Source organism: Abrus precatorius, unplaced genomic scaffold (genome assembly GCF_003935025.1).
Source record: "Abrus precatorius isolate BTA unplaced genomic scaffold, Abrus_2018 Scaffold3, whole genome shotgun sequence".
In the NCBI taxonomy this organism is placed as follows: Eukaryota; Viridiplantae; Streptophyta; class Magnoliopsida; order Fabales; family Fabaceae; genus Abrus; species Abrus precatorius.
Window position 1 is genome coordinate 23,509,648 of NW_020874373.1, and position 72,089 is coordinate 23,581,736.

The 72,089-nt window shown below is 31.2% G+C and overlaps 2 protein-coding genes and 4 non-coding genes across 7 annotated transcripts; 5 read left to right on the forward strand and 1 right to left on the reverse strand.

Moving 5' to 3' along the window:
* The first annotated feature begins 663 nt into the window (after window positions 1-663).
* LOC113864089 lies at window positions 664-768 on the forward strand. Its single transcript, XR_003504693.1, has one exon. It is a non-coding gene; the product is annotated as a small nucleolar RNA snoR1 (small nucleolar RNA).
* Window positions 769-1,112: 344 nt separating this feature from the next.
* On the forward strand, window positions 1,113-1,191 carry LOC113864083. Its single transcript, XR_003504688.1, has one exon. It is a non-coding gene; the product is annotated as a small nucleolar RNA R12 (small nucleolar RNA).
* A 118-nt stretch (window positions 1,192-1,309) lies between these two features.
* Window positions 1,310-1,392, forward strand: LOC113864112. Its single transcript, XR_003504716.1, has one exon. It is a non-coding gene; the product is annotated as a small nucleolar RNA SNORD24 (small nucleolar RNA).
* Window positions 1,393-9,807: 8,415 nt separating this feature from the next.
* LOC113861532 (2-methylene-furan-3-one reductase-like) lies at window positions 9,808-12,611 on the forward strand. Of its 2 annotated transcripts, none has more exons than XM_027494406.1 (4): window positions 9,808-10,162; window positions 11,009-11,332; window positions 11,833-11,992; window positions 12,090-12,580. In XM_027494406.1, exons 1-4 carry the CDS (start codon window positions 9,959-9,961, stop codon window positions 12,092-12,094), a joined length of 693 nt encoding a protein of 230 aa, XP_027350207.1. In that variant the 5' UTR covers window positions 9,808-9,958; the 3' UTR covers window positions 12,095-12,580. The 2 variants fall into 2 exon arrangements, with proteins under 2 accessions (XP_027350207.1, XP_027350206.1); XM_027494405.1 differs by having other exon boundaries at window positions 9,810-10,162; window positions 12,085-12,611.
* Window positions 12,612-23,932: 11,321 nt separating this feature from the next.
* LOC113862359 lies at window positions 23,933-50,763 on the reverse strand. Its single transcript, XM_027495450.1, has 9 exons — window positions 50,646-50,763; window positions 27,576-27,667; window positions 27,363-27,463; window positions 25,812-25,963; window positions 25,590-25,720; window positions 25,224-25,441; window positions 24,936-25,142; window positions 24,575-24,655; window positions 23,933-24,452 (listed from the first exon to the last, which is right to left on the reverse strand). Exons 1-9 carry the CDS (start codon window positions 50,761-50,763, stop codon window positions 24,206-24,208), a joined length of 1,347 nt encoding a protein of 448 aa, XP_027351251.1. The 3' UTR covers window positions 23,933-24,205.
* Window positions 50,764-71,269: 20,506 nt separating this feature from the next.
* Window positions 71,270-71,376, forward strand: LOC113863989. The gene has a single exon (XR_003504599.1). It is a non-coding gene; the product is annotated as a small nucleolar RNA R71 (small nucleolar RNA).
* The last annotated feature ends 713 nt before the right edge of the window (window positions 71,377-72,089 follow it).

Genomic DNA, 72,089 nt, shown 5'->3' on the forward strand with positions numbered 1-72,089 from the left:
CAAATCAATCTAATTTGTTGAGATCCAATGCTCTCATTAGAGTAGTTGTGGAGAGGTAATAACAAAATAATGGAAGAGCAAAAAAGTGACAATGAATACTTTTTAAAAATAAATTAAATATTTTTAATAATTTATAAATATTAATTTATAAATAATGATAATGTGATGTAACTAACTAGAGTTTTCTTATACAACTTATTCCTTATCAAAATAAAATTAATAACAAAAATTAATTTTTAACATTTAAAAAAATTTAGAAATTAAATCCTAAAAATTTATTTTAAAAGTTAATTTTAAATAATACTACTTTTATTAGAAAAAGAATATAATTACACCTTTATTCTACTTATATTTTATTTTTATTGGAGGCAGTAATTATATTTTAAACGAATACTTCACGCACGCATTAAGTCGTCAAATAAGGGAACAAAGAGACCGGGCCAGCAAAAGCCCAAAACGTAAATAAAGGTTAGAAAAGAGAAGGAAACCCTAACAAAACGCCTATAAATTTCACAATCTTTTCTTACTTTAACAAACCCTAATCTCAAGCCCTTCTGTGAACGCGGCTGATTCCAGCAACGTTTTGCTTTGCCCTTCGACTCTTCCTTACGCAACATATTCCAAAATTTTAAAATTTTCGTTTTCCTCTTTGATTTTTGGTTGGGCGAAGATGAAGAGTGCTTTGTATATTCTGACACCTCTTGTATGAGATGGATCGTTTTCCATAAATGGTTCGTCTTTGAGCACGTAAAGCAAACTCTCTGAGTCCTACACAACCACGGTTCCAATTCCTTTATTTCCGTGTTTTTTTTGCAATATCTGTTTAAATTTTATTGGAATAACAGGTCTGCGCCTAATATTGCAATTCTTTGCCCATCTATTTGGTATGCCAAGGAATCTATCGTTAGGCTATATTAATCTTATTTTTTCATGTATATATACAATGCTATACATGTATATATATGTGTCGTCTATCTTTAGCTCCGAATATCCTTTCCCCTGATAGGATTTTTCGGTGACAAGATAGTTACAAAGTTTTTAGTATTAAATTAATTATAATTCTTTTTATAGTTCGAAGAAGAATTTTTTGTTTATTGATGTTGAATTTATGATGTTGAAGGATGATGATATCAGACGGATTCCCATTGATATATTTATGTATGATATAACAACCAGCTACTTCTGACAATATCATCTTCGAATTTTTGTTATTAATTTTCGTTGTGTTGAATTTAGGTAATTTCTTAATGATTTGTTTTCTCTAATTTTTTAAGACTTAATTTTAGAATATATTTTAGTTTTCTTGATGGGCCGGTGATGCTAGAAAATATTTGCTACTCTTGATGGGAATCACCCATTTGATGATTCATATCCACCAAGATCTCTGAGGCTACATTTCATTTTACTTGCGACGACTCTGCTTGTTACGATTGAATTTTACATAGTGCTTGCCTCAAATATGAAATCTCTTTCTTTTATCTTCATGTTTTAATAAGATGTTTTATGTTTTGGCTCTCCAATATGAAATACTTAAGGCTTCACTATCTGGTCAGTGTGGATTTGTTCAGTTCCCATTTGACTCGTTCCCTTGAAGCTAAAGCATTGGTGTTGCTTATTTATATCACTCCCGTGGCTTTCTTACTCTCTTCCTTGGGAGAACACTGCAGCAACTAAATTCCTCAAAGATTACATAATAATTTTATTTTCAGTTAAATAACTGCAATGGCCGGAAAAGTAATAACTCGTCATTAAGTTTATTTGGCCCCATGTGGGTGCCCTCAATATGATAACAGAGTTTTTATTTTTCAACTGAAGAGGTTATTTCTTCTAAGGATGCTATACTGCGGATTCTACCTACGGGTGTCGAGGTGATTAATTTTGCTTTCTCGAAGCCTTAATTTTTCGTAGTTATAGATAGTTTTGCTATCAATTATCAGTTATTGCCTCAAATTTTTTTCAATCCATTGTTTCATTACGGGTAGGCATGGTTTAACTTGTGAAAAAATTTGAATTTGAGGCAGAATGAACTCAATATAATATGGTTTTTCTAATTGAATTGTATAAGGATTCGAAATGTCTTAAAGATCATTTAGTACAAAACTAGTTTTATTCAATAATTAAGTTTTTAATTGTTTTGGAGCTATTCTGACTGGTTCAGCACCGATTCTAAAATAATTTTGAATTATTCTTAGTTATAATAATCATTATTTAATTTTTTAAATTGGTTTTTAAAATGTTATTTTCTAAATTGTTTCAGAAAAGAAACCTTACCTAATTACATAGGACATTTGAAGAATAGATAGAGTTGTTAGAGCTAATTAGTTTAGCATTATTTCTAATTTGCGTGGATCACGGCCAAAAAGTACCAGAAAGTAAATTCAAGGTTTTAAGTCAATTATGCTGAAATTACTTCTCTTCATTTGTTCCCATCACACCGATGTAGTTAATAATTATTAAATATGGTCAGCGATTGTTAAACATGTATGTAATCAGCAATTGTTAAATGTAGTCAGCGATTGATAAACGTGCACTGATTGTTATTTTAATATAGCACACATCGGTGGTTAATAATTTTGTTCCAAATTTATATGCTAGTTTTTACAATGTATGAAGTTCTCGTCTGTAAGCATATTTATACAAGTTGTAGGAGTCATAAGGTATGCTTGTATATTAGTGCCATTAAATTCAATCTTAGGTTTATTTGGTTTAGCGTAAACAATCTTAAAGAGGTTTAGGATAAGTTTTAGTGTCATTACATAATGAAAGAAAGTAAAATAATGGTTCAAAATTTTACAAAGTGTATATTTTATCACATAATTCAAGTTACAAAATATCAAAAATGGACTTATAAAACGGAAAAATATTCAATCAATATTTCAAAACTATTCAAATAATCAATAATCTATCAATTAATTAGATTATGAACACTAAAAACATAATACTTTTTTATCTAAACAATTCAAGTAATTTAATAAATGAGAGAAGGTAAGAAGGACTTCTTAAAATCGAGATAGATGGCTGATTAAAAGTGACTTATTGCAAGTTCTCATGAAATATCTTAAGTTGATGTACACTAACTTAGAAGCTTCTTTGAGATTTTATATCCTAGTTCAACAATACCAACAGGTATCAATTTATAAGTATAGAATTATATAATAGAATTTTTTTATCAATATGAAACTTATTACATCTCATCAAGAAAAATTTTCGTGCGCTTTTTGTAGATGTAGTTTTCATGCTTTTCTGAGAATTTTTTTTAACTCTTATAATTGAAGTTTCTTATGTGAGTATCCATATTTACTTTCACTAGTAGATGACATGACTTGTTAAAAATAACTTAATAAAGATACATTTCAATGAGTGTTTTGTAGGCGAAAGAGCTTTCTCTAAGTATAGACTTTAATTCTTTTTATTGAGGTTAGGTTATTGTCTTATCCAAGATTTGCATTATTTTTTATTGATTTGTTTGTTAGTTTAGGAGTGGTAAAGTGTGAAAATTTTATGCATAATTCTACACTTTTGAAGTAAGGCATCTATTGTACGATTGTAAAAATATGATCTTTAGTCATTGATCAATGCCCTTGAATATATGTGACTTAACAAAATTCACAATAACATGAGTATCATTAGTATAAGTGGCTTTTAACTTTACTCACTTGGAGACAATCTATTGTTAATTAAATATAAACATAGCCAAATAAAATAAGAAAGGGATCTATAAAGTTTATATCAACATTTCACAGAAAAGAAGTAGTTGGAGTATCTCATTAGTGTGTTAGATATTTTCAATCCTTTCACATCGCTCAAAACATGGTAGGCCAAATGTAGTACGAACCTTGTCTCTAATAATCTTGTCATTGCACATTATCTAATTATCTTATTATTACACATCTTTAATAAGTATGGATCATCTAAAATGTAGTATTTAGAATTATTTTTTAACTTAGCAGTTTAAGTTTTGAAAAAGTACATAAGAATATTTTTTATAATCAAATAATTTACCAAATTTATATACTAAGAATCATGTTCTCTAATGTAGTAAATTTGCTCATTTAGAAATGTGTCTTGGATGAAAAACTCCTTAAGTTACTATTGAATTTTATTCAAATGATTTGTTACTAAGTTTTCTACATTACTTTTATCTTTTTTATTTTAATGTCAAATTTTTGTAAAAGAAGCATTCAACGAATTAGTTTCGGTTCAGAATATGACTTCTTAAGCTAATACCTCAAAGTTGCATGATTATATAAAACAATCATTTTAGAAGTAAATATGAATAAAATTTATCTAAAGAAAACATAATTGCTAAAAACTCTTTTTTTTATAGTTGTATAGTTCGCTTTGCTTTATCCAAGGGGCAAGAAGCATATGTTATGAGATAGGGTTGTTTCTTTACTTTTTGACCAAGGAGAACACTAATTGCAAAGTTTTAGACATTACACATGTATTCAAATGAAATTTTTCAACTCAAAGGCTGAATGATAGGGGTGGAAGTGAGATTCCTCTTTTTGCTTCTCCACTTTTTGACCAAGGACAACATTAATTTCAAAGTTTGAGACATCACACATAAGTTCAATTGGAATCTCCCAACTTGGATGTTAAATGATAGGAGTGGAAGTAAGGCACTTATTTAGCTCATCAAAAACATTCTTACAGGTCTGGTCGAAAATGAAATCTAAATCTTTTTATAAGAGGCTGAATAATGGAGATGCAATTCTGTTGAAATCTTTATAAAGCGCCTGTAGAAACCTGTATGACCAAGAAAAAGAGCGTACTTTTCACATATAGGTGGCATAAGGTAAGAAAACAATTACATCAATCTTTATTCTATCGGCCTCAATACCCCTATTTGACACTACATCTCCTGATACAATTCTCTTGGTCACCATAAAAATGACATTTCTCATAATTCAGAATAAAATTAAATTGTATGCACCTATCCAATATTCTAGACAAGCTATTTAAACATGCATCAAATGAAGAATCATAAACAGAAAAATTATCCATGAATACTTCAAGTGAGGTTTCTAAGAAATTCATAAAGATGCTCATCATATACCTCTGAAAAGTACCAGGTGTATTACACAATTTGAATGACATTTGTCTGTAAGTAAAGGTACTGAACGAACAAGTGAAGGTTGTCTTATGTTGATCCTCATGATACAAAAAGATCGGTGGCCCATTTCATTAAAGTGCACTCCTAACAAGTCCTCACAGGACAATTTAGAACTAAGGTCAGTGTCCTACAACTACTATCATGACCTAGTAAACTATCCTACCAAAAGAAGGCTACTTTGTACAAAGTCAACTACTCCACTGACTACTCAAACAAAAAGCTATTGGCCATATTAGGCCTAACATAAGTATAATCATCAGGTCCAGAGAGGATGACGATGAATCGATAGCTTCTAATGGGTCACTTTCGGAGTAAAGCGAATCTCTAGGGATCACCTGCAAAGGCAAAGCGTATGTGGGTTTTGCATAATCTGCAGGTGCATGATGCATCACAGTCAATGGAAATGCAAAATATGGAGTAGCAGGGTCGAAAGTAGGATGAAAAAGAGGTACAGAAACGTCCTTATGACTAAAAAAATAAATCCTAAAATGACACGAGCCAACTATATATAGGGAGTCAAAGGTAAGATCATAGTGTAGCTGCATATTCGAGAACTCAATGTAGATCACTGTTGTCGCATCTATCATGTAAATTTGAGTGTAAAACGGAAACTAAATAGTGTGAGAATTTTTAAAATTCTCAGTAGGGTTATGTACGTTTATATTGACATCGCGTTCGATTTTTATTTAAATAAAGGGTTGGTAAACCAATAAGGTAAATCTTTCAATTATGATTATTGAAAACATGGTTCAAAGCGAAGATAAATTTTATGTTTAATATTAGTAATACACAAGATCATAATGATTATGATGCACATATGTAAGTAATTAAGTAAATTGTCGAAAAGACCCAACATGAATAATACATGCAGATTAACATTAATTAAAGTTGTAATTGAAAGCAATATAAAAATAAACTACTATTAATTAAAATACTTTAAATCACATAATCATGTGCTTAATTCTCATATAAGTTCCTATCCTTGGTCTCCTGTGAGTTCTTTCCCATAAGACTCTTGAGTAATAGCCTACTTATCAGGACCGAGCTCGTTCATATACAGGATTGTCATGTTTACTTTCTCCAACAATCCCACTAACTTATTTCCCTTAATTTTTTATCTGGGGTGGCCCAAGTGATATAGGACTTTTTTTATAACTTTCAACCTTCTTAGACCTTCATAACTTTTATATTGTACCTCACATATCTCTTTGAAATTTACAAACTATTCATAGCTCTCATAAAATTTAGACAACATAATGTATCATATTTGCTTCCCTACGAATAGTGCCAGCAACAATATTATAAATAATTCAACAATTTTCATAACAAACAAACATTTACATATATTGTAGCCAAAAAAATAAAATAAAATAAAACCCTTAAATTAATGAATTTGTCCTCAAAGGGATCAATTTTGCCTTGTTTTGTTTTTATTATGTTTATTGCTATATGACTTTAATAGACCTGAATTTTTTATATGTTGAAGCCCTATTTGTCTAATTTCTAATCTATTTGATCCCATTCAATTTTGACAACTATAGCTCAAGATTTTAACTTTTTACTATGACTTCTCCTGTGATTATTAACAGCACTCAAAAATATTAAAATTCACTAAAATTTGAATTTTAAGTGTATAATTACTAAATCCATGTCATTTTAATGTTAAGGGATGAAATTTTAATATCCAAAAAGTTTCATTTCATTTGGTTAAATAGAACTCAAGTTATAAGGTTTTAAAGTTGGTTGTTATAGATTTGCTTTATTTCTAACTGAACTGCTCCATTTCTAACTTTGAAAAAAATTCTGGAAACTGCTCAAATTGAAATGGACTTTGAAAGTTTTATGGTATAAACTAATAGATATTACCATTTTAACAAATTTTGTTTCACCTCAATCCAAGTTATGTGAGACGAGTTATGTCTTACACAAGCTTACTTACCCAAAATCAAAATCTAAAACTTAGGGAAAACTTCAAAAATTCATAACTAAATCTATACTAATTCAATGGCTTAATAATTTATATGTATGGAAAGCTCTGGATGTCTATTTTAAACTAAAAATATTTTCATAATATTTAAATGGTGAAATATTCTATCCACATAGTGTATTTGTGCAGAAGCCCTAGAGAATTCTATTTTTAGACTTGTTGTTTTCTTTCTTTTCTTGGTTTTTCTACTTGATCTACCTTCAATTCACCCAACCCACCATTAATCCAACTATACATCGTAAAAAAACATATCAAATATATCATGGATTAAAAGATTCAAAACATAAATTATACAGTAACACACATCCACATAAACATACCAACAAGGATATAACCCTACCTATTTGAGCACCAAATTGACTCGAAAAAATGTTTTCTAACTTGCAAGTGTAGGTGAGCTTGAGAGAAAAGTTTATGGAAGAAAGAAAAGGAGAAAAATGGAGAAAAGAATGATGGAGAAAAATGACAAATTTATGAGGGGATGAGGGAGAGCAAATATCCAAGTAGTCATGATGAATGTAGTTACTTGTCTAGTTTTGATTTGTTCATAAATCTTGTAGTCTCAAATGAGCCACAAGATTAATTATGAGCCATTGGATCAAGGTGTGGTAGATGGCTTCCCCACCCCACCTTTGGATCTAGGGCATATAATATTATTTTATTATGATAATTTAAATTATTGAAATTATACTGGTTTCTCACTAGAGATCTTTTATTCACCTAATTTCTCATTGGTATTTACTTAAGTTCTACTTTAAATTTTTAATTTTAGTCTACCTAATTAACATAGATTTGAATTCTAATAAATCTTCAATTAGTTCCTTATTAACCTTATTCATGTAACTTAATTGAAAAAATCAATTATTAACATAAAATAGACAGTTAAAATTTTATACGTTACATACTACCCTAGAAATGTCATAAGACTATAACGTTTCTTTTGATTATTCTGTAAATAATAGGATCTATCACATCCTTAGTATCCATTTTTATAGAGGGACAATCAAAACCTCAGCAATTACAAATTATGTTTATACCTTTCTTAGTCATGACTACTTTGGAAGATCAACTCGGTTCACCTTAAAGCAGGAGACTAGTACTAAGGTGGTGGCCGATATCAGTGATCTTGGTGGGGATGAGGACCTGACTCTTGAAGAGCTAGCTGAAATAGAGGATTGACATGGTGATGACAACTAGTACTGTGCCCTCAATGTTTTGAGTATTGATAAGAACTGCTCTTAAGACTTAATTATTTTGATATTGTAATAATGCAATCTAAGTTCTAATGTATTTTGTTAATAATATATAAATATTAAACTTTTTTATGTAAAAGAAATTCAGTATATATATATATATATATATATATATATATATATATATATTTCTATTGTTTCAATGTAAATGTAATTATTAAGATACAATTTATTTTTCATTATTTTAACACCTTAATAAATTTTAGTTTATGGACTTGTTTATAAGAAAGTGTTAATGTTGATATTTTCATACTACTTGTATGAAAAATTTATTTTTATTACTTTATTTTGTTATAAATTATAATATAATTCAAAATAAAAAATTAAAGGTGTCACAAATACTTTATTTAAATTATAATTTTGTTATAAGCTATAGTTATGCTTATTTTATAACTTGATTGAGATAACACTAAACTATATTATTTTTATATTTTAGCATTGTAACACTTAAAAGGTTTTTAAAAAAAAATACTTGAGTTTATAGGTTTTTTTAAAAAATACTTGAGTTTATCTTGGAGAGGTTAGAGAAGATGCACCATTTTGAGTGACTTGTACTGAACATAATAATCCAAATTTGTTGAGTAAATATGTATAAATTAATATGTAGTTTTGATCTTCTTCTTTTTTTCTTTATTTTCATGTTAATGTATAAAAAATTGTTAGACAGAGAAGTTTTCATTTTCAAGTGACAAAGTTTTAAAAACTTTATAAATTTTTGATAAGTGAACCATTTAGTATTCTTAATTAATAATTGCTTAACTATAATTATTTTTAAGTTTTAAAAAATAAAAACTCAATTTAACTCTTTATATATATATATATATATATATATACTTTTTTTCACTTTCTTTTTATAAAAAAATTAATTTAAAATATTTAAAAAAAATTTCATTTGTTATTTTGTAATTATTTTAACACTTTCCTAAAAAATAATTTTTGAATAATATTTTAAAAATATACAACACTAATCAGTAGTAATAAAAGTTAGATACGATCTCATAATTTTTTAGATTGTCATTAGAAGAAAAACTTCATTTAACTTTATTTTTAATTATTAAAAATAAAAAATTAGAACACTTAATTTTATTTGTTTCAATTAATTTTAAAAAATTATTAAAATAATAATAATTATTTTGATGTAAATATTATTTAATATCTTGAAAAACTTATAAAAAAATAATATAAATAATTATTATCAAACATAACAATATTGTAATTCATATGTATTTATAAAAATAAAATATTTATTATACTTTTATAACTTTAATATAATAATTATATATTTTTTATAATTATTTTTATAAATATTTAGTTAACAAAACCCAAACTTTTAATACAGTTATAATGTAATTTCAATATATATTTTCGTTTGTTAATCCTGTACTCAATTAAAGGATAATGATTAGCCAGATCCGACTTCTCCGTTGACTAAACGTGCTATAATAATTACATGGCCAGCATAGATCAATAATACATATACCTTTTTATTACCAAAAACTTTACTCTCATTAGCTCTGCATCTCCTTGAATTTCTCACACTTGAGAGTTCAGTCTTGGAGTCTAATCGTTTCCGCAAACAATCACAAGAAGAAGAAAGTAAGCATGAGTGAAATACCTTCTCACATGAAAGCGTGGACGTATTCAGAGTATGGCCAATCCTCTCAAGTTCTCAAGTTTAATCATAACGTGACTTTACCTGAGATGAAGGATGACCAGGTTCTCATCAAAGTCGCTGCTGCTTCCCTTAACCCCATTGATTATAAGAGAATGGAAGGCCACTTCAAGAACACTGACTCCCCTTTACCTGTAAGACCTCCCCACTTTCTTCCTTCTTTCATTTGCTACATTGTTTTCGCGAAACTTTGTTTTTGTTAAATATTTCTCTCGACCATCTTTTTTATTCCCTTAGTTTTAGCTTTTGGGCCAGCGTTTATAAGCTTGTTTAAGTGATCTTTGATTTATAATGATTTTATTTACATTTGATATTATTTATTTTAAAAATAAAATACTAAAAATTAGTGTTTTTTTTTTTAATTTAATACAAGTTACCCAAAACTTGTTTTGCCCTAAATTTGTTTTTAGATCTAAAATTAATGTCGACACAATACTCAAATGCGCAAATAAGAAATTGAAGTAAATTTATACTCCAATTTTGTACCATTGGTTTTACAAATATGGGAAAGATATGAAAGTATAGAGAAAAGTGCGGTAGAGATGCTCTTCAGAGACTATCACTGGATTACATCTTGGCTGTTAAAATATTTACTTTATATGAGATAAAATGAATGATATCATAGAGGGGTTAAGATAAAACTACAATGTAAAATGTGTGCCCTAGTTTAATAAGAATAATATATCTCCTAAAATATAAGAAAACTCACATTCACTCTTCAAAATCACGTTTGAACCCTCCCAACCCACAAGCATAGGCTTGAGTTTTGTAAAGGCATATGAGCTTTGTAATTTATCGCTTCATTGTCATGCTTGTTCAGAGGATAAAACGATATGTTAGACTGAAACTAGAAGAAAAATAAAATAAAATCGCATCTTTCATAAAATATTGGGATATCTTATGGCTTGTGATATCCTAATTTTGTTCATTTTATTCATAGTTTTTATGTATATGATTTTGTCCTTGGACTGGTTCTGAAGACTGCTCCAGGATACGATGTTGCTGGAGTGGTGGTTAAAGTGGGAAGTCAAGTGAAGAAATTTAAGGTTGGGGATGAAGTTTATGGGGATATCAATGTGAAAGCTTTGGAATTTCCAAAGGTCATTGGTTCTTTGGCAGAGTACACTACTTCAGAAGAGAGACTATTGGCTCACAAGCCAAAGAATCTGAGCTTTGCTGAGGCTGCTAGCCTTCCTCTAACAATTGAGACTGCATACGAAGGCCTTGAGCGATCTGGGTTTTCTGCTGGAAAATCTATCCTTGTGCTTGGAGGTGCTGGTGGAGTTGGAACTCATGTTATTCAGGTATGAGTGTGACCTACTAAAATGTTAATTCATGAATCACAATGCACTGTTAAATCTATTACAGAACATATTCACAGTAAAATTTCTCACGTTTTCCTTGTGTTAACGTTAAAGTTCCTTATGGTTGAAAAAGTTCATTTCGAATGTACAGAATTTACAGCACATATTCACAGTAAAATTTCTCATGTACTTGTTGAGTTGACACTAAAGTTTCTTATGGTTGATATGTATGCATGCGCAAACTGAGAGGCTGTTTCAATAATTTGAATTCCATAGCAACACTAGTGTTTATGCCAAGTCCTCGTATGTTGTTATATTTAACTAATTTATATTTTCTATTTTCATGTAACAAGATGAACACATCTCCTTGTGGATTTGATAACGTAATATCTCTATATATTGAATACAGAATACAATCTCTTCTGTCTTGTTGTCCAAAAACTTCCATATCAATATTTCATGCTAGGTGATTTTAATTTATAATGTCCTATTTGATGTAGCTTGCCAAGCATGTTTATGGAGCATCCAAGGTAGCAGCCACAGCTAGCACTAAGAAACTTGAATTGTTGAGGAGTTTGGGAGCTGACTTGGCTATAGATTATACAAAGCAGAATTTCGAGGACTTGCCTGAAAAGTATGATGTGGTGTATGATACAGTAGGTCAGATTTTGAACCTATATTGTGCTGTCAGAAGTTTAAGTTTGGTTGACTTGTATAACACTAACACTTGTTTACTTAAAAATAATAAACAGGGCAGACTGAACAGGCATTCACGGCTTTGAAAGAAGGAGGCAAAGTTGTGACAATAGTACCACCTGGATTTCCACCGGCTATTCTTTTCATACTCACTACTGATGGGGCTATCTTAGAGAAACTAAACCCCTACTTGGAGAGTGGTAAGGTGAAGCCGGTACTGGACCCAAAGAGCCCGTTTCCATTTTCTCAGACTGTTGAAGCATTTTCCTATCTGGAAACAAACAGAGCCACTGGGAAAGTAGTCATATATCCCATTCCATGAACATTGGCATTTTGTATTCATAACAATTTGCTGCTGTCTATGATTTGAGCGTATGTTTTAAAGAGTGAGATACATTTGTAAATGCTCTCCGTAGCCTAAACCTACCTTGTTTCTCTTGGAGAGAGTGTAGTGGAATAAGTATCTCTTACAAGCTTGATTGCAATTATGGCTTTAACTTCGTGTGGTTTGTGTGCTTTGTAGTGTTGACTAATGAAATAATCATCTGGTTTATAAATTTTTGGCCTTTTTCTTTCGGTTTATTATTTCTTGGTGTCAAGCAATTTGCTTTATATTGTGTAATATCCTGGACTGATAATGTAGTGCTTGGTAGCGTTCATGGCGCTTCCTTAGCTAAGATTGGTCAAAGGCCAGGGTTTGTGGTTGGGTTCATGATCAAACACTTTTACCATTTTAACAGTCACTTGATTTTCTAGACAGGATTTGGAGGTCCCTCCCATGATAGCTTAGTGGTAAGTTAGAAGGATATGGTATGGAAGCAATGGGGTTCAAATTTTGTTATAAGAAAAAATAACACCTTTATTCCATTTCATCCCTAGACCAAAAAGAAAAAAAAAAACTAGGAAGGGGGATTTGGTTTTAATATGATTGAGTTTTGAATTGTATTTAGTTTAAAACTTTTAATTAATTCAATTTAATTTAACTTGATTAATGTCAAGTTGGATTAGAATTGTTTTTCTAGTTTCTTTTAAATTTCAAGCGAAATGCACACGCTACCCTTATGTTAGGTGATTTTACACTTCTTACTACTACTAATATCAATCAAAGAAGAATATTCAACTTCATTGCAAACTTGATGCTTTAAGAAAGCGTAAAATTTAATAATTTTTTTTTTAAAATATAACAAACAATTTAATATTTCATCTCATCCACACAAGACATAAGTGATGTCATTTCTATTTTCAAAAGCTTTATTCTATTAAAAAGTTTAAATATAAAAAAAATGAATAATTAATACCTAACAAGGTCATTTATTATTCTTCATTTCTTATACTTGCATCCTGTATTGAAATTAATTCCAATGCAATCAGTTAAATTTTTTATTTTTTCAATATTAATAAATTTGAATTGATTCAAATTCTCATATGATTATTTATTATTAAAGGTGAGAAAAATCTTAATCACTTTACTATCCTAAGAATGAGAATCTCATAACAAACTTGGACAGATACAACACCAAACTTCTCAACCTCACAATTGTCTAACAATCCACTATTTGAGAAAATTCAACAACGGTCCCCCTCTTTCTTTCTTCCTTATCTTTTTTTCATTCTCCCACTCTCAATGCTTTCTACTTGCAGAGTCACACGGATGGGTGTTGAATGATCTCTTTTCATTGTTAAGAGGTATATTTGTTTCTTTTTCTTTCCCAAACTCTTTTTAATTTTTGTTTTCATTCAATTTTAGGAACACACAACCATAGTTTCATACTTTGTTCAACCTTCTTCTTCCTTTTTCATTATTCTATTGTATATGTTGTTGATTTTTTTTATACAATGCATAGAGCATTCATGATACATTAATTTTTTTATTACTTATACATCTTTGTTATGCATTTTTCTATTGTTTGGCAAGAACAAATGTTAATGAAGTCATCTTTAACAAATTTACATTTTATTTCACTTTTATTCTTTCTTTCATTGTATTTTTTCAGAATGTGTGTTTAGAATGTGAAAATTTTCATATTTATACTACCCTACTAAAATACTCTATTAATACTGTAAACTTCTATTTTTTTATATATATATATTTTGAGTATAATTTTTAATAATAGACCTTATGTGAATATCAAAGGAACTTAATAGGACATTGGATGATCTTTTCTCATTGTTAAGAGGTATATTTGCTTCTTTTTCTTTTCCATACTCTTTTTAACTTTTTCTTAAATTTCAAGAAAACACAACTGCAATTTTGATTTTGTTCATCCTTCTTCTTTTTTCATTATTTGATTATATATATCATTGATTTGTTTTTTATATGATATATAAACATTCATGATTCATTAATTTTTTTTATTACTTACACACCTTTGTTATGCATTTTTCAATTATTTGGAAGGAATAAATGTTAATGATCAAGTTATTTTTAACAAAGTTAGGTTTTATTTCATTTTTATTCTTTATTTTATCAATTTTTCTTTTTTGCAAAATGTGTGTTTAGAATCTTTCATATTTTTTAAAATTTTAAGTATAATATTTTTAATAACAAGTTTTACTTACGTGTGGATACCAGTATTTGATTTTAAAATATAACACTAACATATGTTGCAAAAAGGGAGAATCTCCTTACAAAGTGCATCACAATAATTAAAAAAATATTGTTATGCCTTCTCTTTTCAATCATTAATTTTATTTTAATTTATAAATATGCTATTTTGTAACAGATGATTGACTTTTTTTTTTAAACTTACACTGCGATAAAGCAACTAAAAATTCAAGAAAATAAGAATTTGACCTACTTGTAGCTTCTTAGAAAGTTTGTGTGAGTACTTTTATTAAATTTTGATCAGCATAAAAAATTTACCATTTATTTTATATAATTTTATGTTTTATGTTTTTTACATAATTTTTATACAATTCTTTTTTACAAATTTGATAAAAATAGTTCATTTATTATGCTTTTAAAATAGTTTTTAATATAAGAATTAAAAATTGAATTGATTCAGTAAAAGATGTGATTGATAAATTCTAATTAATATATTAAAATGATTTGAATCAAGTATTTAAAATTACTAAGTAGGTATATCGAGTTTGTAAAAAAATCTATCACACCCACTAATCACACTCTACTAATAAAATAGAAAAAAAATTAGTTTATTTATAATTTTATTTAATTTAATTTTGTTCTAAATATAAGAATTAAAAATTGAATTAAACAACGTAAGAGATATGATTGATAAACTTCAATAAATATATAAAGTAATTTGTATCAATTCTTTGATACTTGCGGTTAGATATCATGCACACTAATTAGACCAAAATGAAAGTATATTATAGAAAATGGTAGCTATAATAATAAAGGTTAAGATGAAGAAAGAAATAAAGGGATCGAAATTCAGTATTGTAGAAGGAAGGGGACAAGTATAGATTAAAATGGAACAACAATTGTTGTAGAATTCTTTTGGTAAAATCTACATACGTACTTTTTCATAAGTTAAACATGATAATTAATAAAAGTATAATTTGAGTCTTTTACTGATATATAATTTTTTATTTAAGAGAAATACTCATTAAATAAAAATTAAATATGTAATAAATATAAAAAATGTTAAAAATATTAAATATAATTATAAATTATAACTTAGTAGAAAATTTAAATAAAAATGAACTTAATTTAAAATATATAAATATATTTTAAGATAATGCCTAATATTTATATAATAATAAATAGAAAAAATAATATAAAATTAGTATATTTGTAGTTTTATTAAATTTAGTTTAGTTCTAAATATAAGAATTAAAATTAAAATTAAACAAAGTAAAAGATGTGATTGATAAGCTCCAGTAAATACATTAAAATAATTTCTATCAATTCTTTTAATTCTGCTTATTGGATAACATTGAGTGTGTGAAAAAAATTTTCACATACACTAATTAGACCTTAATGTTTATCTTTTATAACTATAAATGAAAGTATATTATAAAATATGGTAGCTATAATAAAAAATGTTAAGACAAAGAAGGAACTGAATATTTAATAAATATGAAGAAATTTTAAGCATATTAATCTAATTATAAATTATAATTTAGTAAAAAATTACAAATCAAAATAAACGTAATGTAAAAAATGTAGATATATTCTAAGATAATATCTAATATTTATATAACAATAAAATAGAAAATTTTATATAAATTTAATATATTTGTAGTTTTATTTAGTTTACTTTAATTTTCACTATAAGAATATAAAATTAAATTGATCCACATAAAAAGATGTTATTGATAGGTTAAATTTAATATGTTAAAAGGATTTGAATCAAGTCTTTAAAACTATTAACTAAATAATATCAAGTTTGTGGAAAATTTATAACACGCACTAATAACACTCTAGTGTTCATGTTTTATAACAGTAAATAAAAGTATATTATCAATAACAGTAGTTATAATAATAAAGATTGAGATGAAAAAAAGAAGTTGAAATAACTTAAAAGGATTGTAATTTAGTTTTATGAAAAGAGGAGACAAGTATAGATGAAATCGGGTGGCAAGAGTTAATGAAAAAATATAACTTAGTTTAAATTACAAATTAAAATAAACTTAATTTTAAAAAATATTAATATATTTTAAGATAATGTCTAATATTTATATAATAATAAAATAGAAATTTTAATATAAATTAGTATATTTGAAATTTTATTTAGTTTAAATTATATTTGAATATAAGAATTAAAAATCAAATTGAACCACATAAATTATATGGTTGATAAGTTCTGGTTAATATATTAAAATAATTTGCATTAATTATTTAATATTATTAATTAAATAATATCAAGTTTTTTGAAAGTTTTATCACACGCAATAGTTAAATATTTAATATTTATATTTTATAATAGTAGATAAAAGTTTATTATCTACAATGATAGCTACAATAGTAAAAGTTGAGACGGAAGAAAAAATTTATTTATATAAAAAAACTGTTAAAAGAACTTAAGGGATTGAGATTCAGTTTTGTAGAAGAAAAGGGATAAACATAAATAAAAATGAGAGGGTGACTGTTGTAGAGATATTTTTTTTTAATATAATCCACATAAAATATTTTTTTATAGTTTAAACATAATAATTAAGTAAAAGTATAAATTTAATAAAATACTAAATATTAATAAATATAAAAAATGTTAAACATATCAAATCTAATTATAAATTATAAATTACTTTAAATTAAATAGAAATAAGCTTAATTTTCAAACAATATAAATATATTATAAGATAATGTTATATATTTTATAATAATAAAATAGAAAAATTAATATAAATTTAATAAATTTGTGGTTTTATTTAATTTAGTTTAGTTTTAAATATAAGAATTAAAAATCAAATTAAACCATGCAAATGATGTGATTGATAAGTTCTAATTAATATATCAAAATGATTCACGTCAATTATTTAATACTATTAATTAGATAATATCAAGTTTGTAAAAAAACTTACCATTGATATTGATTAGCCCTAATGTTTATTTTTATAATAATAGATGAAAGTATGTTATCAATAATAATAGTAGCTTCAATAGTAATGGTTGAGACAGAAGAAGTTTATTTGTGTCAAAAAAGATTATTGAAAGAACTCAAGAAATTAAAATTCAATTTTGTAGAAGGAATAAGATAAGCATGGATGAAAATGGAGCGATGATCGTTCTAAAGACTTTTTTAATAAGATCTACATATGATATTTTTTCATAGGTTAATTACAGTAATTAATAAAAGTATAAATTGAGTATTTTACCAATATATAATTTTTTTGGTTAAAAGACAATACTCATTAAATAAAAAAAACTAAATATTTCATAAATATAAAAAAAGGTAAATCTATTAAATCTAATTATAAATTATAATTTTGTTTAAATTAAAAATCCAAATAAACTTAATTTTTAAAAATGTAAAGATATTATAAAATAATTTCTAATATTTATATAATAATAAAATAGAAAAGTTAATATAAATTTAGTATATTTGTGATTTTATGTAATTTAGTTTAGTTTTGAGTATAAGTAGAGAAATCAAATTGAACCACGTAAAAGATGTGATTTATAACTATAACCACTCTTAATTTGTAAATTATTTTTTCATAATTTATAATAGATTTAAAAACTAAAGTAGTTCCTTAAAGGTTAATTAGCCTAAACTCTACTAAATTGATTAAGGACATGGAGTAATATTATGAGAATGTAGCATGGGAACCTTAGACAATTGAAATGAGTTAAACCCATAATGAATTAATGATTGGAAGAATGACGAGTGGAGAGACGTATAAAATACTCCCATATAAATTGTCGTATTGTTAAGAAAGACAATGTTTGGGCGCATGATGCTTGTATGTTACTTGTGTCTCCAAAGAACTTTTTATTGTGAATTTTGTGATAATGATGGCTTTAGTCCAATCTTTTGTGTACTTGGAATAGTTAACAGCCTTTATGCTTATGTATGACATAGTACTTAATAGAGATGTAAATTGTGCTACATTCTTGTTAATTGTTTTATGTGTTATGAACCTTGACCCCTAATGTGTGTGAAAAGCAAAAAAAAAAAGTTTCGATGTGTGGTAAATCATTGTGAAACTTATAAGATTGTCAACAAAGAAGTATATGATGATGTACTTAAATATGAAATTCTCATAGAAGAGGAAAAGGTTAAGTGGATTGATTGTGGTAAGGTAAAGAATGGAGAGAAACCAAGACTTAATAAAGGAGTGAGTCCTGCCATTCAAGGAGGGATCTATAGACCTATGATTTTACCGTTTAGGAATACATCTTCTTTTGAGATGCACGAGTCAGACTCCCATAGAGGCATACACCTCCCTTTAATTGACATGCTTTATGATTGGTGTTTGTATGTACTTAGGGTAAGAGACTAATTTGTTGATTGCATTAAATCTAGCAGTTATTTTGATTATAATTTGGGTTGTGTTGGTGTCAATTTTTCATGCAATAATATCTTACATATATGTTTCATCGAGTAGACTTATTTTACTTTCACTTTTACTATTTTGAATTTTTTGACACTATACTGACACTTGAACTTAACGTTATGTCACGTTCTTGAATTATGTTAATATTAAGGAAAATATATTTCCATCTATTTTTTATTTGATGATAAAAGTTTTTATACATATTTTTTACCTTAAAAAAATGACTAGGTGTAATATAAGAATATAAAAAAATGTTTGATGTACATACAGAGATTTGAACTGTACTTTGCTTATTTATACGATCAAATGCATTCATATGATAAAAATATATTATGGATGTTAACTTTCTTATATAAAAGGAATATATTCCATAAATTTTGTGTGTGTGCTTAGATGTCTTTCAGGTTTAGTGTAAGGGTGTCCGAGTATTCCAATCACAATTTTAGCATAAGTTGTATCAAATATATAATAGCCATTTTTTTTAATGTTCGTTATTGTATCAGGCACACACATGCACAAGGTTTTCTTATCCCTTTGCATCATTATTCTATTCTTATTTTATTCATTATTCTTTTGGGTAAATGATGAAGTGCTAATGAATTCAAAATGTTTCTGCACAAATTTAAGGAAGGCAACTTATTTTAATGGGTTTGATAATAAAATTTGAACCTAGTTCTAGGTTTTTTTTTTTTTTTTTAAAGAAAAATCTTTGATAATTCCTATCCATGGTGAAATAGAATGATTGCTTTATTGTATGCATGACCTGCTTCATATGCGAAAATTTTTTTTGTCAGCGTTATTGACAAAACAATGATGAATTAAGATAATATTTAATTTAAGGATATGGAATTCTGCGTGCCTATTTAAAATGTCTATTTAAAATGCCTATTTAAAATGTCTATTTCTTCATATTTTATGCAGTTAGCCTTCTATTTATTTTGAAATGACAGGAAAAAGTAAATTTTCTCAAACATTAATTTTAAGACAATAAAAAATGTCATTTCTTAAAAAAAATCAAATAAATATTTTCTTAAACACTCTCTTATATTTTTCTTAATTAATTTATTTTAATTTATAGAACAATTAATGTATACATTATTCAGTCATTTGTATCTTATAAAATTGTTAATGTATTAGTTTAACTACATTATATAATACTTTGTGCAATGTGAATTATCTTTCATTTTATTTAAAAAGTATATATTTTATTTAATATACTTATTTTTAAATTAAAATATTTCTTAAAAAAAATTATAATAATAATAATGTATAAATTACTCTATCATTTGCGTGTTAAAAAATAAGATTTACAAACTTTTTTTAGTTTTATGATAAAGTAAATAATCAACGTTTAATTTAAATATGAAATCTTCAATTATAATTTCTTTCATGTTTTTATGAAACAAAATAAATAAATAGATTTCTATTATTTTAATTTACACAATGATTTATAATAGCACTGTACACTAACTTCTATCATTCTTACGTTACAAAATAAATTGTAAGAGTACTGATATAGCTACATTGTCTTGTACCTTGTGTATGTGAATTATCATAAATTTTATTTTTATTTTAAAATATCAAATATTTTATTATTGTTTCCTATAATAAAAAATATAGTAATTTTCTTTCAAATTCAAATAAAAATTAATGATAATAATGTATTAATTACTTTATCATTCACAAATTATACAATCATAAATTGTTCATCTTGTTTTTAGAAATAAAGAATATATCTTTCTCTAAATCATTTTAACACCCTAAAAGGGTACACTTTAGTTTTTTAAATAATTTTCAAAAAAGTTTTTTTATTCATAAGTACGTAACTTTAATTTTTCCATTGGATTGGAGAACATGTGGGGGCCAAGATCAAGACCTCTTGGGTCCAATTATCTTAAAACTTATTGTTTCCTCTTATTCTGAAAACCTATTTTTCCTAAATAAAATATCAAATTTAAGAAAGAAATAAAACTTTAAGTTTTGTACAAGGATAACCATTTTTATGGATATTGAGGGATGCTAATACCTTCCCCTCATATAATTAAACTTTAGAAATTGAATCAGGTTAGCAAACTGTTTTTCTAAGTTTTTCAGGATTCTTTAAAAATTCTAGTGATGAATCCTTCAATCTCTGTATTCTACTTTCCCATTTTTGATTTGTCATTTTTTATTATTTTTTTGTGCATCTTGTTATATGTAGTAAAAATTATGAGCTAACATTTTAATATTTAGTGAAATTATATCCTTAACTATTTTTGTTAGTTTCATGACCTTTGTTAAATTTCTGTTTTTAATCTCTAATAACTATATTTATTTCATGTGTACATTACCTCCACCGAGTAATAATTAAGATAGTTCACTCACAAAATTTAGCCACTTCAATTTAAAAATTCTATGTTCTTAACCTTAATCAACAGTTCAAATTTGATGACTATAATCTAATTATGATTCTATTTAAAACCTATCTAGACACCATTAAGAAACAAAATTATTATTTAAATAAGGATCAATAAAAATAAAGATATTACAAAAATAATGAAATTTAATATAGTAAATTAGACAAGAACTTTTACTAGTGATATCATCTATACTTAGTTAGTTTATAAACCTTTGGTAGCATTAATTGTTGTCACTTATGTACTAAGAGTTTGATGTCATTCCTAGAACTGTGCAATGGAATATCTTGAAATTCACGTTAGTCCTATTTCAGATGGTTAATGTAACATATTTTAGGTTTACATTTATAGTTTCATTTTGATTTATAAATACTTTTTATATATTTTATTTTAGAGTTTTATCATTTTTTTAGTTATTTGAATAAATTGGGCTTGTTATAAAAAAATGCTTTAATTTCATATTTTCGTTTATTCAGACCTTTAACTACTCTTTTAGCTATAACTTTTTCTACAGATATCGTTTTTGACTAATTCCAGTTGCATTTAATTTTTCATTCAAAATGCATATATGGATTGGTGAATTTGGAGTTGTTTTTGATTTTTTATGATATTTCGAAGTTGAGGCAAATTTGCTAAACATTGTTGTGAGATTGCATTTAGACCTTATTATTTAATAATTGTATTTGGACTTTTAGATATTATTGAGGCTCAAATTTTGGCCACTTAATTCACCTTAATCAGAACTTATAAATAGACTAATAAGGTTCTAATTCAGGGTGTGATCATACACTTTGAACTTTTGAGATTTGGCTGAAATAAGAATCCTTATTTTTACTTTCTCTCGGATTCTCTTGTTCTCTTCTCATTCTCGTGTGGGTTAAGTATTTCGATGAAAGGCTAAACCTTCCGTTCAATCTGCAGAATCCAAATACTGTAATTCTGATTTGTATTTTGGGTCAAATTACTTTGAGTTTGTTCTCTTTTTCTCTAACCTCAGATTCGTATATTACGATCGTAATTAACTTTTCTGTTGTTAGAATTCAAATTAAGATTCGATTAATATTCTAATTTGATAATGAATTCGGGTTAGGTTAAATGATAATTTGATTTAATTCGTGATATATTTCAATTAGTTTATTCGATTGAATTAATAATTGAATTGTGTAAAAGTTAAAACTCATTAAAATCTTTAGATAGTATGATAATCAGAATTACACATATTTAGTATTTTATAGATTGATATCTCTTCATTTATTTTTGCTAAATTTTTTTGTTCGTAATTTAATTTAATTAATTTACAAATTTCAAACCCCCAAAAGTTTATTTGCATTCCTTAAAAAAAAAAATTAAAATTAAATTTAACTGAAAATGTGTCTATGTGAATCAACCTAAGTTTAGCTCTATACTACAAAATCTGAAAAAAAAACTTCGTTGTTTTGATAATGACTCGGTATCGTCTATCAATAGTCTTAGTGGAGTGACTATTAGAGAGTGGCATAGTGACCATAATGGTAATACAAGTAAGAGTCTAAATAATACATATTTTTGTAAATAGTTTGTTAATAAAAAAATAGAATCTATACTTTAGTGTTTTCTCCTTTTCTGAATTATATTTGAATAAACATGGAAAAAAGTAGTTAAATTTTTTTTATAATACGGTGTCTAAGTACTTGTAGCACTAATCCACTTTTTGTAATATATGATGTATTTTGATTCAGTGAGTGTTTAATTTAATGTTTGCAAGATTATTTTATAATGGGATTGTTTGGAAAAAAGGCATCTCAATGTGTATACATAATACATACACACACGAGTACACATACTCATTTTTTTTAATTTTACTAATATAAATGAAATTCAACTATTATCAATGAAATATAAAATATTTACTTTATAAATTTTATTTTAAATTTTTTAAAGACCTATAAGAATAATTGCACATCTAAATAAAAAATAATAAGTAGGTAATACATTGATTATTATTTTATTAACTTTATTATATAAATAATAAAATAATAATGATAATATATACTCTAATTTATTAAATTATATGGTACTTCTTATTATAGTTTTCTAAACTATTTAAATTTTAAAATAATATTATTTAAAATGTTGGAAATACAACACAATAAAAAACTTATATATAAAATAAAAAAAATAAGTGAAGTATAAAATAAAATAATATTTAGAAAAATCAAGAGAAAATATGGTATAAAAAATTTATTAAAGTGACTTTAATATGATATAGATTATATTTAATTGGAGCACCAATCCTAAATGAATACAAATATATAGATTATCGTTTAACAGAAACTAAAATATGAAAACTTTGATGAATGAAACGTATAAAATTTATTATTTAGACATATAACAAATTCATTCCCGGAATAAAAAATTATTAATAATATACTTTTTCAAACATATATTACAACACACCTTTATGATTAGCCAAAGTACATTTTAAGAATTACTTTTAACATTCCTGCTGCGTGCACTGTATCTGTGGAATTGAACGACTGATCAAACACAAAGTACATAAATTAAACAGAATTGCTCACATTGTATTTGCCAAATAAATATGTCCATACATACCATGAGCATACCTCAGCCATTGGGTGCTAAATATGATAGCAGTGAAAGTTACTGCTTTAATTGAGTCATATTAATATAATAAGTTATTAACTTGTAGAAACGGTACTTGTTTGGGGCTCTTTATTTTTTACTTATACTAGATAGTAATATATCGGTTAAATCCGCAGTGAACTAAACAATTCCCTGTTGTTCATGAGCTTCAGATTGGTGTACTTGGTTTATCCATTCAGGGATTATACAAGGAATCCAAGCACCAGCAGTAGTAGTCAGATCTTGAGATTTCAAGCATCTGTTCAGGACTCATCCTCTCAAGCTCACTTTGCCTCCACGAAGCAAAATTATTCCTGTTCTGAGGGTCAGATACTAGAGGGTAATCCTCTATTTTATGTACTTGGGATCTCATTCTCATGTATAGCCTCATCGTTGCAACACAATCATCATAAGGATCCTGAATCCCAGTTTGAATGTCATACCTGCATGTTTTGTGTGCACCGAAACGGAAGCCTAGTTATTTTCGGAACCATGTTTGTATTGGCATCTAACATCTTTTTCTTATTTATTTTCAGAAAAAGAAAAAATTGTGAAAGATACTTGCCCAAGATATGTTTGTGTTAAGTACTTGAGTGAGTTGCTCAGCTTACTCGTTTTCATCAGTGGAGGGTATTTTGCAGTGTCCCTGTTGACATAAATATTTGTTCAAAACGAATAAAGTCAATATTTGAATGAGTGTTGAAGTAAACCTCTGCTTGATCTACGGTATTCATATTTGTTATTGATCAGAATAAGGAGCTAAATCTAAGTGAATCCACATAGGGTCAAACAAAAAGTGATGTATTAATTATTACCATACATAAGTTACAAGAATTTTATGAACAGATTATTTGATTTGACATGTGTGTGAGTGTATGTATATCGATTCTGCTTGTTCTGCCTAAATGTTAAATTGAATTAGTTACCTTATTTTCTCTGCTCGATATTCAATTTGCAGACATTCAAGGTCATGATCCAAGCCATGACCAACTAGAATCCTGGCTCTTCCACCTCTTGCTCGAATTGTCCACATGGGTTCTCCATTACAAAGAAAGTCTTGAATCTTCCTCTGAACTTGTCTCATTGGCATTGCATCCCTCAGGTATTCTTGTCTAATGCCTGTTGTCTCATACCTGTTAATGATTCAACAACCCGAATCAGCTGGCCAACTAAACTGTTAAACTATTTTGAGGCATAATAGAAATTTAGGCAACCTATAGTTTGTGACTGGAATTGGTGGCTTCACATAAGAATGGAAGACGATGTTCTCATGCTCATCAATTAAGCATACTCTTGCACAGAGATCCAGTGAGCCATCACTGCCACCTCCAACCATTTTACATGCTAGTGCAACTACTTGTGGTCCTCTTGTTCCACCTCCAATAGCCAAATTATCACGAAGTCCCAAGTTTGAAAAGCGACCAATTATTCCCTATAACAAAGTGCACATAAAGTTAAAAATTCGCAATGAATGATTCTAAAATCTTTTCAATTTTTAAATAAGAATGTTGAATATATTTCATGTTTGTATTTTATACTACTTTTATTGTGTAATTAATGAGAAAATAATAGGTTGGTACGGCATTTGTTCCGGAGAGTTGGCATTTTTCTTGGTGGATCCTGCGAGTGTTAGGGCTGTCCAGGACTTTCAAGCAAAACTTGCACCCTCTGTATGCAAATATATCTCTGCATTCTTGTTTGGGCAATGGACCTGAAAAAGCAAATTAAGCTCAAATTCTGCATGGAAGATAAACACTCCATGCATTTGATTTGCCTAGCATTTAATCTTGAAAGCTTTTTACCTATAAGATGTTCCCTTAGAGACTCAAACGACCTACAGTGTTTCCTGCAAATGCCACAGGTTGGTTCATGAACCGAATGGTATGAGATCCTCATGTGCTCCACAAGGTGCTCTAGTTTGTTGAACTGTCTGAAGCATGCTGTACATTTATTCCTGTTGTAATACAAACCATATGTGTATGTTACTTATAAATCCATGCACTGTTGAGGTCAATTTTCTGTACTCCTATAATACCTATCTTATAATTTCTTTTCCTTATTTTGTAACTTCCGCTTTTTCTTAATGTTAAAAAGAGTTTAAGTTAGGAAAAAAATAACTATATATACCAAATGGATGTTATTATTTTAACAAAAAAGAGTGTACTACACAGGAGGACTGAAATAGTTTTCACACCATTGATATTTTATAGAGAGAGTTTTCATTCGACTGAATAAAGATGCACGTGCACGGCAGGAAATATATCTGTATGCATGTGTGTTTCTGAGCTTGTGCATGAGAGTGAGAATCAAAACCTGTGAGTCTCTGGGCACTCAAATCTGCAATCCATAATTCTTGACACTGATATTTATGGTTTTGGCAAAGACTAGAAAAGAGAAAAGGCTTGGACTTGAGGTCAAAGGTAGCAGGAGGATGGTATTTATAGAGTGAGGGTAGAGGCTTTAGTTTTCTCTTGGAGCAAAATAAAGTAGGGGGAGGGGATACCCACAAACTATGAAACTACAATAAAAGTACATGGTAGAGGTGAGAATTGCCCCAACTTGCATAAATGGACAATTCGTAAAGGGATTATTCAGTATATTAATTTCTGATTCCCTCTACTTTTTTTATTTTTCTAATCTTTGGCCATGCTTCCTCTCCTCTACCATGTAGTCATGTTGTGTAGTTTGTAGGATACCATTCTTGCACTCGTAATGATCTATATTCCAGATTCGTGGGCCCATTCTCGCTGTTTCCTTCATTGACTTTGGCTGTCACGTTGCTTTATATGCATTTTATTGTTGCAAACGAACCAGCCAACCAATGTGAACTCTCAAGTTCTTATCGATTAATCACGCGTTCACGCTCATTGTAAGAACTAGATAAGACCCACAGGTGTCGTATATGTAAAAAGTCTTCTTAGAAATAATATTTTAATGAGACGTAAAACAGAAAATATAAAATTGATATATTTACTAACGTATTTTTAGTACGGTTGCACGAAATAGTATTATGCGTTTATACCTAGTCAAGATTTTATTTTAATTTGCATTAATATTATGTTTGGGCTTAATTTGTCATTTGGTTAACAAGTTTACAGGGTTGTACGATTATAATCACCTAAATTTTAACCATACAATTTTAATTTTCTTTTCTTAATTGAGAAAATTTCAGACTTCTAACAAAGCTGTCATCCAAATTCATGAGTGTGTATTTAGGAAAGAGTTTTTAAAATATATATATATATATATTTTAAATTTTAAATTAAAAAATTTATATCATTTATAGCGATGACAAAGATATTAAATTTATATTTTTAATTTTAAAATATCAATTTTACTTTTACTTTTCTCACCCCCTCCGCTCCAAAACTCCCTTAAAGAACCACTCCCGCTTCCAAACAGCCTTTGGACGGCGCTTTGCCACGTGAGGCTCATTTGGTGTCCCCAATGCTCTCTGCACGTCACCGTCACACAACAAAGTGCCACTTTAATTGCCAATCTCTTCTGATAGTCGTCCACCACCACCACCGTCACGACCCTCCCACGCTTCCTCACTCCTCAGATACTCGATCGCTATTTGAGTTGTACACGAATCCATCTCGACAAAACATGTAAGCAGTGGAAGAAACAACTTGTTGTTCATCTTCATTCTCGCGACCTGCGCTGAAGTAGCGTATAACACATCCTACGCTTCGTTCATAGGGATGACTCGTAGAGAAACTCTCAGAAGGGAAGACAATTAGACTAGTACGGGTATGAAGGGGTAGTAACTTTATGAGGGAAGTAGAGAAGGAGGAAGAGGTTGAAGTCGGTTGGTTAAGGAACCGAAGGGACCACCGATGACTTAACAAAAATATGAAAATTTGTTCAATCAGAAAAAAAAAAAAAACACCTAAAATCGATCAATTTAAAATTCGGAACTAATATCGAATAACGTTATAAGTACAGAAAAGAAAATTATGTTAATTATAAACTTAAGATAAATGTTACGCTGAGTTAACATAGTGGATGATTTATAAATAAATAATAAAATGACCTGTTATGATAAATTTTAAAATTTACAGTGTTTATAATTTAATTTTTAATAAATTTTACAGGTTAAAAATATTTAAATATTAAATATTTAAAATATATCTTTTATTATTTTCTTTTAATATCAGCTATATTATTTAGAAAAAGAGTTTTTGAAAGTTTTTTTTTTCATTAACATAAAATTTAAATTTATTATCTCAAATTCACTTTTTTTTTTCAATTTTGTTTCTAAAGTTAGTTCAAACATTTTTATTATGTTTTTAACTCGTAGTTTGATATATTTTATAGATGTGATTGAAATTTAAGTGATAAAAGTTTGAGAAAGATGTTCAAGATAAAATATCAAATAAAATGAGGTAATTTTATTTTAGAATAGGGTTGTAGAAGTTTTGTTGAATTTTTCCTTGTTCTACTTCAAGTCCCTCTTGTTTTCCCCTTTCAAATAGCATGCAAACATGTTTCACAAATCTAAAACTTAAATAACCATGCTTTTTTTTTTGCATACCATACTTTGAATTATGATCTTTGTAAATGGAACAAATTAAATACGTAAATATCATATAGTCATCCTAATTGTAACACTCTCATTTTTATTTCCTTATTTTTGAAAAAATAGGAATTTTGTTGCAGAGTTTCTCATTCAAGAAAGATATGTCTTACCTAAGCGAGACAAAGTCGTTTTGAACTAAGCTTTCTAAAGCGTTCTCGCTCAAGTAAAAGAGGATGATATCACCCTAATTGTCCTCTTGCCCAGCCAAAAAATTGCAGAAAAATTTAGGAACTCTTTGTACCCATTCTTGCTCAAGCGAGAATACCTCTTTTCTAGGTGAGAATATCAGAAAAAAGGCTAGAAAAATCATTATCTGATTTTCTCGCTTAAGTGAGAAGGAGTTAACTCAGGCGAGAATGAGCTCGCTCAGGCGAGAGTCCGCTCGTTCAAGGAAGAACACGTGAGTTTGAAGGGTATTTAAGGAAGTTCGCATTGCGAAATTTCATTTCTCACTAAATCACCTTCCTTTTTTATTCTCTTTGTTCTCTTCCTCTCCCTTCTCAGAGAAAGCCTCCTCTAACCCTAAATCTCTGTCAAATCTAAGCTCAAACGTTTATTTTACTCAAATCTAAGTAAGTTTTTGGAGCTTAGCTCTTGAATCTCGTTCTTATTTCTCTATTCTCTCTTTTTATAATAGTACTCTACTCAAAGATTTTAGGAAGAACTCTGTTCTTTGGGTAGTGTCTTTGGTCAAAACATGGAGCTTTTCTCTAGCTCATAAAGAACTTAGTCTTAGAAACGTAATTTAGGTAAGGGGAGTTAATCCTAAACCCTAGGTTCTATTTGTATGTTTAGCTTGAAAAACTTAAAATATCCTATTTTGAATGGTATGTCTGAAATATTTTCTTGAGAGTATAATGTTAAAATGAATTTTTAGCATGAAAAATCCATGATTATTTTCAAAACCATCTAAATACAATATGTAGTAAAAGCTCTGAATGAAGTCATTTTTAAGGAGTATTTTGATTTTATTATTGAACATTATTCATGTATAGTTAAGATTGCTATTTGATATTTTGAATAATAGATGTACTGCAAATATTTATATTGATGCCAAACTTTAGAATAGAAGACTTTATTAAGACTAAGAAAGTGTGATCTCTGGCAAGATATTTTTTGAACTGTATGACTGGTCTAAGTTTGAAGGTGTCTAACTTTCAGCACATTGTATTAGATTTTTGTTTGATGTATTTCTTGTTTTATAATTATAGGTACAATTAATGTGTAAGCTTGATGCAAATGGTTTAGCTGTCTTTGAATAATGAAAAATATTTTATTGCACATATATAAGTTAGATTAAGTCTGAATACGTGTACTTTTAGACATGTTTTGTTTAATAGAATGATGAAAAAGAGATAGAGAAAAATATGTTATAAGTGAAAAGTAAAGAAAAGAATTGGTTTGAATAATTGAGAATTGTTGAGAAAAATGCAAAAAAAAAGGAAAAATGATGACTAATACATTTGTGGTAAATACATTGATTAATGTGATTTTAATATATGTCTTATAATTTCTTAATGTAAATTTATAATTTTGAATAAAACTTAAATGAAATCATAAGGGATTTGAATAGTTTTGAAAAATTTTAAAGGTATATAAATTTAAACCAATAAAAGTTAATAAATTTTAAAACTTTATTTGTATAAAAATCTCATTCATAATAGGAATAAAAAATGTGTTTTCATTACTTAAATTTTTAGGTAAAATGAAAGCTGAAAATTCATTTTATGTACATATATCTGTTAAGTTCACAGTACAAACAAAACTAATTTTCAGTCAATTAAATTTCTAACTAAAGCTGCATATAAATTAAAATCTCTAGTAATTAACTACTAAGTATTACACATACACTTTAAATCCTCATTTACAATAGTGTTTATCAATAAAAATATGAATTCTAAATAGAACTAAATTAATATCATTACATTCCTTAAAAAAAATTAATCTTAACACAACATTTCTCTTTCTTATAATCTATCGCAGGTATGATCCTATGACAAATCCATCTTCTTTATCTCTTCATTACATGAAAATGTTTGTAGGGGTAAGCATCCTTTGCCCCATTAAACTTTTATTTAATTAAAACAATTGAAATGACAAAATTATTATCTCATATAATATGCATCAATTTAGAAATAATTTATAAAAAATCATTCAAAGCAAACAGAGATTGTCCATACACATCATTTCACAATCAATCATATATATATATATATATATATATATATATATATATATATATATATAATCCCTTAATCCCTTGAACTCATGCCACTTTATTTGTAACATCCTCGTTTTTATATTTATTATTATAGCATTGAAGGTTGGTTGTATTTGTGAAGTTATTTGAATTTTAGAGAGTTTAAATAATGTAAGTTGTAGGATATCTCGCTGTGGCGAGAAAGAGAGTCCAAAAATCAGGCATTCTGATACTCTCTCGCTGTAGCGAGGATCTTCTCGTTGTAGCGAGGATGCTCTCGTTGTAGCTAAAATGACAGACAACAAAGTGCAATTTTGTCTGATTTTTTCGCTGTAGCGAGAATGTTGCCAGTCAAGGGGTATTTAAGGGTTCACAAGTTAGAAAACTTGGATTACAATTTGAGTTTCTAGCTCTTCCTCCGTTCTCTCGACCTCTAACCCTCCTTTCTCGAAAAAGCTCTCTAAAACCTCAAGTTTCTTTTGAATCCAAGTTTGGGAACTACATCAATCAACTCCAAGTAAGTTCTTGGAGCTTTGTTTTTTCTTTTTGGTTGTTTTCTAAGTTTCTCTCTTCTCAAAATGTTATTTTTTGTGATATCTAGGAAGATCTTGGTCCTTTTACCAAAACACTTCACAAACCTTCTTTCAAAACTTTATTTCAAGGTAAGGAGGGCTCTATTTTGTGATTTTAAGCATAATAACTATTTTGTAATCATGAGAGTACTTTATGTATGAGTTCTTATATGATTTTATGATTGATTGACATTGAATTGTTATGAAAATATGTTTGGCTGATTTTGGGTGTTAATGATATTTTCGAGTAGTCTATTGTTTAGAACTTAGTTTGGAAGTCCTTTACTAAGCACAATCTCTTACTTGAATAATGAGTTTAGTATGAAGGATAGTATGAGATAAGTGTAAAAAGCTGAATGGATCTAGTGTGAATAGTTACAGAGATACACTGGGGGTATAGAGTCCGGATAGGAAATATGGGAGAAATGTAGGGTGGTGAGTGATATTCGCGCATGTGTACACATTCTTTCTGAGAGCGAATGTGTCACATGGCCTCACACTCGTTTCCTAACTAGACTCTTGAATATATCTTTGCTAAGGGGCCCGTTATTGTATATGTTGTATCCGTATGTATGGGCTAACCAATGACTATTTACCTAGTTGTGAAGACCTCAAGAACTGCCGAAGGCATCGTATATCTGTGATCGTAGTGCACTGCACTGGGAGTTCGTATTCGAAAGAGAGGAATGTATTGAGTTGTGATGGAATATATGTATATGTGATATATATTGCTTTGAGATTCATGATTTTATGATTCCTTGCCTTGTGTTATATGATTGTGATCGTGCTATGATGTTGGTCTTTAAATTAATATTGTGTTTAAAGGATAAAATAGAAGCTTATCCTTACTAATATTTTTAGGAGATCAGGATGACAGAGCCTCAGGAAAGAGTTAGACTAGTAGATAGTTCAGTACATTATAGGTTAAATTATGTATTTAATGAATATCAACGACTGTGTTACTTTAAATTTGCTATTTTGGTAGAAACTGAACCTAGAACTCTTGTTACATTAGAAATAGATTTCTTTTGTAGTATTCGGTTTGATTTTCCTAGGAATAGAATACATCATACCCTGTGTATTTATATATATAATGGTACTGTTAGGATCACGGCAGCCATCACATAGCTGTTTACTTCACGATCATGACCATCTCGGAAGATCATCCATATGGACTTTTGAAAGAGTTACTGGTACTGAAGTTACAACTGATCCAAACGATCTTTATCTTGGACAGATGATGATCTCAATTCTGAAGACCTGGCAAAGATAGAAAGCTGTCATGGAATCGACCAGTACTGAGTTCTCAGTGTTGAAATATATTTTGGGGCTGCTCTGGGACTTAAATTGCCTTTGAGATGTAATAATTTTGGTCATGTACATATTATTTGAGTCCCACTTGTTTTACCAAACAATTTGTAAATTATTATATGAAACATGTATTACTGCGGGTTTTGTACCAATGTTGTAAAAAATTTATTTTGAGTAATTATAATTTATGCTTATTGTTATTTATTTAATAATTTCTGTATTGGTAAATCTTGTAAACAATGTTAATTACAAATAGGTATTTTATCTATTTATACTGACAATATTTTTCATGTATGAAATATTTATATAGTACACTGAGTTGTATAAATGAAATAAGCAGCTTTTAAAATTTAAAAGATTTAGGATGTTACATTATTCATTTCCATTATGAATTATTCACCATAAAAGAGTACTCTAAATACTCATGAGCTGCTAAATCGCTGCCAACATATTTTCTTAATTATGATGGACTTATGCCAACATGGATAATTGCTGTTAACCACCATACACAGATGCAATGTGTGGTTTATTAGGCATTTGTTTGGAGGGAAAGTGTACCCATCGAGAAGTAATAAAGGGTTCTTAAAATAAGTTCCCGAAATATCGTCCCACAAGGATTGTTTTCCAATTACTAAGAATTTCTTAATTCAATTGTTTAAGCTTCAAAGGTATGAGATTAATTAAAAACAATAATTTATAAAATTAATTATAAAACTAAGAGCAAGGAATACAATGCACGTCTTGGTTAAACTTATCGGAGAGGAACCTAGGGCATATGGGTTTTTTCATTCAATCCTTTATGTTATATTTCTGTTTAACTCTAAATCCGATTTCCTTGTGATTACCAATCATTCATACGAATACTAATACCCAATGGTCATGCAATATTAATATTCTTTTCTATAAATTAGCATCCCCAATGATCATGCAAGACATCAATTTAAGAAAGTTTAAGGAACCTATGAACTTGTTAATTTAATAACGATTAGAAGAGAAAGATTGGTTTGGTCCACCTAATCCTTTGTCTCGTTTTATCCTATAGATCTATTAATTAACTGAGGTACGGTCTCCTGACGATATAATTAATTAGGATTAAGAGAGAAACACAATAGGATAAAATCTAATCATGAAACGGAAATCAAATTTAGATTTAAACGTCAAAACTTCATAAATTCATGAATAATAGTTCCCATAGCCCTAGCTATGGACTTAGTTACTCATGCTAAAGAAAAGAACTAAAACAATCATAAACAAAGCCATAATCAAAAGAAATATCAAACTAGAGTATGAGATGTGTTCCCGGTCTTCAAGTACGATCACTTGAAGTTCCAAGTCTCGCCAAACATATGCCAAGGATCCTGTGCAAGAGAGACGAGATCATATGTATTCTAGAGCCAAAGCCAAGATGTAAAAACAGTCCCTTTACGATGCCTGAGATCTTCCCTTTTATAGGATTTGAAAACCCTAAAAACTCTTCATAATTGGACTTTCGACCGTGCACGGGCTCGAAGCACCCCCATGCTTATTGAATGGGTCTGGGCATGCTGACTGCTGCAAAGCTCTAATCTTCCATCAATTTGGGCCCATAATGCACCCAAAATCCACTTGCGGCCTCTTTATACCAAACTGCACAATTAATATATAAATTAGTGTAAAACCTAAATAAAATAAAGGTAAAATATGAATATATGGGCTGTAAAAGAGGGTCTAATTACAGACTTATCAGCATTCATAGCAAAGGTATAGTTAAGAGATCATTCAAGAAATGAGCGTGAAGCCTATGAATGCTTTTGCTAATATTCAAAATTGAAATGGATAAAGTGGCATGGAGTTATGGATTGAAAGATGGTGTTTGATTAAGTATAAAATGATGTGCATGGATGATTTCTGCTTCAATTTGTATAAGTGAATTGTTTCTATTTTGATGCATGTTGTATTAAATATTAATTTTCTAAATTAATTTTTATTCTTTTATTTAAATGAAAGTTTAGTGGGACAGAGAATACTCACCCTTACTAATATTTTCAGGTGATGAGAATGAAGAAATAAAGAAGATTGATCCCTTCTAAGATCATACTCGCAATGGATCATAAGGAAGGAAACTGTTCTGTTAGGATTAGTTTATTTTGAAAAACGTAATAATATTAATTAAGTTTTCATTTAGAATTTACAATATATTGACAAACCTTATTGTAAATGATGATTTAAGATGTATATGTAATACTTAGTATTCGATTGCTTTAAATTTCAAATTATATCCAGCTTTAGTTAGAAATTTAATTTGCTGTAAAATAGTATTGTTTATATTTGCTAGTGCACATGGATATTGTTGTCCGTGATTGATGATATATCTTTCCTAGAAGGCTTTAGTTTCTAGAGTTTGATTTAGTATGTTTGAATTAATTCTGCTTATGTCATCCATTGAATTAATTTTGTTTTATGTCTTAATAATATGTTGATACTAGTTATTACCTTAGTGAGTGGTAATTACATAACCATGCCAAGAAACCTATTTTCTTCTGCTACTTTTAAATTCTTTCTGTATACACGTAAAATTTTTTGTCCTAAAGACCTTATGTTATGATTCAATGCTTAAAGATTTTATTCTTATTATTTAATACTACCTTGCATAATTCAGCCACTATAGGCCACATTGAGATGTGCCTTTTCCCTTCCTCATGCACTATGACTTTCACAACCATAATTCCTCTACATGCTCTATTAATTTTGCTTCTTAACTAGGCTATCAAGACCAATTATTCGTGGAAAACTCCATAAATAAATGTTCATTTATACTGACCTCTCATATTTATGTGGCCCTTTATATAATTGCTCTTTCTTTTAGCCATTTTCATATTAGGAAGGGAAAGAGAAGACTTAACAAAGATTGGTTGGCCATGTAAGAAATAACTCTTAACCAATAGAAATTCACTTTAGTGGGAAAAAAAAATTGAAACATTGCTGGATGATTCAAAAGTACCACATTTGCTCATTTCTCGCTGTTACCACATAAAGAGAGTAGGAGAAGAGTTCTAGCCTTAGTTCCATTACCTTTCTTTGAAGAAACACTACTCAAAAAAAGCGATTCAAGGAAAAACAAAGAGATTCAAGCATTTTCCTTCCACCCACACCGCGTCCTTACTGTTTGTGTTTGCTACACTCCATCTTTCTCAGTTGCTGCAGTCTGTTGTAGGAAACTAGCTTTCAGAGGAAGGAGTCATCATACCCTCCTTTTGCCGTTTTAGTCATCAAGAGGTAAGGAAGGAGTCCTAGTGTGGTTATGTTGCTACTGTGTTACTGTATTTTGCGTGTGAGTTTTGTTATGAAAAATTTGATGAAATCCGATATGGTTGCATGCATGATGATCTGCCTATTTCTGTGTTATACATTACTGAAACCCGAGTAAAATACTTGATGAAAATGCTACATGTTAAAGAAAAGGTGATGAAATCGCCATGCATGTTATTATCATTGAACTGTGTCCTCTTCTTATCTCTGTATGCTATTTGATCTTTTTTTTTCAACTGCATTATGTTGACGTGATTTGTCTAGAAAGGAAACTCTAGGAGATGCAAATAGATATTATATACCATTAAGATATATTCCACATTTTCTGTATAAATTTCGCTTAAGTAATATATACCTGGCTTAAGTGAATGTTAAAAAAATTCTGTGATTTAAGCTAAATCTTACACGCTTAAGCGATATTGACCCAATAAGCTATGTTTTCTATGTGATTTTATGCTTAAGCAATTTAACATTTGGTTTAAGCAAATATAGTAGTTATTGTTCGAACCAATTTGTAATCACTATGCAAGGAAGGCACAGTGAAGATCTGAAATGAAATTCAATAATCAATTAATATATAATAAGATTTTAATTATGAATTGAAACTGTGAGTGGATGAGAAAGGTTTAAATGTAAAAATCATGAACTTTATATATAAAGTTTTGGATCAACCTTGTAAATCTAAAATGACATTCAAAGTTCTATTGATTCAAAAGTTTTTTTTATTATAAATTGAAACTCAATTAGTGAATTTGAATACAAACATTCTTAAAATTAGAATCTACATATGGGATACATACAACATTTGCTTGAAAGTGTTTAAAAAAAACTGTGAATACAACCATGAAGATATAAAATAACAAGGTTTGACGGTTCAAAGAACAATTTTGAAAATGTTTAATGAAAACTAAATATAAATATATAAAACTGTTACTATTAGGTTACCTGTAAAAAACTAAATCGTTTATACTTTTTATACTACATCTAACGATTCAAATAACTCACTCACCCGTACACCACCTATTTGCTAACTCATATTAACCTTAACCTAAACTTATATCAAATTGTAAATCTAAAAGAATACTAATAGGCTTTTTCTAAAGTTAAAAAAAACAGGACTCATTGACTATTACCTTTTTTTTTATCAGCTTGCTAAATTCGCAAGCACATAAATTTGCAGAGTTCATATAATTTTTAAACAAGTAAAAAAAATTACTATTTTTAATGAAGTATAAAACAATATACAAATGAGATGAAGTAATGGGTCTTGATAATATACCTATTAATCGTACACCCTTGAACAAAATAATATCGTACTCTTTTACTTGGTCAAGTGTTTCAATATTTGTTTTTAATCACGATGTGTCTATCATTATTTTTAAGTATTATTTGACAGTAAAAGTATAAAAAAATATTATTTAATATAATATAAAGTAGGATTTCATAAATTGATTCACATATTCAACGTTTATAAATTATTATATCAAATATATTGATCTTCAAAATTATTTAATAAAATTTTCTTAGAATTAAATATAAAAAGCATTCACTATCATTATCTAATGTTAACGTATCTAACTAATAAATTATATAAATTTAGAAAAATGTTAATCTGAAACTTTAGATAGGAAACTAATAATATTAATATTTTTTTTAAAAAGAAAAATGTATTGTAGTTTTAATTCTATTTATATAATAAATATATATTTTATCCACAAATTTTTTTATTTATAAATACTTAAATTTAACTTATCAAAACTCATAAATTTAATATGCATCTATATTTTAACTTGAAATGTTGACTTTCCGAGATTTATTGAATTTGAAACTCCTCTTCTAACAAATTACAAAGATTAATGTCATAATCATTAGAATATCATTAATAATTAAAAATGAAGAAACTTCAATAAAAAAATAAGAGTAGGATGAAGAATCAACGAATAATTGAAAAGACGTTGAGAGTATAAAGTTAAAATTAAGATGGAAAATAAAATTTAAATATTAAATAAATACAACTATGCTTTTATATTGGATAGTTGGGAAGACAATAAGTCCCACATTCATTGAGTATCCACCGAAAGTACTCACAATAAGTAAGACAAATACCCATTTAAATTCAAATACACGTAAAATTTGATGGGTACTAGCGCATGATCCCGCATGTCTGGTCGCTACATTGGGTATAGTTTTCTATATGGTAATGTATTTTGTGATTAGATGTTATTGTCATTTTAGATTTCAAACTTGCATTTGAACTAAAATAAGATCACTCTTTTAGGACGTATATCAAGACATTTTTTTTAACTTTTAACTACATAAGTTGTTAGACTGCTGAAAAAGTGAACAATTAGTCTAAATAAATTACATCTAATGGAATTTATATATATATATAACACAAAAATCAACTTTTTCATGAACTATGTTTTTATTATCACTGTCTAAATAATTTTTTTTTTACCCTACTTGATTAATCAGATCAATTTCAATATTGCATCCAATTAAACTAATAGATTTAAACAGGTTTAGTTCATGCATATCAGAAGATCAACCTGTATATCATATTTAATTTACACGCAAAGTTAAGAACTTCAACTTAATAATTGTAACAAGTGCATAAATGGTTTCAGATACATCCCAACAAAAAATATAATTTTACACGTATTCAAATACGACCAGAAGCATGATTACTTATCATTAGTTACATAACACTACAACATAATAACTTTAATGACGCTTTCGAAGGATTATCGTCTGGGTCACTAAAGTCTAAGGAGCATGTTTGTCATGTATTTTTAGTTTTTCAAAATAGAAAACTCTTTTAAAAATTGCAAACAAACATACCCTAAGTCTATAGGATCAACTTGTCTCAATTTTTTTTTGTACGTCTTGGAGAGTCCAGGTTCAATTTGACAGAGTTAGAAGTTGTAAGGCTAAGGTCTATTTCCTTGGGGTACTCCACAGGAACAGTGGTTAGTAGTGGGGTTAGAGTCAAACTCTATTAAGTCAGGAGCATTATTTCTAAATGATAATTAATGATTATATACAAAAATAGTTGTAGGGGAAAAGCGATAGTTAAACGGATTCTGGGACAAACTCTTCGAAGGGCTAAGGCAAAGTTACCTCATAAATGCAAATGTGTTTACCCATCGCTGTTAGGTATTTTTATAGTTTAGGGTATGGCTGATCTATTCTCCCTTGACACAAGTCTAGGAATGGTGCCATCTCTTTATGGATTTAAGTGTAGAAACCGTTGTGCTATCACGAAGTTAGGAAAGCTTACTTCATTGGTCTGAAAAATAATCCATTAAACCACAAAAAAAATTAAAACAATGCGAGAAGATAAAAGTTGTGCAGAGCCGATAAAAGAGTTGTTGTGACAAACAGAGAAGACTTTTTGAATTTCAAGAAGGGGTCACATATTTTTTAGGGTTATACCCACAATTAGTGTGGTTAGAGTTTTGAAAATCTGAAAACTTAATCCTAAAATCATTGGCCCTTATCTAGATAGCATTGCCTTGAACCTGTCCAATCTCAACGATATTTTTCATGTCTCACAACTTTAAAAATGTATTCCTGATTCATTGCATGTTATTGAATTAGATCAAGTATCCTTAAAAAAGAACTGAACTTACGAAACCATGCCTTTCGGATTAGTGATCGAAAGATTAAGTGACTTCGGAATAAGGAAATTTCATTAGTTAAAGTGTTTTAGAATGCAACTGATGATAGAGATGCCATTTGGAAGTGTGAGACAAAGATGAGAAATTCGTACCCATATTTATTTGACTCAGGTCAATAAAATTTCAAAGATGAAATTTTTTAAAGGAGGGAAATATTATAACATCTCTTTTATGTGAACTAAAACATGATTAAGTAGATATTTTAATAGGAGAAAGTAATTATGAATCCAAATTTTTGGACATGTTTTTTCTTCTCTCATTCTTTTTTTTTCTAAGTTTCTCTCAGATACATGGTTTACAATTAAGCAAACCAAGTTTTGAAACTCTTGTTAAGAACTAAATTTAGATTGATTAAGCAACAACCATCATTTAATTCCTAACTCAACTCTCAAGAGATTAAGGAAAGTGCAATTTAATGGAAAGAAATTTGTATTGGCAATCAAATCAAGATTTCAAGACATGTACTCACTAGGGATTAATAAACAAAAATTAGTCTTCCATGGGAATAGGTTTCAACATTACAAGCATTGAATGCAAGAAAAACAGAATAATGGAGTAAAAGAGGAAGAAAAAATGGAAACTCTAAAGTGGAGTTCTTGGGCAGCCACCCAGAACTCCTACCCTATGTAACACCTTAATTTAATTTTCAATAAATAAATGAATTTCGCAAAGATGGGAATAATAAAAATGTTCATTTAAACAATTCCCAACACATAGTTTCATATAGGATAACTATTCCTCGGCAACGACGTTAAAAACTTATTACTTTCTTAACAATTGCACTAAAAGTGAAATTGACTTGCAAGTTGTTGCAGCAAGTTATAAAATCTTGAAATAATATTTGAGTCCCAAATATTGTCCTCAGGGAATAGTTTTCTTAAGTATCAATTCACAATTCAACAATTATTGAACCTAACACAATTCAATTGGAGTTTGTGACATTTGAAAGCAAATTAACAAGTACAGAGTTCAGAAAACGTAACAGAACAAAAACTACAAATTTGTGTATTGAAACAGATGTATGAAACATAGTTAGGGGAATATTTCACCAAAACTTCAGTGTTAATTCAATCAAGTTCTGAACATTCAAGCATTTGGATTGAGTGACAATCAATTTCATGATTTATTAATCAAAGGTTAATTCCTTAACTTAATGATTCTAACATTCAATTCAATCATCCTAATTCCTTAGATCTGATTCAATTAAATGTTGCATTAATTATTAGAAACCAAAAGATTGCAGACTTATCCCTAAGAAATCAATAATCTTGGTAGTTAATTCAGATCTGAGAAACAATTTCAACCTCCATTGATAAAAGCTTCTCTGTGTTTAGTAAATCAAATTTCCATTCAATAACTACTTGAATAACAGAATCAACTACTCAATCAAATCAAACACTCAGAGTTCAAATCCAAAATTAATTCAACACTTCCATTTCGGATCCATAAATCCCTAACTACAAAGAGTTTAGACAGCCATTACAAAATGAAAAGAGAAAGAAAGAGAATAAGAAGATGGGCAAATAATCAATCATCTTCAATCCAATTTTCAATCCGATTCCTTAAGATGTGAAGCTTGGTGTTTATCCCCAATCTCTCTCAGACTCTCTCAAGACAAGAAAATGAAATGAAAATGAAAAATGAACCAAAAGATACAAAAAGTTTGAGCCAAATCATATTTATACAATTTCTCGCCTTTCTAGTGTGATCACTATTTTTTACTAAAGTAACCACGCAGAGGCCTCTCTGGTATCCTTCATGACTGGAACAATCACTATTTTTCATAAAAGTAGCAACGCAGATGTTAATTGCTCCTAGTGGCATGGGCGTGTTCACTTTTGTACAAAATAGGAGTCACGCGCATCCTGTTCTGTTGAAGCGCTCTCCGAAACAATCACTATTGTTCATAAAAGTAGTAACATGCAACTAGTTCAGTTAGAAAGCTCTCTAGAACAATCACTTTACTCAGAAATAGTGATCACGCACAGCCCATTGCTCTAAATCAAACTTGCGCGTGTTCACTTTTGTACAAAATAGTGATCACGCACAAGTTGTTCTTGTCACCTAGCTTTGGAAAGATCACTATTATAGAAATAGTGATAACGTAAGATCACTTTCATGGGCGTGGTTACTTTTCTTTATAAAAGTGATAACGCACAAATCAATTCTTGAAATTAGGCTATGGAATGATCACTTTTCTTTAAAATAGTGATTATGCCAACACTGGCTTTATCAATTCTTGTTCCTTGTCTCCAAAATTGCTACTTTTCTTCTATCTTTCTCTTGATCTTCGAGCCTTATGAACTTAGCTGAGAATTTCCTAGAAAATATGATTTAATCATTAATTTTTACACAGAAAATTCACAAAATCTAAACAACTAGCTATGTAGAAAAGACTTGAACATTCTATTATTTTTATTAGTTTTTTAGCTTTCTCCATTATGTTTTCTATATCAAATGTATTAAAAACTAAGGTAAAATACTAGTAAAATATGGATTTATCAGTTTGGTCCACCTAATCCTTTGTCTCATTTTACCCTATTGATTTATTAATTAACTGAGGTATGGTCACTTGACGATATAATTAATTAGGATAAAGAGAGAAGCGTAATAGGATAAAATCTAATCACAGAATGGAATCAAATTTAGATTCAAACATAAAAATCCCATAAATTCATGAACGATAGTTCCCATAGCCCTAACTATGGACTTAGTTACTCATGCTAAAGAAAAGAACTAAAAAAATCATAAACAAAGCCATAGAGAAAAGCAAACTAGAATGAGATGAGTTCCTAGTGTAATACCTTAAATTTAATTTCAAATATCAAATTTCAGAAAATGGGAGAAAATAAATTTCATCCAAAAATAGTTTTCCCATACATAGTTCACTAAAATATTTCAAAATAAGGATGGTTACAACTTGCATCAAATCGTTGCTACCAGACTTAATGACTACATCAAATTTTTCAAATAAATTCCTAAGTCCTATAGCAGTTTCATCCATCCTTCACTGAGTCCGGTGCTGATCGTCTTGGTCACCTGAAAAATAAATGTAAGGGTGAGTACTCTATACTATCCAACACACACACACACACACACACACACACAATTAAACATAGTCTCACCTCACACATACTTCACATTATTCATAATACATTTCACACCAGTGTAATTACAACAACAAAGTTCAACAATTCATTTCAATTCACGACTGATGCACTCACTGCACCAAAACATTTTACATGCGTGCACTCACTATATATTGCCACGCTCACTGTGGCACTATGATAACAGATTCACACCATGGATGGTCGCCGGTTACCCTGCATCACGAATACCACGTGAGCGGTCACAAGTCGCTTGGCAAAGGTAGTGGTCAGAGGTCTAGTGAGGAGGAGAGTGTGTGGCCTGTGGTTCACCCATGCTCATTATTGGTGTCACCATCACTCTCTCTTCCTCAAGGTATTTCTACCATCCCTATCTTTCACACCTCTAGTGTATCGCTGAACCATTCATAGCAGCATTACAATGGCATTTAACATGCCCCATTCACACACATTTCAATTGCACACATTACTCATATTTGTGTACGGCACTCAGGCCCACATTCATTCATATTACAAGGCACTTAGGCCCACATTCATTCACGATACATGGCACAAGTGCCTATATTCATTCACAACACTCGGCACATGTGCCCTCATTTCATTACACGATATTTACAACGTAATTCACATTCAACATCAATTCCTCATCAAAATATACTTATAATAGGTTCCAACATTATCAAAATACACCAGTTTACACACCCTATCTCAATCAATCACATTACAAAAACACAGTAATCAAACAGATCCTTAAGCAAAATAAGATAGGGTAGAGTCTCCCTTTACCTAGGATGAAGACCCACACACAAATCAATGATGAAAAGGAACCCCACACGAATTTCGTCCCTAAACCACATGGAAACTCCATGAGAACTAAGAAAACAGTGAGTAGGGATGAGAAACCATAAATCCTAACAATGGAAACTCATCTCCAAGCGTTCCCAACGCAAATCCAATCTTCAATCTAACTCATAAACGACTTTGGAGGTAATTTAATCTGTGGAATAGGGTTTTGGATTGAAAGAATCAAAGATATTTTGAAGAGGGAAGATGGGAAATGAATTTCCCCAACCCTAACCCCTTCAAATACCCCTCTGCTTGCGGCACTCTTGCTGCAGCGAGGCATCTCTCGCTGCAGCGACCCTCCCTATCGCTACAGCGAAAATATCAGAGAAGACTGCATCCTAGTTTCTGCAGATTCTCGCTACAGCGACACCTTCTCACTACAGCAAGACTGTACCCAAAAAATGCACCTTAAATTATTGCTTTGTCGCTACAACGAAGGGCCTCTCGCTACAGCAAGAATTGTAATGCCCCAATTTCATAAATTAGCTAGTAATTCTTAAATCGTAATTACTTGCTAATTCCGGCTTGCTAGTTGGTGTGTAAAAACTGATCACTGGGCAAGTGTACCCGTTGTCGAAGTAATATTATTAAAATTAAAATTAAAGTACCAAGTGTCGTATCCACAGGGACTGTTATTAAGAAACTTTTCCTTAATTGCGTAATTGTTAATAAATATGAGAAATAAACCTTGTTGATGAAATTGCTAAAAGTAAAAGAATAATAAATTAAAAGGAACAGATATTCTAGTGAAAATAAATTATAAAAAATTATGACTAAAGGTATTCAATGTAAAAAGGCAAGTATCTAGACTGTAAATCCCCCTAAGTGTCCAAATAACTGAAATTCTTCTTCAACTACTTAGTTCCAAACCCTTATCGCTGCAGGAAATTCCAAATTAAATCAATACCTTTCTCAAGGATAATGATTCCTAACCCTCAGTTGATTAATCGGAATCTCTTCCTTAATTAATACCCCTAGGTTGCATTAAGTTCATTATGAATTCCATAATTAGGGTTAATCCTAATACAGAAAACTCACGTCTTTCTATCTCTAGAAATACATTCAAGTCTTTTTAATTGAGCAATGTTAATTTCATGCAGGAATTTTACTCAAATTCAAACAAGAAAACAAGATAGAAGAAAATTGATACTACTCAATTAAACCCAAGAGAAAGGAACATGAAATAGCATTAGAAGAATTCCAGAAAATTAGTCAATTAGGATTCATTACGTCTAGATACTCAAAGGAAAGTTAGAACCTAAACATCTTGAAATTAAAATTACAAAAGAGATGAATTAAAATGCTTGATCCTATCCTCCTGCCGTCTCTGAGTCTTTTGTCTCCAAAAACTTCCTCCCCTTTAGGTTTGAGTTCAGTTCTCCTTTTATAGAAATTATCCTAGGGTTAATTTTCTCGCAAAAGTTAAATTTCTGACGCGCGTAAAAGTACACGCCCAAGTACACAGCCATGTACTTGGCCGTGTACATCTCTGTTTTCTAATAGACGCCTTTCAAAGCTTTCCATAAAAGTACACGCTCATGTACACGGCCATGTATCTGGCCGTGTACATCTCTGGTCTTGATGATACACTTCAATTGACGCGACCAGTAAGATACACGCTCATATACACGGGCATGTACTTGCCCGTGTATATCTCTGGTTTCTTTTTCTTCAATTCTTGACATCTTTAAGGCTTTCACTTCTTGATCCTTTTTCCTGAAATATGAATAAAATAAAATTAATAATAGTAAATTTTCTCAATGAATAGCTTAAAACTCTCAATTATCATTCATGAATTACAATGTAGGATCAAGTATAGAAAGCATTTATCACTAGTATCGAAATAATTAGATAGATTCTGATTTTTATTTTTAATAGAGTATTGATTGATCTCTGAGTTCAGCATTTTAGGGTAATTGCATGCAATATAATTGGTTTCAATATCATCCAAGAATTTCTTTGATTATGTTCTGCTGTACTGTCTAAAATGCCCCTGATAGTCTTGTCTGAAAAGTTAATTTTTGTCTTATTTAAATTATTGAAAAATCATAAGTATCTGCCTTGAAAAATGTGAGATTTTGTAATCATTGCAAAGATTTAGTAATCATTGCATTAGATTTTTAATCATTTCCTAGCCGTCAAAATTATTTCACAAAATCTCACAAAATCTAGTAATCATTACTTTGAAGATTTTCAAATCTAGTATCGGCCACTAGATTTTCATGCAACATGATCTTGTCTCCCAATTTGCAAACATCGTAATTACCTGAATCTTCTAAAATCTAGTATCGGCCACTAGAATTTCATGCAAGAAGATTTTATCTCCCAATTTGCAGACGTAATCATTTTGGAACATTCTTTTCTTGTCTTCCAAAATGCCGACACCATGATTGCCTTAATCAATTACCTTTTCTTGAATTTAGCACCATATCAAATGTCTCGTCCACATGTCAACCTAGTCATGTCACATTCTTTTCTGGCCAATCAAAATAAATGCAAATGCTGCCCAAAATCTTGTCTTTGGAATTTTGTGCCGATGTTTGGGAGTTGCTCCACCAAAATCGTGTGCATGCAGCCCTACACCATTCCATGCATTTAACTTGCTAAAATGTGTAAACTTTGTTTACAAGTCTCCCTAAAATTCACTATTCCCACTTGAAAAACCGTGACACTCTTTCTTGCACCATTTGTACCAATTTCACTTCAAATTTGCCTCAATTAAGCCTTGTGCAGTTTTGGACTTGGAGACCTTACCAATTAAGCCAAACCGTGAAAGGCATAGTGGCATTTGGCCACTCAAAGTTTAGACCCCATATAAATTGATTCACTTTTTCTATTTTCCATTTTGGAAGCCAAAAACTGAGACCCTCATTCTCTCATTCTCTCAATTTTGCTCTCTCTTCTCTCCACTTTGCTCTCTCATTTCTTATTCTCTCTAACTCTCTCACTCTCTCAAACTCTCTCAAAGGAAACGAGAGGCTCCAGCCCCGCAAACCTCACAAATCCCTCATCCAAACCATACAAACACCCCACCTTTACCTTACCAACATCTTCCTCCACTTTTTCTCCAAATTTCGTGTTGAAGGAACTCACTTTGGAGGAGGAACTTGAAGATCCTTGGTGCTGTTTTCTCGATCCAGCAAGCATTCCTTGGGGATCTACCACTTCCAACCATCTTCACTTCCATTTCACACTGAAAAAACCCAAAGGCAAAGGGGAGTTCTCACCTTTCATCCTTACCTTGCTTTCCTTTGGTTGAACTTGTGAAAAATCTTTGGAAGGTTGCGTTTTTACCTTTAATGTTTTTGGATAAGATGATTCTACCACGTATGTCTAGTTTCTACTTGGTTTTTCACTTTTTTTACTTCTAAACTTTCGATTTTATGCTTGGATGAAGTGATTCCTTAAAAAGAGATGAACAAAATTTTTGTTTTGCATAATGATTTGTCGTCAACCTTCATCAAAGTATGCAAAAAAAATTGTAGTATCTAGGATGCAAGCCTAGGTTGTCTCTGATGACTTTGATTGGAAATATGCACTAAACATGTTATAGACAGTCAACTTAAAAACAATTAAAAGGGGGGTTTGTGTGATTCTAATTTTAATGTAAAGGCAAGTGATGAAATTAATGAGTTCAATCAATGAGATAAAGCAATCCTTAGTTTGTTCATGTAATTCTATCCCTATTCCTCTCAAGATTCAATACTTTTCCTCTTCCTCTGAATTAGGGTAACTCAACAAGCGAGAATTAACCTTAAAACACCATACAAATTTAAGCAAATTACATGGGCTCCAACACTTTTCCCCAAGATTACGCAACCTTAGAATTAACTTAGGATTAAGCAAACCAAGTTAAGAATTTCGTTAAAACAAATTAGGGTTAATTAAGCAATGTCCCCCTCATTCAAACATTAATTCAATTCAAAGTGTTGGGAAATATAAATTCATGAAGGAAAGGGAATTATATTGACATTCATACCTAGGAATTCAAGAATCCCTGAACTCACTAAGGATTACAAGAAAGTTTAGCCCTCCATGAGGATGAGTCTTATAAATTTAAGATGGAAGCAAAAGGAATTCAATGACATCAATGCAAGAATTAAAGGAAAGTGAAGAGAAATTGTAAATCAAACCCTAAGATTGGCCTTGACTGTCACCCAAAGATCCTAAGCTCTGCAAAATGCTCCCAAAATGGCAAAAGAATCTAAAATTATGAAATTATTTGTACCCTAATTTCTAAAAATCTATATATACTAAGTCTGATGCGCCCTCATAGTGATCACTCTTGTAAATAAGAGTGATCACGCATATCATTCCTCAGGCTTTTCCCTTTCTGAAGTGATCACTCTTGTGTATAATAGTGGTCACTCTATACGCGCGTAGTTACTCTCACTTATGAGAGTGAACACGCGCAGAGTGTTCTGGTTTAGGCTTCATTGGAGTGATCACTTTCGCTTCTGAAAGTGTTTACGAGCAAAGTTCTTCAGCCTGGAGCTTTCTGGAGTAATCACTATCACTTTTGAAAGTGATTACACGCAGGTACTTCATCCTGGAGCTTTCTGGAGTGATCACTATCACTCACGAGAGTGATTACGCGTAGGCCTGGTGGTTCTTTTTAGCTCTAGAGTGATCACTGCTGCTTTTGAAAGTGGTTACTCTGGCCTATCCCTTGGAATCAGCTCCCTGGAGTGATCACTATGGTACCTGAGAATGATTACTCTCAGTTCACATTTTCCCATAGAGCCAGAAATTCATAAAATTTGTCTAGAATTTCCTGTACAATTATTCAAATGATCAAAATTGCAAAATATATTCACAAAAATTAGTGGAAATAAGATAAAAATTAAGAAAGCTATAATATTTGACCTAAATGAAGTTTTTATGCTATTTACAATCTCTAAGTCTATTTTTCCTATTAAAACTCTATGAAAAACGAGACAAAATATCTATAAAGTGTGGATTCATCAAAAAGCTTGAAATTTTATCACTTGCATATTGATTCCTCCTTGTGCATGTCTCGGTTTTGTACTTGTTTTGTTGAATATCTTGTCCAAATTAATAATCCACCTTTGGAATCATGGAATCGTGGACTTGTATGACAAATTCCTTCACTTGCATGTAGATTCCAACTCTTGTTTGTTTTGGTTTTTCCATTTGTTTAGCTTTATCTCCATTTCTAACCAAAAATCTTGTATTTGGATGGTAAGACAAAGTGTTGCATGTTGATTTCTTACCTTTGCATGTGTCGGATTCCTTGTTCTAAAGTTTAATCATTCTTGAAACAAGTTACTTTCAAGATTTTTGGAAAAATTAAGTGGTTGAGTGTTAAAACCACCTTGAATTGCCTCGATTTTGTTCTTTTAAGCATGATCCCTTGCTGAAAATAAAAGGCCTGCACTTGGATGATGAAGTTATGCCATTGCATGTTAGTTTTTCTATTTTGCATGCTTTGAACCTTGGTGAACAAATGAATTATAGTGCTGGACAATTTTAATTTTTAAGAGAAAGGCTTGAACTTTTGTATTTGGAAGTCTTGAAACTATTTGGAAAAGGTTAGTGTGAATTTTAAAAAGAAATTACACGAAAGGAAAGGCTAATTCTTGTGAACAGCCTCAATTTTGGATATATAAAACACTATAAAAGTTTGAAATACACCTTGCATGCCTTGTTTTGTGTAAGAAAGCTAAAATGAAATTGAAAAGTGCCTTATCTTGGCTGGATTTAATTGAACCGTGCTAGACTATGCTTGTGTGAAAGGTTGATTGTTGCTTGTAAACTTGTATGATTGACCTTGGATGAAAGTAAGTGCATGTCTTGATTTTACCATGATATGGTGTTGGAAATTTATGAAAATTACTTGAGTGAATTGATAGAAAAATGTGAATAATGTGAGATGAAATACTATTCATCCTTGGTATTTGCTCTTAGAAAATCGTGAAGAAGCTTGATGTGATGCATGGCTGAAAATTTAAATTGCTTGCTATTTAAAATGATTTATGCCATGGAATTCCTACTTTGATAGCATCACATGCATCATTTGCATCTACCTATGAAAGACTTGATGAATTATGATAATGTGTACCAAAAGTGATTATATAATATTATGATCTTGATGATCTAGTGCCCTTGAGGGCAGTTTGATGAAAATGGACTATGAATATGATTAGGATGATTGGAAATGCTATGATCTAGTTGTCTCATGAGCGATTGAGTACTAAGACTGAAAAATCAGCAAGTGATCATATAAGAAAAATGTGAGAAATTAAGAGGAAAGAACTTAGATTGTTTGAGAATTGATTTGATTCACTTGATGTTATAGAAAGTACCTAAGTTTGATTAAACTTCCCTAATAAAGAGTGAAAAACTGAGAGGTAACAACTTGGATTATTGTGAATCAACTTGTTAATTGAGGGTTTAGAGAAGAATTAAGTTTGATGATTTGTTCTTTTATGGAGAGAAAAACTGAAAGGAAGAAATCAAGAGGGTAAGAGTTGAATTGAGTGATTTATGGTTTAAGAAGGAGCTAGGGATTGATGAGAATAATAAAATGATTAGGATGAATTTAATTGATGAGATTGCTTGAGTTAAGGAATGAGATTGTACTAAATTGAAAGAGAGATTAGACTTGAGATATGAAAGAAGAAGAGTAAAGTGAGAAAAAGGAAAAGAATTATAAAGGCTTGAATGAATTGCCTAAGCTAAGGTCCAATATATTATATGCTGCACTAAAATTATCCATGAGTATAAACTTATAAAACCATGAGATTATGAAATTATGATGAGAGATCCATGTGACTCATGGAGATTATCTATCCATGTTGCTAAGTCTATGATGACTTCTAGCTCTATGCTATATGCTATGATTCTAAGTCCATGATGACTTCTATTATTATTGTGCAATAGCCTCCAAGCGGCTAAACAAAATGAATTGAGAAAACCATCACAAGAAAACTGAAAATGCTACTTCATGCATTATATTATCTTGTGAAATGACTTAATGGCATAACAGAGGCACAACTATAGGTATTGGAAGTTCGGTCCAAAGTAGACCTTCTGGGGGTGGCAAAAGGGGGAACATCCGACCTAAGTGGTACATGCCAGCTGAGCTCCCTATAGCCGGGTTGTGACCCACTTGCAAGACCTTAGCCAAACCTGACGTGAACTCCATAACACTATGGTCGTCGAGGTCCACTCCTGAACGTGCCGGATGGCACTACACATTGGCTAATGTGCTATTTTTCTATTTCTATCTATGATATCACTATGCAGAGTAGGGAATGGAGTCCTCCAATTGCCATACGACTTGAATCTATCTATCTATCTCTATGCTAAAAGCTGGACAAGTCGCCAGTCATAGAGGAATGGGATCCCCATGCATCATTTGTGTAACACCTTAATTTTAATTTCAATTTAATAATAATTTCGCAAATTAGAATAACCAATTTTTTATAAAATACTTCGAAACAAGGGAAGGGTTACAAATTAATATCAAATGACTGCTACATAACTAGTTCATTTACAACAATTTCAAAATAAAAGCTATGTCCTATAGCAGTCCATCCATCCCTTCACTGAGTCTGGTGCTGATCGTCTTGATTACCTAAAAAATGAATGTAAGGATGAGTACTCTACACTGCCTAAAAACACACAATCAACGTAGAGTCTCACCTATAAAACATTTCCAATACATTAAACAAACACAATCACAAGCAGCATTATCACACAGATCATGTCAATTTAACACCGATACACTCACAGCATCAGCAGCATTTCACATTCATAAGTACAATACATAAATCCATGCATATGCACGCTAGCCACACTCACTGTGGCACTGTGATCACAGATTTCCACTATGAATGATCGTCGGTTACCCCCGGCTCATGGATACCACGTGGGCAGTCACGGGTCGCTCAGCAGAGATAGTAGTCAGAGGTCTAGTCAGGAAGAGAGTGTGTGGCCTGTGGTGCACCTGTTTCGCAGTCGGTGTTACCACCACTCCCTCTTCCTCAAGGTATTTCTACCGTCCTCATCTCCCACATCTCCAGTGTATCGCTGAACCATTCATAGCACATTACAACGGCGCTAACATGCCCATTCACACATATTTCATTCACGCATGCAATAGTCATGCTTACACACGGCACACAGCCCATATGGCACTCAAATACACGACACTAGGCCCACATTCATTTCACATTACACGACACATAGTCCACATTTATTCACAATGTCATTAATTCACCAATCAATGACATTCCATCACACACAATCACCTTCACGGGGTCCAATTGTTCTATCACACATCACATTGCATATCAATTTCCATCAAACACACAAGAATTTCAATACATTGAGATAAGGTAGAGTCCCCCCTTACCTTGGATCGAAATCCCACACTCGAATTCAACCACGGACGTGCTCCCTACACAGATTTCAGCCTAAAACACATGGAAGAACTCCATGAGAATCCAAGGAAACCCAGAAACAGAGAAAAGGGATGAGAAATGAAACCCGAACTATTAAAACTCACCTCCAAGCATTCTCCAGGCGGATTCAACCTTCAATCAAGCTCCCAAACGGCTTTGGAGGCAATTAATTGGTGGAATAGGGCTTTGGGTATGAGAGGATCCAAGGGATTTCGAAGGGAGAGGGAGAAATAACTCTCCCCAAACCCTAACCCCTTTAAATCCTTTCTGGTCGTGACACTCTTGTTACAGTGAGATATTCTCACTGCAGCGAGACACCTCTCACTGCAGCGACGCCTTCTATCTCTACAGCAAAAATCTCAGACAAAATTGCACTCTGGTTTCTGCAGAATCTCGCTATAGCGAGACCATCTTGCTACAGTGAGACTGCACCCATAAATGCACCCCAAACTGTCGCTCTGTTGCTACAGCGAGAAGGCGACAGTTCTGGTCCTTCCTCGCAGGGCCTTCTCGCTACAACGAGAATTCTCTCACTGCAGCGAGAACAACCCAGACTTACTCCCTGCACTTAGGCACTTAGCCTATTTCAGCCCTAACCAGTCATGCATACACACAATACACACATTCATATACTCAATACACATAAACATCATTATCAAGTAAGTCAACACACACACATATATGCATTTAGGTTTATATAAATACAATAATTAATATTACAAAAAGTCGGGGCGTTACAATTTGCATGTTATTGACACTTGAGTGACTATATGGGTGAGATCGAAACCTGCATTCATGCATCATGTGACTATTAGGGATGATTGAGTACTTGTGAAATTGGCAATGATTATGAATATATTTATCACTCTACTATATTATTGAATGTTCAATGATGCTGAATGTTGATTGTTGGATTGAATTGTGATTGTGATGTCGCCTTTCTTGGGGTATGGCTATTGATTGATGTTTGTTTTTAGAGAACTCACCCCTTGTTTGTGTTGTCTTGTATTGTTCTTCTTTTATTTATATAGATGGCCAGGGACAAGGTGAAGGTGTGGATCCTTCCTTCTGAGGAGGATATATGGGTGTTCGACTCTGCGGCCCAGCAAAGTATCTTCTGCGAATTCGCTCGAGTGATTCATGGATTGGAGAGTGGGGGTTCGTGGATCACCTAGTATGCTGCCGACACCCCTATTGAGATTGTCTTTTCTGTTCCTCCTACTGACACTCAGTTACCTTACCCTGCCTTTTCTGCTTCCCCCGACTCCATGTCTATTGACCCCTGTACTCCTATTTTCCCACACCTGTGCCATTTCCTTTTATGCACCCTACTTCTCCACTAGTGCCAATGGAGAGGGATGTCCATATGGTGGAATCCTCCATTAGGTACACTACTATGCCATCCTACATGCATCCTGCATACCCCTCTACTTTGTTACCCATTGCTGATACCCGTTCATCTTCTCGCATTGCTAAACGGATGGAGGAGAATAGTGGAGACTCTGTTGCTGCTGCTTCCTCTAGCTCCGCTTCCCCTACATCTTCTAAGGAGTCCAATACCATTGAGGATTACTCTCCTTATGATTGATGTCTGTTTATTTACTTATATTTTAGGGGAACTGCTTTTAGGAAGTTTGGTCTATTTAAGTTATGTTGTATTTGGATTGTTGACCGTTTTGTTCATTTAAGTACTTGACGTTTCTGCACACTTATGCTTAATCTATTGAGGTATTTTCAGATGTTGAGTTGTGCTGATTTTATATCATTATGCTATTGAAATTGAATTTTGGAATGATAAGATGAGAAACTTATATGCGTGTTAACTCTCTCTCAGAGAAAGAGAACTATACTTGTAAACTATATGAAGAAAAAAAAAATATTACCAGATTTTGGTGTTTTCTAAACTACGATATTATAAAGTGTGATATTAGAGTTTTACACCCTTAACCTGCTTTTCCAATCCAATCAATCCAATCCATTCACACCATACATATATATATATATATATATATATATATATATAATAAATACACAACACATGAAAGTCCACATAAACACTTATATTGATAATCAAACTATATTACAAAATTCAGGGTGTTACACCCAGTCTTCAAGTACGGTCGCTCGAAGCTCCAAGTCTCGCCAAGAATATGCCAAAGATCCCCTAGAAGAGAGATAAGGTGAAAGAGCGTATTAAATAGTAGAAGCCAATATGTAAAACGGTCTCCTTTTATGATGCCTGAGGTCTCCCTTTTAATAGGGTGTGAAAATCCTAAAGACTCTTCATAATTGGGTTTTCCGCAGACGAGCACGGCCGTGCACGACCATAAGGATGACTGTCCATGGGCTCGAAGCACCCCATGCTTATTAAATGAGTCTGGGCGTGCTGACTGCAGTGAAGCTCTAATCTTCCATCAATTTAGGCCCAGAATGCGCCTAAAATCCACTTGCGGCCTCTTTATACCAAACTACACAATTAATATATAAATTAGTGTAAAACCAAATAAAATAAAGGTCAAATATGAATATATCAGGCTATGAGAACTATTGTTCATGAATTTATGTGATTTTGATGTTTGAATCTATATTTGGTTTCTGTTTGTGATTAGTTTTTATCCTATTGCTCATAATTATAATCCTAATTAATTATATTATTAGGCGACCATACCTCGATTTATTAATGGATGTATAGGATAAAACAAGACAAGGATTAGGTGGACCAAACCAATTTTTCTCTTCCAGTTGTTATTAAATTAACATGTTCATAGGTGTTTTATGCTTTCTTTAATTGATGTCCTTCATGATCATTAGGGATATTAATTTAGAGAAAAGAATATTAGTATTGCATGATCATTGGGTATTAATAGTATTTGTATGAATGATTAGTGATCACAAGGAAATCAAATTTAGAGTTAAACAAAAATAACATAAAGGATTGAATGAGAGAACCCATATGTCCTAGGTTCCTCTCCTATAAGTTCAACCAAGATGTGTGGTGTATTATTTGCTTTTTTATTCATAGTTAATTTTATAATTAAATTCTGGTTCTTACTTACTTTCACATCTTTTAGGCTCAAACAATTGAATTAAGAAATTTGAATTATAAACTTAATATAATCAAGATAAAGAAATGTAGGGTGTTACGAATATTGCCCCAACTATCCTCTCGCCTAGGCGAGAGTATGGCTTGCCCAAGTGAGAAAAGGGCTCACCTAGGCAGCCTTCCAGAAAAATTTTGGGAGCTCTCTGGACCTATTCTTGCTCAGATGAGAATACCTCTCGCCCAAGCAAAAATATCAGAAAAATACTGGAAAAATCCTTATCTTTTTTTCTCGCTCAAGTAAGATTGATCTTGCTCAAGTTAGAATATGCTTGCTCATGTAACACCCCAAATTTTTCTCATTTCATAAATAATTTTGTAGTATGTTAACCTCATTTAATTAAAAGTAAGTAGTACAAAAAGACTTGAGAACTAGAATTTTTCCTTAGTAAAATTTACCGAAACAAGTTCAATTGGTAAATAATTGAGTAGTATAAAAAGGAAATAAAAATTTTATTTAACATTTTAGAATATCTAAAATATTTTTATGAATTATAAGAAATGTAGGAAGATCCAAAAATGGAAAATAAATAAAATTAAAAAATTTAACTAAAATGACCAAAATACCCCTAGAAACACCTAGAATGGAGGCCCATTTTGGACAAGCAAATGAAGGAGATAAATTATGAAATTTTTATGATAGATGGCCCATGTAGAGGTTATGGACGTGCAAGTTTGGAGCCAAAAGAGCAAGTATAGAAATTACCCAAAAAGAGGCCCAAAAACTAAGTGTATATGAAAGAAAATGGGCTAGGAATGGTAGTAAGGAGCCACGTGACCCTTTAGAGCCATGTGAGACTAATCATGATTAAGGGATAAGGTCATTTATGGTTTAATCCCAGCTGGATGAGCATATTCTATAAGAACCAATGAAATTAATCCAAAACAACAAGATAAGTATTCTAGAAGATAAGGCTAATGATGAATAACTTGTGGACTAATCCTCATCCAATGGATCTAATTGGACCATGACCATAGCCATTGGATTTGAACTAAATAGGTTTCAAAAAGTAATTGGAATGGTTGAAATGGAACTAGAAAAGTTAAAATCTAACTATAATTACAAAACTATCATGAAAGGGGCAATTTTGGACATTTACAAATGTGCACATGAGTAAGCTTGTAGAAAAAGCCAGAAAGGGACCAAAATTGAAAATCAAGACTTGTGTGAGAGAGGGTGGAACCGTGAGATGCATGGGAGTGGGCCAACATGAAGAGATTTTCTATATAAAGTCATGCATAAAGGAGAAAAAAAAAAGACCCTTCATTCTAATTTTCATGCAACAAAGAGCTCTTTACTTCTTCTTCATCTCTATTCTCTCTATACACATCCAAGTTCATCTCAAACACTTTACTTGAACCCCACAAGTTAGATCACCCAATACCCCACCATAAGGATCTTGAATCAATCCTTTAACCCCACCAAAAACATCAAGATACCCCACTAGATCTACAAAGCCCCCAACTTTCTTTTTGTATACTATTTGGCACTTGAGGAAGTAGGAGGCCAAGGAAGGAGATACTCACTTCCAAGAGGTGAAATAAAGCAAAAGGGAAGAGGAGAAGGATCACCCAAAGATCAAGGCAAGATCAACCCAAAAACACCAAAATGAATGAAGGTGTACTCCTGCGCTTACCATGACCTTTAGTATGGGGACTGGAGAGTGGAGTTTCAATGACTCCAACCAGACCATCATATTTCAAGGCTTTATTATCTTAACTATATCTACTGTTAATAATCCCTATGTTAGTCCTACTATTATACAGGGAGAAGCTAGAGTGGAGGTCCCTTTTCCTCTCTGCCATGCAGCTGCATACCTTGGCATTGATCTCGACCCTCCTCCAGGGGGATTGGATGAATAAGGAAGGAGTCAAGAGGAGAGGAGGAGTTTAGTTTATCTATGTATTATGTGCAGTATACTATCCTAGACTGTTATCCTTCCTTGTAATGTTCCATAGTTAAATAATGTTGAGAGTAATCTAGATGGTATGTAATATTATATTATGTATTCTAAATATTGTGTTTGAGGACATAAATATAATATGCATGTTGATGTGTATACATTTGAAATTGAGTAGTTATTAAACACTTTAATTTATTCCTTATTCACCACAAGAAATGGGATGACATTGAGAAATACTTATTGAAAATAGGGACGTCTCAGCTCAAGTGAGAATGCTCAAGTTTAAAGGGTAATTAAGGGAGATCCCGTCAAGAAATTTCATTTTTCACCAAAACTACCTCTCCCTCTTTATTCTTTCCCTCTCCCTTCCCAGAGAAAGCTATTGAATTCACATTTTATAGATATTTTCTCTATCTTTTTATAGTTTTTTAATAGAAAAATAAACGTACAGAGCCAATTCCAAGGAACAGGCCAAAGTAATTACTTTCAAAAGCAATAGTGATCACTACAGAGTCAAAGGAGAGATGCAAACTTGTGTGTGGTTACTATGGTAAACGATAGTAGTTACTGTAACATCCTCCTTCTTTCTTAAATAGTTAATTTGTTAATGTAGTTATAAGTTAAAGTATAGTTCTCAATTTTTGGGGAAAATAGGGATAGAATTAACATAAGATACTTTAGACAAAATTGTTAGGTATATTTTTAAGAAATTTTTAGTAATTTTTAATTTTAAAAATTTCAAGTTTCAAAAAGTGTCCATTGGTACCGGTTAAAATTGCTTTGGTGGCTAAAAATAGCATTTTATTTTTAAAAACTGCCACAAATTGAAAGAGCAAGAGTGTTAAAAATTATTTTATAATTATTTTTAATATATTTCATGATTGTTTTTAAATTTTGATATTTTTATCTAATTGTTTCAATTAATTACAAAAAAATTAGTGAAAATCTTATTATTATATTATTATTTTATTACTTTTCTTCCTATTTAAGATAAGATCAACTCACCAAGCCTTAATTTTTCTCTCTTGGATGCTGTGGTGTAACAGTCCGATAACTTATTCGAGATTGATGACTGTAACACCCTCATTTTGTAATTTATTATTATTGCAAATTAATGTTAGTTATTAGTGCATGTTATTTGAAATTAGAAGTGTTTAATTGATGTGAACTGTAGAATATCTTACTGTAGCGAGAATGAGGTGATGAAAATGGAACATTCTGGAGCCCTCTCGCTGTAGCTAGAATCTCTCGCTGTAGCGAGGATGCTCTCGCTGTAGCGAGGATGCTCTCGCTGTAGCGAGAATGACAGACAACAAAGGAAGAAAACTTCTGATTTTTTGTCTATAGCGAGAAAGTTGCGAGTTTGAGAGATATTTAAAGAACTCTCGCCCTAAAATCTTCAGTTTCAACCAAATCACATATTCCTTTCCATCCACTTTGTTCTCTCCCTCTCCCTTCTCAGAGAAAACCTCCAATACCTTTGGATCTCCTTCAGATTTGAGCTCAAACATCCGTTCTTCTCGGATCTAAGTAAGTTTCGAGAGCTCATCCCTTGAATCTCCTTCCTATTTGTCTTTTCTCTTTTTCATAATAGAAATATACCTTGTGATGTTAAGAATAACTCTAGTCCTTGGATAGTATTTTAGATCGAGACGTAGAGTTTCTCCTTAGAGCACACAAAGAACATAGTTTTTGAGATCCATTTCCAGGTACGGGGAGTTGATCCCAAACCCTAACTTCGGTATTTTATTTTGGGTAATAGAACCCCAATAATTCTTTAAATTGTATTACTAAAAATGAATTTTTGGGGTATGAGGAACCAATAATTTAATTCAAAGATTATTTAGATAAGACTTTATAGTGAAAAGATAAGTAACTAAGCTTTTGGGAAATTTTTAAGATTTTACTATTATTTATGTATGAACAAGTGATATTGAACTTTAGGATAGACCACTTTGTTATTACTGAGAAAATGTGTATGTTGGGTTGTACGATTGGGCTGAGTTCGGAGGTGTCCGACCTCCAGCACATTGTATTGATTTGTGTGGTGTGAAATTGTTGGAGAATCTTTTGTGCTAGATGAATATTTGTTGATGACTAAGGAATGGATGAAATTAGGTTATTGATGAAAAGTGTTATATTATTCTCAAAAGAAGAAAGAGTTTTATGTATAAAAGTAAATGATATGATATGATGAAGGAATTATGAGATATGTGATTGTAATACGTGAGTCAGATGGATTGAACTTTATTATTATGATACAAGTGTTGTGGTATATCGAAAGGTATACTCATAATACATGTATTGTAATATATTAAGTTGTGTAATCAAGACTCATGTTTTATGACACATTGATCTATGAGAAGGGTATAGAGAAGAATAAGAATGAAAATGAAATGAGAAACGTTGAGAAAGAGAAATAGAATAAGTATAGATAGTCACAGAGATACACTGGGGGTGTGAAAGATGGGGGCGATTGAGAAATCTGGGGAAATGAGGGTGGTAGATGTCTTCCCATGAATGCGCAAAAATTACTGAAAATAGAGAGAATAGACACTACAGGCCTCACACTCATTTCCTAACCTAAACCCCTGACTACACCTTTGCTAAAAGGGGCCGGGCCGGCACACATGTGTATCCGTGTTGCTGCAGCTAACCAACAACTATCTATGCTATGAAGTCCTCAAGGGATCCTAGAGGCAATGAATGTGAAAGTGTGATGAATGTGATATAGTACAGAAATTGTATGATTATAATATATGTATCGTAGCAAATCGATTTATGTTGTTATGATATGTGTGTTGTAGTACATCGACGGGTGTGACTGGGACACATGTATTGTGACATATTAATTGAAATGATATGATACACCTATAATAACATACAGGTCAATATAGAAATGTATGTATAGCGAGTGAATTGTTGTTCACTATTGGTAATGAATTTGAATAGAAATGATATGATACACCTAGTATTGCATGTGCTTGGATATGATAAATTTTAATGTGTTGTTCACTATTGGTAATGAATTTGAATAAGATGTTAGGCAATAACTTTAGTTCTTTCAAGATAATTTATAATAAAAGAGACTTAGTGGGGCGGGAAATACTCATTCTTACTGATATTTTCAGGTAATGAAAGAAAGGAGATAGAGATGGTTGATCTGTTCTAGGGTCATACTCATCAAGGATTGTGGAAAATGAATTGCTCAGATGTAATTAAATTAAATGTAATAGATGTATAAATCTTTTGATGTATTTTATTTCATTGATGGACAAATTTGAATTTGTAAAATGTTATAAATTTGTTAAATTTATTAATCAGAATTCCCATATTGTATCATTTCTGCAAAGTTGTACAAATTATTACTAATTTTTTTATATATATTTTAATATTGTAAATTATTTAAAAGAATTATTTAAAGAAAAGAAGGATATTACAATGACTGTCCCTACAAACCCATACAAGACTTTTTAGGGTGCTTTGTCCTCACTCACACACTTCCCGAGAACTTCCCAGAAGGTTGGGCCAACGAAAAGTAAATGCATTTTGTTGAGGTCACCCATCCATAATTGCTCCAAGTTAAGCACGCTTAACTTTGCAATTTTTAAGTGATAGGCCACCGAAAAGTAAATGCATTTTGTTGGTATAAGTAATCCTAATCAATTCCTTTAAGTTATCCTCAACTGTATATACAGTCTCTGGATTCCTCTCATTCTAGTGTAAGTTCGATTCATTCATGTGCCCCTGACCGCCGGAAGCCTGCCAGAAGTCGCTCCTTGTTCGTGCCCACACTGCACTGGCGATCACTCCCCGCCCTTGCCTAGCGCCTAGGTGTCACACGCCCACTAGCTTCTGCTTGGTTCGTCCTCGAACCACACAGTACTGGAAGAGAGGCCTACTTTGATACCATTATATTAACAGCCCAGTATCTTATTCGGGATTGATGACTGTCCCTACAAATCAACACAAGACCTTTTAGCGTGCTTTGTCCTCACTCACACACTTCCCGGGAACTTTCCAAAAGGTCACCCATCCCATAATTGCTCCAAGTTAAGAATGCTTAACTTTGGAATTCTTAAGTGATAGGCCACCGAAAAGTAAATGCATTTTGTTGAGGTCACCCAACCCATCCTTTGATTTCTTGGTTTTCCTGGGTTCTCATGGGGTTCCATGTATTTAGGTCAAAGTTCGTGTGAGGGAGTGCCTACCTTGTTGATTTGGTGTATGGGTCTTCATTTGAGGTAAAGGGGGACTCTATCCTATCTCATTGTGTTTAATTTATCATCTATTTCGTTGAATAATGTGATGTGGCTAAGATAGAGACTACGAAATGTGTTATTTGATGAAAATTATTGTGTGTTTGGAGTGAAATGTGAATTGATTGTGGGGTTGACATACCTTTGATTGAGAATATGTGTGAGCATGTTAAGGAATGATGATTGAATGATGTAAATGGTTGGAAATGGATATGGATGACCTATTGATATGTTGTGTGATGGAATAATGGCATATGTGCTGAGTATTGTGAATGAATTATGGGCCTGTGTGCCGTGTACTGTAAATGAACGTGAGCCTCTGTGCCATGTAATTTGAATAAATATGGGCAAAGTATGTCGTATATGATATGCTATGAATGGTTCAGCGATACACTGTGATGAATTCATATTTTTACTAGTATTTTATATAGTTTTAATCTATTAAATAAAGAAAATATGTTGGAAAAAGCATAAAAACTTATAAAAAGAGAATGATTGAAGGTTGTCTTTAAATACATAGTTATTTCAGCAATTGTGAATTTTCTGTGTAGAAATTAATAATTCAAGCATGTTTTTGTAGAAAATTCTACGCAAAGTTCATGAAGATGGAAGATCAATGGAAAGATAGAAGAAAAGTAGCAAATCTGGACTCAGAACAAGGTTTATGGAGTTTGAGCTGGGCGTGATCACTATTGTCAGTGAAAGTGATTGATCCAGAGCTTAAATGAGAAGTGGAGTCTGTGCGTAATCATTATTATCCACAAGAGTGAGTGTTCCAGAGGCTTTCTCAGAAGAACACAATGCGCGTTATCATTTTCGCTGATGAAAGTGAGCGTTCCAGACAAGGTCCAAACTTAGCATATTGCGTGTTGACACTTTCATTGGTGAAAGTGAACGTTCCAGAGGAACCTCATTCGCAACAAAGAGCGCGTTGTCACTTTTGCTGGTGAAAGTGGATGTTCCAGAGGAGCTTCATTCATAGCAACTTGCGCGTGACCACTCTTACTGATGAATCCACATTTTACTAAATTTTTATACATCATTTATTACTTTTTATAGAAATGAATAGACTTAGATAGTGTAAATAAGATGAATATTCCAATTAGGCTAAATAATATAGGTTTCTTAGTTTTTAGTTAATTTACATTGATTTATATAGTTTGTTTACATGTTTTGATCATTTGAATAATGTGGTAGGAATCCCCAAGCTTATTTTGAAGAATTATTGGATTTTGAGGAATTTGAGGTGAAAGTAACTACTTTCAAAATTGATAGTGACAACTACAGCAAGCCATTTCCAGCAAAGGGACCATAGTGATCACTTTCAAAGCTTAAAGTGACAACTACAACAACCCAGAATCCACTAAACCTGCGCGTGGTTACTATGAATATTCATAGTAGTCACTCCAGAGCATGCAGAATTGAAGGTGTTGCGCGTATTTACTATCAAAATTCATAGTGACAACTCCAGAGAGTCGAAAATGTCCCAGTGCTGCGCGTTATTACTATGAATATTCATAGTAATCACTCCAAAGAGGAAAAACCCAACTGATGTTGCGTGTGTTTACTATGAAAGAATGAGAGTAACTACTTTGGAGGGCGCCAGCTTTAGTATAAATAGATTTTTACCAAATTAGGGTAGAGAGTTCTTACGTTTTTTGAACCTTTTCTCTTCTTTACTAAATTTAGGATATTTTCTAGAGCTTAGGGCAACCTTGGATGACAGCCAAGGGTCCAACCTAGGGTTTGGTTTCTCATTTCTCTTGCTTTTACATTAATGTTAATGAATTTTCTACATTTCCCAACTGCATTTTTGACCCCCATTTCCATGGAGGGCTAAATTTTGTGTAATCCTTAGTAAGTTCACATAGATTCTTGAGTTCCTTGAATTTAATGATAATATAATTCCTTTCTTCTCATGAATTACTTCTTCCTTGTCTCTTGAATTGAATTAATGGTGAATGAGGGGGTATTGCTTAATTAACCCTAATTCGTTTAAGGAGATTCTAAATTAGGGATTGCTTAATCCTAGATTTAATTCTAAGGTTGCGTAACTTTGGGATGAGAGATTAGAGCCTAACAAATTGCATAATTTCGTTGGGACCATAAGGTTGATTTTTGCTTGTTAAATTAGCCTAATTCATGGGAAAGAGGATGAATGTTAAATCTTAAGTGGAATGAGGATAGAATCTTTGTGGCTGAACTAAGGATTGCTGCTTTCTATTGTTTGAATTAATTAAACTCGTTTGTTTGTTACTTTTTATTTTGATTTGAAACCACAAAACCCCGCATTTTAATTGCTTGTTCAATTAATACCTTCAACATGTTTAATGAAGATTAATAACCAATGTTCACGGGAGACAATCTAGGGTAACCCTAGTACTACATTAAATTGTTTAAATTTTGATGAGGATTTGCGACAAATCTTTTAAACACAAAAACACGCTTCATCACTTCCCTTGTTTCACATTTCCTTCTTTTGCCAAACTTAGTTTGTAAAAATAGTTTCCTTACCTTAAGAGAGGTATTTCTTTTGAGTTGCATCAAGAGTGAATAGAAGAAACTAAGTTTGGGGTGCTGATTATGACTATAGTTGCTTGAGGACAAACAAAATCTTAAATTTGGGGTGGTGGACATTATACATGTTAATAATACATGTAAAAAAAACCAATGGTTGAATTTGAAGAAGAGAATGACTGTCAATGTCGATAAAATCACAATTGATGATGAATGAAAAAGAAAAGAAAAATACAGCAAGAGCCATGAGTTGAAAAGGATTCCCATATAAGGCAAAATAATGAAAAACATGGTGAAAGAATGCTTGAATCTCATTTGTCACAACATTTGAGGCATTGCATTCTAGTTATTATACTCACTCACTCAAAAGAAATCCCTTCTCTTGAAAACCCACTTGAGCTTTTGACCCTCCTTGATCAAAGTTGGACTTAAAATAACAAAGCCCTCATGATAGGTGATTTATTGTATCAAGGCAAAGGATATTGAGAATATGGGCAAGCATATGGTAAGGTGAGGCAAAATGCATGAATTAAGGGGAAACACTTAGCCTGAAATGTTGATGAGTGAAGAGTGAAACACTATCTTATGAGCTAGATAATTTCTTTGCGTTATGTGAATTGCATGAAACCTTGTTGGATCTTTGTTTCAGTTTAGTGGGACTTTGCATGAAAATAATTGATAAGAGTGTGATTTCTCTATTGAATGAGTCCATGATTTCAGAAATAATGGAAGTGCCAATTAGAGTCGAAGATTGGAATGAAAATTTTTGCAAAAAAAAAAAATTGGATAAATTAAACCCTTTACATGAAATTTTCTTGACTTTTGATTTGCTTGAGCACAAGCAAAAGCTTAAGTTTAGGGTTGTGATAAATCCACATTTTATAGATATTTTGTCTATCTTTTTATAGATTTTTAATAGAAAAATGGACTTAGAAATTGTAAATAGTATAAAAATCTCATTTTGGTAAAATATTATAGCTTTCTTAATTTTTGTTTAATTTACGTTGGTTTTTGTGAATATTTCTTGCAATTTTGCTTGTTTGAATAATTGTGTAGGAAATTCTAGACAAATTCCATGGATTTTTGGCTCTTTGAAAAGTATGAAGTAAAAGTAACTACTTTGATACATCATAGTAATCACTACAGCAAGCTAATTTCAAGGGACAGGCTAAAGTAACTACTTTTAGAAGAAATAGTGATTACTACAGAGCTAAAGGAGAGGAGAAAAGTTATGCTTGATTACTATGGTAAACGACAGTAGTTACTATTTAGCGCACGTAGCTACTTTCATATGCAATAGTAGTTACTATAGAGAGGAAGGAAAATCCTGGGAGCTGTGCGTATCTACTTCGTAAACGATAGTAACTACTATGTTGTGCGTAGCTACTATCGTAAACAATAGTAGTTACTATAAAGGACATCAAGTTTACTATAAATAGATTTTTACCATTTAGGGTTTGGGACTTTTGCAAAACCTTTTACTTTTAGATATTTGAGGGTTTTAGGATATTTGTGGAGAGCCTAGGTCGACCCTTGGGTGACAACCAAGGGTCCAACCTAAGGTTTGACTTCCATTTCATCTTCACTTTTCTTTGATTTTTCATCTTGATGTTATTGATTTTCTTTTATTTTCATCTTGTAATAGTGAGACCCATCCTTATGAAGGGCTAATTTTCTTGTAATCTCTAGTGAGTTTATATGGATTCTTGAATTCTTGCGTTTTTAATGTTATTACGAATCCCTTTTTCATGAATCTCTTTTCTCCCAATCTCTTGAACTGAATTAATGGTTGAATAAGGGGGCATTGCTTAGTTAACCCTAATTCATTTTAATGAGGTTTGATGATTCATATTTTGTACTCACATTTATAGCCTTATTGCATCTTCCAAAATATCTTTCCTTCTTTATTTATTTCATTTGGCATGTTTTTACATTTCTTGCATTAAATTGGAATCTTCATGAATACTTTTTATGTTTACTTTATATTTCATATTTTCGCTATTCTAACCTTTGTCCACTATTTCAGCCATAACTTTTTCTGTAGATCCCCTTTTGGGTTGATTCTTTTTGCAATGGATTCCTGACTTCCTGGGCTTAGAATAGAGTTTGGAGCTATTTTTTAATAAATTTTGAAGTTGAGACTTAAAACACACCTTTTATGTTTAGGGTTTTTATTTAGGACTTTTATTTTAATTACTTGCGGCAACCTTGACCCTTTTATTTCCTTTTTCATTTAAGACTAGTATATATAGGGGTAAAAAGGTTGATTTTGGACTCTTGCTTTTCAAAATTTCATTTTTCTATAAAGACACTTTTCCACTTTTGAGAGAAAACCTTTTTCGTTCCATTCACTTATCTCTTTTCAGATTTTGCTACGTTCTCAATTGATATTTTTTCACTAATCATCTCATCACAAGTGTGGATTGAAAGATTAATTGATCACTCCGAGTTTGTCTTTTTTACTTTTTCACAATTCTTTATTAAGATTGGTTTTATTCTTAAGTGTAATATTGATCGATTGGCTTTATTTTCACAATTCAATTTGGTTTTATTCTTAAGTGTAATATTGATCGATTGATTTCTTTTGTATTTGAGATTTAAGCAAATTTGGTATAGTAATCCTAGTTTGTGCCTTATGATTCATGATTTTAATTGTGTTTGTTTTAATTGCATTTATTCTTTTTAATCTACATTTGTTTTTTGATATTCTGGGTTTTGCTTCCAATTCTTTTGTTTCATTTTCAATTCGTTCTCTTTTTTTGGGTTAAATTATTTTTCATTTTCATTTATAAAATTTGTTTTTATTTTTAGATCCATTTTTGTTTAAATTACTTTCGTTTTAAATTGCTTTCATTTTACCTTTAATTCATCTTCAATTTCTGGGTTCAATTCGTGTTCTTTTAATTGGCTTTAGTCTATGTTTTTGTTTTTAATCTACGTTAAATTGTTTCGATTTGCATTCATTTTAATTGCTTTTGTTCTTTATTTAATTCTGGGTTTAATTCATTTTCTGCATTTTTTTGTGTTTAATTCAATTCTTTGTTGCCAATTTACTTTTCTGTTTAATTTCTTCAAAACCACCCTTAATCTAACCACTGTTGCATGTTTAAAAATTGGAAACAAAATGAATTTGTGTCCTTATGAGATGACCTAGGTTTGTTCCCTATATTGTAAAATTATTTAAGAAATCTAGTTTTGTTTGAAACTATTACGATGTGGTTGTCAAAATGGTGCCATTGCCGGGGATACATGTCATTTTGTTTTGATTTTATTATGTGCGCTAACTACTTTGTTTAATTTCCTGTGTAATTTGTTTACGTTTGTTCATTTGTGTTGCTTTCGGTGTGATTTATTTTGTTCGTGTGATATCCTGCATTGTTGATCAAATTAGAGAACAACTACATGCCCTAAACAGAGGAGTAGTAAGCGCAAGTATTTGGTCGTCATCATTATAGGTTACTATTCACCTGATTTTAGAAAAATATATAAAATAGTTAGAGATTGAATTTTGAGTTGAATTTGTGTGTCCACATTTCTTTTAGTGTCTTTCAGATAGTATAGCTGGCAGATATGTGAAAATAGTCGTAGAAAAAACATACAAGTGAGTAGCAAAGAAAATTCCTCTTCTTTGCAACCCGTTCTACTAGTTGAGGTTGACCAGATTTTCAAAAATTGGCTGTTTTCTTATTTTTTTTTATTTTCTGCCATTTATTTACCTATTTTTCTTGATTTTAGGCATCTAGTTTACATAGTTGTGCATTTAAAAAAATTGTGAAAACTTTTTTGGTGTCTTCTTATACCAAAAAGAGATTTATCAAGGCTTCACTTCATCCATATCTCACATTTCATAGTACTTGCTTTGTAAACTGACACTGTTCACTCAGTAAGTGCTTATTAAGTTCAGGATGTTCTTGGTGCTTCTAACTATGCATGACCAGGTTTAGAGCAGGTACATTGTATCCATTAGATCCTGAAATTGAGAGGACATGTTTATGGCTTCAGAGATTACAAAGAGAATATAGTACAAGACAGATGGTTGCAAACAACTAAGAGAGAACCTTCAAGGAGCTGGCTGCCCCTGATGTTGGCCACCAGCCACTTTGCATCCAAGTGCCTCAGTTACAAAATGTCGCAGCCACCTATGAATTAAAGTTTGGTTTCATACATTTGCTGCCCAAATTTCATGGAATGGCAGGAGAATATCCACACAAACACTTGATGGAGTTCCATGTAGTCTGCTTTACTATGCAGCCAATAGATGTGCCTGAAGACTTTGTGAAGATGAAGGCATTTCTATTCTCACTCTGTGACGTGGCCAAAGTTTGGCTTTACTTGCAGCTAACACCAATTACTACTTGGAATGACATGAAGAGAAGATTCTTAGAGAAGTTCTTTCTTGCCTCTAGAACTATAACAATCAGAAAAGAAATAAGTGGGAACAAGCAACTGCAAGGAGAGACCTTGTATGAGTATTGGGAGAAGTTTAACAGATTTTGTGTAACCTTTCCAAATCACCAAATCAATGAGCAGTTGTTGATCTAGTATTTTTATGAAGGTCTACTTCATATGGAGAGGAGCATGATTGATGCGGCTAATGGAGGAGCTTTGATGGACAAGACCCTTGCAGCTGCAAGGTATTTGATTTCCAATATGGTAGAGAACTCACAACAACTAGCAATATGGCTGTAGTTGATAATCAGAGGCTAGAAAATAAGCTTACGGAATTAACTTCATTGGTGAGGCAACTAGCAATGGGGTAGGCAGTGCCACAAATGCCACAGACATGTGGTATATGCTCAAGTGATCATTGATAAATGGAGATTTTACTAGGTTTTTATGTAGTTTTCTAGGTTGTTTTTGATAGAAAATGTAATTTGGAGAGTGAAAACTGCACAAAAATATATAAATGTTCAATAAAGTAAATTGTTATTTTTAATAATTCAAATTGTGTGAATTTAATAGAATTTTGATGTAATTTTGTTAGTTTTGCAGGAAACTTAGAGCTGAGATCATAAGGTTGGAGGATTAAAAGAGAATGTAGAAGAAAGTAACAATTTTGGAGACAAAGAATAAGGATTAATGAAGCTAGTTGTTAGGTGTGATCACTATTTTTAAGAAAAGTGATCATTCCAAAGCCTATGTTTAGGGACTGACTTGTGCGTTACCACTTTTTTCAACAACAGTAACCACGCTTATGAAGAAAAGATTATGCATTGTCACTATTTCTGATAATAGTGATTGTTCTAGAGATAGAGTGAGAAGAACAACTTGTTTGTGATCACTATTTTTTATAAAAGCGAACACGCACAAGTCTGATTTGAAGCAATAGGCTGCGCGTGATCACTATTTTGTATAAAAGTGATCACGCACATGATCCAAAGGCAAAACTAGCTGCACGTTATCACTATTTCAAAAAATAGTGATTGTTTCAGAGAGCACTTCAACAGAACATGATGCGCGTGACTCCTATTTTGTATAAAAGTGAACACGTGTAAGCTCCTAGAAGCAATCTACCTCTATGTTGCTACTATTATATACAAAAGTGATTGTTCCAGTCATGAAGGTTACCAAAAAGGCTTCTGCGTGATTACTTTATTGAAAAATAGTATTCACGCCAGAAAGGAAGGAAATTCTATAAATAAGAGATTAGCTCAGAAACTTTGGATCTTTTTCTCATTTTTTCATTTCTACACCTTAGGAGAGTTAGAGAGGGAGATTGGGGGCAACTTCCAAGCTCTGGACCTTGAGGAATCAGGCTGGGGATTAGATTTATGAAGAAATTTTACAGCTCCTCTTCTTCTACTCTTCCTCTCTTTTTTCTTTTAGGAACATGTTCTGCCTTTTTTTTGTTATGGATTGATATATCCAATTTTGATATTGTAAATTGATTGTGGATCTGGATTTTAAGACTTTGATTGTATTGAATGTTTAATTCTTTCCTTAATGCAATTCTTGAATTAGCTATTCAATTGAATTGAACCTAGAGAATTTTCATCAATAGAAGTTGAGTTAATTTCTCATATCTGAATTGAATGTCAAGGTTATGGATATCTTAGGGATAATAATTTGTGATCTCTTAATTTCTAATGCCTGATGCAATGGTTGATTGATTTACACCTAAGGAATTAGGGTACTTAATTAAATGTTAAGATCATTGAGGCAAAGGATTGTCCATTGATTAAATAAGTGAAATTGATCATCAATCAATTAAGGAACTTAGAGTTCAAATCTACTTCCGTTTTGCAATTAAGAAAGAGATGAAATCAATCCTAACTCCACTCACACATCATTTCATTTCTAAATTCGTCACTCTATTTTGCTGTTATTTTCTGATTTCTACAATTTATTGCTTTTGTTCTTAAATGATTCAAGACACTCCAAATTTTGTTTAGCTCAACTAGTTACCGATTTGTGAAGTGGTAATTGATGATATCCATACTTTAAATCGATCTTGGAGAATATCTTAGCACCTTTTAATTGATCCATCAGATTATCAATCCGCGGCAACGGATATTTTTTCTTAATAGTCAGCTTATTCAACCGACGGTAATCCACGCAAAGTCTAGAACTTCCATCTTTCTTTTTCACCAAAAGAACCGGTGCTCCCCATGGTGATACACTCGGCCTAATCATCTTTTTCTACATTAGATCCTCAATCTGATCTTTCAGCTCCATCAATTCTCTCGGCTCCATCCAGTAAGGTGCTATAGATACTGGCTTAGCGCCAAGTACTAAATCTATGCCAAACTCAATCTCCCTGGGTGGGGGTATTCCAGGAACATTATCGGGAAAGATTTCAAAAAATCCCTCACAACGGCTATTAATCGAAGTTCCTGCCCTCGCTCCACACTCATAACAACTAAAAGAACAAAGCATGAAGCCCCTTCACCAATAGCTATCTCCACTTGGCTTATAGGAATCGTCTTTAGTAAGTCTTGCTGCTTAGGGAAAATTATACATCGCTGGGCATAATCAATCGGAACATGATAAGCAGTCAGCCAATCCATCCCCGAGATTACATCCAAGCCCAACATAGGGATACTGTCACAAAGCTGAAAGAACACTAACTAGCAAGTGTACTAGGTAGTTGTAGCAAGTAATAAAATTTGGAATTCAGTTTAAGTCCCAAGTATCGTCCTCAGGGATTAGTTCTATCAATTACCACTTCACAAATCGATAACTTTTAATATGTTGAGTCAAGGCAGCTATTTGCTCTGAAAACATCTGATTTTGTAGCTGGTTCTGTGTAAGAAAGGTTTCCAAAACTTTAGCTTCATATCCAGTGTTTCTTCCTTGATTTCTTGAGTTTGAATTTTGGCACATTGAGGATGCCATCATCTCAATAATCTTCTGGGCTTCTTCTAAAGACTTTGTGTTTAAGGAACCTCCAGCAGCAGCATCAACCATTGTTCTTGTTGATGTATTCATTCCATTGTAGAAAGTTTCCAATTGCATCCAATCTGGAATACAATGGTGTGGACATCTTCTCAGCAATTTTTTGTATCTTTCCCAAGCTTCATACAAGGATTATCCTTCTTGCTGCACAAAGGATGTAATTTCTCCTCTCAGCTTAGCAGCTTTGGATGGAGGGAAGTATTTAGTTAGAAACTTATTCACAAGTTCTGTCCAAGTTGTTATGCTTCCTTGTGGCTGAGCTTGCAACCAATATTTGGCTCTATCTCTCAAGGAAAAAGGAAATAATCTCAGTCTGATGGCTTCTTCACTAACCCCATTCATTCTTATGGTATCACATAGTTGCAAAAAGTTTGAAATATGTAGGTTAGGGTCAGTAGAAATTCCACCAGAAAATTGATCTTGTTGGACTAAGTGTAATAGGGCAGGTTTAATCTCAAAATGGTTGGCTTGGATAGTTGGCTTAATTATAGAAGAATTAAAACCTTGCATGTTAGGAATTGCATAGTCCCCTAATGTTCTAATTCTATTTTGCTCTGCCATTTCTATTTCTAGAGTTGGTTGTCTCAAAGGTGTAGGTGTTCTTTTTACTCTAGGAGTGTTCTGAATTTCTGGAGAATAGGCAACTTCTAATTCACTATCACTTCCTATGAATTTTTCTGGTCTACCTTCTTTTCTTAATCTTCTTAAGGTTATGTCTATGTCAGGATCAAATACCAGAGTTGATTTATTTTTATTTTTACCATGCATATACAAATCAAAATGCAACAAAATTAAACTACAACTCGATATTCAGAAATGCACAACAAAGATTATGTAGAAAGATATCAACAAAAGCATATAAAATTTAAGTCTAGCAACTGCAGAATTTA

What these genes read in the sequence shown, in the direction of transcription:
- LOC113861532 (XM_027494405.1), top strand. Translation starts at nt 9,959, where the DNA reads ATGAGTGAAATACCTTCTCACATGAAAGCGTGGACGTATTCAGAGTAT. An exon ending in TTGGAACTCATGTTATTCAG is followed by an intron (nt 11,333 to 11,832) that starts GTATGAGTGTGA and finishes TATTTGATGTAG; the next exon opens with CTTGCCAAGCATGTTTATGG. An exon ending in TGTGGTGTATGATACAGTAG is followed by an intron (nt 11,993 to 12,084) that starts GTCAGATTTTGA and finishes AATAATAAACAG; the next exon opens with GGCAGACTGAACAGGCATTC.
- LOC113862359 (XM_027495450.1), bottom strand. Translation starts at nt 50,763, where the DNA reads ATGGAGTTCACGTCAGGTTTGGCTAAGGTCTTGCAAGTGGGTCACAAC. An exon ending in GGAGTTTTGGAGCGGAGGGG is followed by an intron (nt 25,964 to 27,362) that starts GTGAGAAAAGTA and finishes GTATTACAACAG; the next exon opens with GAATAAATGTACAGCATGCT. An exon ending in TATCGAGCAGAGAAAATAAG is followed by an intron (nt 24,656 to 24,935) that starts GTAACTAATTCA and finishes TTATGTCAACAG; the next exon opens with GGACACTGCAAAATACCCTC.